We start from the raw sequence: 67,647 nt of genomic DNA on the forward strand, positions 1-67,647 counted from the left end.
CTCTATGCTAATCTCCGGTATCAGTTATTATGTGGTTTTGACCGAGCAATGATCAATCATTTTGATGTCATTGGAGTCGCTCTGTTTTTCAGCTCTGCATTGAGGTTTGTTCTTTTCTCCCCCTTGTGAAATTTATGTCTAGTCGAACCTTAAACTTTCCCGTTTTTCTTACGACCTTAGTTTAAACAAAGGGTGTTGAGCCATCTTATCCAAAAAGACAGTGTTAGCTAAAGAATGTTGAATGAAACTATTCTGGAACTGTCTGTAGGGTTTTGAATGTGCAACTAGGAGAAAGATCAAGATTGGCTTGGCTTGGAGTAGAGGCAGATCCACTGGTTCAGTCGAGCGACCTCTTGCAGAAGGTTTACAACCGACGTTCGGAAGACGTTAATAGGTCTTCTTCAAAATGGTTTATTTCAAAGAACGCCATAACTTCTGGTCTTGGACTTCTCGGTCTCAAACAGACCGGTGCTGACTCCGTCTCTGAAGGTGAATCAATACCGAAAGCACGGAGGAAGAGAATTGTTCGAAAAAAGGTAACGGCAGGTTCGTCGTGATCTTTCTTTCCTGTCGATGCATTCTTCAATTCCCAGTTTTGCAGTACGACAATAGATTTGGTGCAAAGTGACCATATAAATCTTTGATAAAATGTAGTTGCTAGGTGGATAATATTTCCTTTGATGTACCCTGAGATCCAACTGGAAGGATTCATTTTAAAACTGAAATGATGCAATTGTTGTATAATTTCTCTTTGTTTTCCACAGGCTAGATTGAGTGCTTAGTGGTTTTCTTCTGCTGTTATCTCTTACTGAATAAGGTTATCAAAGTAGTTTGCATCGGATCGGATTGAGTTAGAGCTCGTTTGAAATGACGTTATGAATACTTTTAACGTTTTAAAATCTTTTATTTTTCTTGGCAAGTATTTTGAAAGTCATTCCAAACGAGTTTTTGTTCATTTCACGGAAATGTTGGCAAAGATTCTCGGGAATTTTTTACCACAAGAGTAACTTGGTGCCGACGTGAAGGAAATATACACGAGGCTTTTCAATGTGGTTTACTTAGGTCATTGACCGCGTTCGAACCATATAACACCATTTAACTCTAATGTTATAGTCATTTGTCACAACGGGTGCAACCTCTGACGACTCACAACATGGGTTGGCTTAGTTGTGGTTTTCTTTTTCGGAATTTTTTTTACCACAGGAGTAACTTGGTGCGATGTGAAGGAAATATACACGAGACTTTTCAATGTGTTATTTGAGTTAAAACCTGTGGTTTACTTAGGTCATTGACTGGTTCGAACCATACAACATCATTTAACTCTAATGTTCTAGTCATTTGTCACAACTAGTGCAACCTCCGACTCACAATATGGGTCGGTTTAATTGTGTTTTTTTTTTTCTTAATATTTGAGAGTGATTTTAGAATAACTAAAATTGCTTATCTATCATAATCGTGACATGACAATGGTGAGAACGTGATTTTGAAACCAGAATCGTGATGGTTGATGATGTTGAGAGTCAATCACTTTTTTTTATCTCTATTATTATTATTTTTTTATTGTTATTATTATTATTTTTTATTATTATTATTATTATTTTTTTTTTTTTTTTCTTGTTTCAAATCTATATTTAAATTATTTACAANTTTTTTTTTTTTTTGCTTGTTTCAAATCTATATTTAAATTATTTACAAATGCAATAGATGAATAAATATACGACGAGACGATACAATTTTGGGAAAGTTATAATTTTGACGTTATAACATATGACGTTATAATTTTGTTTTTACGTCTCACAATTATACAATCTTACCTATACTTCAAGAAATCATTTAATGTAGGTCATGTTCCCGATATGATCGCAACCCGTCAATAAAAATTTAAAATTGTGGGTCCTACTTTTACGATCGATTATGTTTACCATATTTTACAATGGAATTAATCTTTACGTGACTTTGCACCAAATATATTTAACTTACCATCTATATTTTGGCTTACTTTAACCGCTCTCGTAACTTTTGTTTCTTCCTCCTCTTTTCTTCTCCTACTTTCTTTCTAGATCTTTTTAAGGTCGATAAAAAAAACGTTAAAATCTACAATTATTTTTTATAGTTTTATTAAAATTTATTCTCATTGTTATACTGCAATAATAACGATATTTTTTTATCATTGTTTTAGCGAGAAAGGAAAGTCAAGTTTCAAATAGATTTCTAGTCTTGTAGGTTAGCTCTATCCAAAAACCGTAACTTTTCCATAAATCGGAACATAGTTGGACGAAGCCACGAAGGAGAGCGTTTAGATTGTCTTTTATCAAGTAGTTTTAGTCATATATGTGAGAATGATAATAAGAACTAAATCAATATTGGTCTTTTATAAACCGTAACCTTTCCATCTCGATGATATTGAATTGTATTAAAATATTATGAATAATAATATCGAAACGATCAAATCAATAAGACGTTACAAAAATCTTAAAAGAACCATTTGGGATATATAAGTCACGTAAGTGGAAATTTATTAAAATATATAAATTAAGGGTAACGGGCACTAAAAACGCTAAGATATTTGCAAATTTAGCAAAATAAAATAATATAATTTTTTTTTTATGATTCCAATTTTACTCTTATTGATGGATCAATAGTAGAGATGTCGGACAGACAGAGTGAGAATAGAGATAACTTCTCCGTCCCCATCCCGCCACCTAATCATTCTTCATTCCCACAAATTCTCCATTTACTTTTGTGGGATTCGGGGTCCGTAATTTTTTTAATTTATTATTTTAAAAAAACCCAATAAATTAATATATTTCTTAAAACGTAATTTCTCCAAATTCAAATTTTAAGAAATAAATCTATAATTAATTAAATAGCCATACAAATATATATATATATATATATATATATATATATATATATATATATATATATTATTTTATTTTATTTCGAAATGTAGTACCAAACAATTCCTTTCGTATACTAATGGTAAATGTATTTTTATTTAAAAAATTTTTAAAAAAATTAAGAGTATTAATGAAATAAAGTATTAAGGTTTTCGTCTAAATGTATTTTTATTTTTAAAAAAATTAAAAAAATTAAAGGTATTAATGAAATAAAGTATTAACTTGTAAATGTATTTTTATTTTTAAAAAAATTAAAAAAAATTAAGGGTATTAATGGAATAAAGTATTAACTATTTAAAAAATTAAAAAAAATGAAAGGTACTCGTGAAATAAAGTATTAATGATTTTCATCTAAATGTATTTTTATTTTTAAAAAAATTAAAAAAAATTAAGAGTATTAATGAAATAAAGTATTAACGATTCTAGTCCTAATGATAGTTTAAAACTTTTCTCGAGGGTATTTTTAATTTTTTTTAATATAAAGTTTAAGGATAATTTTGGACGGGAAATATAAAATTTAAGAATATTTTTTTATTAATTTATGAAGTAAAATAAAATAAAATAAAATTAAAAAAAAAAAAAAAAAAAAAAAAAAAAAANGAAGAGGGAGAGATAATAATCGTCCCTCCTAACTTCCACAAGCTTTCAAGTTTTTTGAAAAACACCCTCCCAAATCCAAACCCCCTCCTCTTCCAAACGTCTCTATAAGTGCGCTCCTTCTTCCTTCCCTCTCTCTCTCTCTATCTCTTTCTCTCTCTAGGTTGCCGCTTTTGCTTCTTCTTCCACCAACCCCAACTCTCAGATCCTCTTCCCCACAATACCCACTTCCCACATTTCGCTAATTGTAAGCCCCAAATCTTGATTTCGCTATTTTCCTTTCATGGGTTTTGCTCGGATTCTTTGTTCTTGTTCTTGTTGTTCTTGTTGTTCTTCTTCTTGAATCTTTGATGCTGTTTTGTCTTTGTTTGATTTTTTATTCACTTTAGCTACTGAACTATGCAATTTCTACTGATTTCTTGGGCTGTTTTGTCTTTGTTCTTGTTAATCAAGAACTTTTAACACATTGTTTGATTCTAATTCATCGGGGAAATCTGTTTTCCTTTCACCCTTTTGGATCTATTGTTTCATTTTGGAGGAATTTTGAAAGAGATTTTCATGTAGAACAGTTTGTAACTTATGATTTTCTATGATTTGTGTGCGAATTCAGTGGATTTTGTTGAATCAATCAGCTTGTGAGTTCTTCTATATTCAACAATGTTGTGTTGAATGATTTGATTAACGTTTCTCCCCTGCTAATTTTTCGTTAGTGGAATGTTTGATTTCTGACCACAATCTGTTTGATAAATTTCCTCACAGAATGGACTCACTTCCAGATGCTATTATTCAGTACATCTTGTCACATATGACCAATGCTCGCGACGTAGCTGTCTGCAATTGCGTATCCAAGCGTTGGAAAGACTCGACGCCCTACATTAAAAGTCTCTATTTCCCTCGCAATTCCTTCGACAGTCATTCGGGCGAGTCGAGTCCTGACGTCATCGTTTGCAGGATAGTTTCATCCATTGTTCGCTTGGAGGAGCTTGTTGTTTATAGTCCATTTACTAGTGCTGGTCTTGCTTCATGGCTGTCTAGTATCGGCCCCTCGCTTCGACGACTCGAGCTACGAATGGATAATTTGGTTGATCTACAAGCTTGTCAAGATAGCCCTTCCAAGTTGGAATACCTTAAATCTGCTGAAAAATTGGAGTCACTTAAATTATGGGGTGTCTTAATGACACATTCACCTAGGTGGGATGTGTTCCAAAAGCTAAAAAACCTTGAGATTGTTGGTGCCAAGTTAGAGGATCCTGCATTGAACTCTGCTCTTCGTGCATGTCCTAATCTATCCAATTTATTGCTCCTTGGCTGTGAAGGTTTAACTTCAGTTTCAATTGAGCTGAAGCACTTAGAACAGTGTAAGCTGGACTTCTATGGCTTGGGGAACTGCTCACTTATGATCAATTCCCCTAAACTTCAACTCCTTGAAGTTCAAGGATTTAGTTGGATTAGAGCCCGTGGGACAAGTTCCTTGACAAGTCTTTCAATTGCAAATAATGCAGGTAATCATCACAACTACAAAGTCTTCCACAAGTTCTTATGAACAACTAGAACTACACTTAAAAAAGTTAATCCAAACTCATTTGAAGACCTTTGTGATCATGATTATGTTCTTTATCTTTATGGTTTGTGAGCACGACACGATTCACGGGATGTATTCGTTTCTTGTATGCAACCCTTTAAAGGGAAGAGTCTCTACTAGGTGGAAGTTGTAGAGGATTATTGGGAAGGAGTCTCACGTTGGCTAATTTAGGGAATGATCATAGGTTTATAAGTAAGGAATACATCTCCATTGGTATGAGGCCTTTTGGGGAAACCAAAAGCAAAGCCATGAGAGCTTATGCTCAAAGTGGACAATATCGTATCATTGTGGAGAGTCGTTATTCCTAACATGGTATTGGAGTCATGTCCTTAACTTAGCCATGTCAATAGAATTCTCAAATGTCTAACAAAGAAGTTGTGAGCCTCGAAAGTGTAGTCAAAAGTGACTCAAGTGTCGAACAAAGGGTATGCTTTGTACCCTTTGTTCGAGGGCTCTAGAGAAAGGAGTCGAGCCTCAATTAAGGGGAAGCTGTTCGAGGGGAGGATTGTTGGGAGGGAGTCCCACATAGGTTTATAAGGAATACATCTCCATTGGTATGAGGCCTTTTGGGGAAACCAAAAGTAAAGCCACGAAAGCTTATGTTCAAAGTGGACAATATCATACCATTGTGGAGGGTCGGGATTCCTAACAGAAGTTTGCAAGTGCATTACTTCAAGCTACTTTGATACTCATTTCAAGCCCTTGAATAGTCACTTGATACTCATTCCATGACCTTGAATAGTCATTTGATACTCATTTCAAGACCTTGAATAGTCATTTGATACTCATTTCAAGACCTTGAATAGTCATTTGATACTCATTTTCTTCTTTCTTTATGTTTACAGGAAGAGTTTACATGGTGGATTTTGATAAGCTTGGTTCATTGGAGTCTCTTTCCATAAGAGGAGTCCAATGGTGTTGGGATGCAATAAGCAAAATGCTTGAATGGGGGAGTGAGGTTAAGCATCTTTACATGAAGGTTGAGTTCACTGGAGACTTTGATGCACTTGAGCCCTTCCCTGAGATTGACTTTGTTGAGTTTTTCAATCACCATCCGAAGTTGCAAAAGTTTGACATTCATGGAGCCATGTTTGCTGCACTTTGCCCCAAGAACAGCATTAAAAATGTAAGTAGGATCACTGCCAAGCAAGATAGATTCTTCTTGAGATGGGTTTCTTGGCTTATAACTTACGTTTTTTTGGTACTTAGGTCGATCCGGACTTTGTAATCTCGTGTTTGGAGGAAGTATCGGTTTTGGTTCGATCGCCGTTGAATGCTGAACAAAAGATGAATACTCTCGAGTCATTGATAAAGTATGGCAAGAATTTAAAGACACTGGTGATAAAGATTCTTCGGATGAAGAGTAGTCATAGCAGTGCTGATGATTTCTTTGATGAAATTTGCAAGTTTAGATATTTGAACCGCAAGATCGTTCGTATCGAATAGAAGCACAAGTGAGGCACTTTTCTCCTCATTTGTGGTTTTATTTGATCATTCTTCTTTTGAATTCTCTGATTACAGGTTGATCGGCTGAAATGATTAACTTAGTTTGATCATTCTTTTACGAATGCTAATTGCTTGATTACCATATTCTTCGACGGACGATCGATCAAAGATGATCAAAAAGACATTCAAGTTGATGTTTTTTTGCCTTCGAGCATAGCTTAATCTGTCAAGTTACCTTCTTTTATTGATCGTAGGTTTGAAGTTCTACTTGTTTGAATTGTAATATTAAAAGAAAAATGAAAGTAGACTTATATGGTCGAAGAAATGTATTTTGTTTATTGGATATGAATAATCCTTGGTTTGGAGGAATGATGACATATCTTCCCTAATAAAGATTGGATAAACGTTTTGAAGTTCAGTTGTTTAAGGCATATGGTTTTAATGTCGGGATTCTTAGTTCAACAAAAAATCTCTCAAAGAAGGGTCTAGACGTGTCTCGAGACATCATGTCTTTCTGCTTAACTTGTGAGGTTAACACAATCTCTCAAATAAGGGCTCGAACATGTCTCGAGACATCGTGTATTTCTACTAAATTCAAGAATTTAGCACAAAATCTCTCAAATAGGGATCAGAACGTGCCTCGAGACACCATGTCTAAACTAGCTATCTTAGCTCTATTTCATTAAGAATCGAATCCTCATAACAACCCATACTCCATCGTTTCCATGGAGAGGTCGATGCTTCCATGTAACATGAAAGTAGCTATGGTGGTGATTGTGAATGTGTCAATAGTGGTGTTTGTGAACAACCAACGTCCAATCACTACCAATTAGTCATCATCTCTCGATTGCTAATTAGTTATTATCGTGTCGAAGTTGTCTATGTTGGTAACCACGAAATAACCAACGTGCAATCACTAACAATTAGTATCACCACTCAAAGGTGCCTATGGCGTTAACTATGAAATATCATCGTATAGCTAACCAAGCCATGAATAAAAACACGTCCTAAAATTTTTTATAAAACGTGTTCCACAACACTTATAACTCATACATTCAGCAACCATACAAGTGCAACATATTGAGTCGTTTATTTTAAGGTATGAAATCCAATTTGAACGAGAATCTCAACGTTAAACAAGAAATTAAATACTACTATAATATTTTGTTAGGTTTACCAAAATTACCACTTACCCAAAAGTAAGTATCTAAACGTTTGGGCCTCGATCCCGACAAGTAATAAATTTCAAAAAGTGTGATGTCGCACGTTGGTTGGGAGGAGAACAAATCACCTTTTATAAAAGTGTGGAAACCTTCCCTTAGCAGACCCGTTTTAAAGCCTCGAGGGGAAGGCCGAAAGGGAAAGCCCAAAGAGAACAATATTTGCTAGTTTGGCGGGCCTGTGTCATTACAAATGGTATTAGAGCCGATGTGCTAGCCTTCTCGCTGTTCTCCGAAGGGTGTAGACATGAGGCGGTGTGTCAGTAAGGACACTGGCCTTCTGGCTGTTCCCCGAAGGGTGTAGACATGAGGCGGTGTGCCAGTAAGGACACCGACCTTCTCGTTGTTCCCCGAAGGGTGTAGATATGAGGCGGTGCCTTCTTGCTGTTCCCCGAATGGTGTAGACATGAGGCAGTGTGCCAGTAAGGACAATGGCCTTCTCGCTGTTACTCGAAGGGTGTAGACATGAGGTGGTGTGCCAGTAAGAACACTGGCCCCATTGCCTTCTCGCTGTTCCCCGAAGGGTGTAAACATGAGGCGGTGTGCCAGTAAGGACGATGACCTTCTCGCTGTTCCTCGAAGGGTGTAGACATTAGGCGGTGTGCCAATAAGGACACCGGCCCCAAAGGGGTGGATTTGGTGGTGGTCCCACATGGATTGGAGGAAGTAACGAGGGCCGGTGGGCCCCGCAAATATTTTAAACAAATTAATGAGAAAAAAAGGTTATTTCAAATTAATTAAAAAAAAATTGAAGTGTTGAAAATTGGGAGTATAAGTTAGCATGGCGGCGTACCACCGAAATTCTTCCAGTTTTCTAAAAACATCGTGCAAAAGAGAGTTGAATTGGAAACGAAGCAAGAGTCAAAGTAAAGATTCAAGAACAGTGCGAGAGAAATAGAGAGAATCGGAGAAGACAGCAATGGAGCGGCGGAGGATGATTCTGCCTTCTTTGCTGTTGATTTTGAGCTTTTTGGCGGCGGATCTTGTGCGCCCCACCCATGCTGTTTGGTTCAACCTTCCTTCTACGGGAACCAAGTGTGTGTCTGAGGAAATCCATAACAACGTCGTTGTTTTGGCTGATTATGTTGTGATCTCTGAGAATTATACTCATGCGCCCACCGTCTCCGTCAAGGTGAACTCCCTCTGCTATCTTTTTCCCCTGGATCGGTCAACGCTAGGGTTTTTCAATGATCTTATTTTATTTTCTTTCTGGATTTGTCTGGTTAATTGAAGAATCACTGCGATGAACTGAAATTACGGAATATTTTGATTGCTTATCTTGGACGGATCGAATACAGATCTTTTCGTTTTTCTCAGATTTTGTAGTGTTGTATTATGCACGAATATGGTGGAAAATGGATGTTATTGGTGCCGGGTGGGCGTTGGGTGCTGTTAGAAACATCCACGTTCACATACATTCAATAGTAGACTGACTGTTAAAGGACAATGTGATTGTTGGAACAGTGGGGCTTCTTCTTTGTGCCTGTTGGGTTCTCTTCACTTGAGTTTTAGTTCTTGTGATATAATTGATTTCGTTTTGTGGCTCTTCCCTTAGTCACTTGGGCTTTTGTAGATTTTAAAGTTAACTTCCACCCAGCTCGTTTGTTTCTCTTGAAATTAGAAGAATCACCAGATTTATTTTGTTTGATTGCCAAATATTTCACATTTATCTTGAACGGATTTGAAGGAATATTCGAAGACATGATAAATCAGATCTTTTCCCTGCCGATGTCTTGATCTATGTTTTTGTATCATTGGCTTAATATTCCATTTGTATATTTTCCCTCTCTAAGGTAACATCACCATACGGGAACAACCTCTACCACAAGGAGAATCAAACAAATGGGCAGTTTGCATTCACCACAGCAGAGGCTGGCAACCATTTGGCATGCTTTTGGATTGATGGCCATCATGAGCGTGGTGGTGATGTTAGCTTAAGTCTTGAATGGAGAACTGGAATTACAGCTAAGGACTGGGAATCAGTTGCAAAAAAGGAAAAAATTGAGGTGCGTTACACTCTTAAACTGAGGCATACACTTCCAAGATATGTTGACATTGACTTGCCATTTACTGGATGGTTGAAAAAAGTATCTATTTAGAGATTTACTTACTATAGTATTACAAAGCCACTGAAGTCTTATTGATATTTGTTTGCATATCAATCCAATTGTAACACATGGTTTATGTATGTGCCAAGCCCTTCGTTCTCTCACAAAATAGAATTGACGTGGTTAAAATGCCAACATTAAGACAGTGAACCTGCTGATTATGCAGCTCAGCTATGATATTTTTTTTGAAGTTGGTACACTTAAAAGGCTTTTAGAAAGGGACATAACAGAACTTCAGTGTTGAATATTTGGTCTTTAACTGAAGTTCTGAATCATGTATCATGACTGTAATAACTCTAAAGAACATCCAATGTATGGACTAAAGATAGAAAATCTTGGATTGAGGCTTTACTCTTCCTCTTTTAAATTTCATTCATTGATGAAATGTTTTGTTTCTTCTAAAAAGAAACGGCTAGCATCTTCGTATTTTTGTTTGTCACTCCTTTTTCATTTTCTGGAGTCATCTTTTGACTGGTCTAATTTTAGTTTATCCAATTGTTCAGTTTTAACGTAGGTTTCATTTGAATAATTTTGTGCTCGGTGGGAGTTAGTCGGTAAAGGGATGTTCTTACAAAAAATAAGCACATTTTTTTGGTTGCATATGGCTGAGTTAATTTTTTTGAGGTGGACTAGGATGCAATAGCTATTTGGAGTTTTGACTTGAGGTGTGATCAAATCAAGATTTAACAACTAATAGAATTTGTTTGCTTTTAATAATAATAAAATTGAGAGCTTGATTGTGTTGGGAATTAGATACTTGTGTCATACACGCCCCAAAAATGGATTTATAAAAAATCTCAATTGGAAAAAGAAAATATCACAGTACCATTATAGTTATACAAATCTTTTGACAAATTACACGAAGTAGAGAGGAGTCTAAATCCAAGATTCCAACCTCAGTGTTCCTCATACTGCTGTTCCACATACCACCGATCCACAAAGAAGCCAATGGAACCAACAATTTTGTTAAAGGCAACTGCAAGGGAATATCAAGGACCCAAAAATCCTCCTAAAACAAGATTATATCTCCCTTTACAAAGAAGAAAATTTTCACCTGAAACAGTGTTTCTTGAGACAGGGCTACATGCTTTTGGAGTTTGAAGCACCTCTAGCTTGCACTATCCAATTACCTGAGACTAACTAGTGTTTACTATCTTTGTAGCGACTAGGCCTGATTCTAGTGAGTAGGACCCTGTTTATAGTGAGTAGGACCCTTCTAGCTGCTGATTAGTTCCCCTTCACTTGTGAAGGAGAGGTTTCCATTCCACGGCAGTTTTGTCAACAAATATATTTTGGGTCGGAAACTTCGTTCTCAAAAGAGGGGATGCAGTCGTCATGATTTCCTTCTTAGGGCATTAATTTCTATCTAAAGTTTCTAATCTCAGTCATTTAGCAAGGGTGCTTAAAAATAGGGGGAGTTAAAAGTCCAGACCTCTCAAGTGCTAGTGGTTGGGTATTATTGTTTCATTTTATATTGTAAACAACTTTGAGTTTATTTTCAATATCGGAGTCCTATCAATTGCTGGTCTTCTTGGGCTTGTAATACCAATTTAAGAAGCGCCTTGTGTTCTTGGAAAGTGTGGCTACGAACAAGAATACCTTAGAAGAGTGCTAAAGCACTTGGTTTGAGACTTTAGAAGTAAATGATTTTATCCTTGTCCAACTTGTTGATCTCCTTTCCCCAGGTGCAATTAGGACAATGGACACTGACTTCCCTTGATATTGATATGTTCCATATTTAGGTAGACTATTCCTCTTTTCCATCCCGTGCACTGCCTGCATACTTAGTACCGGTCTGATTGGATCAAACATTCAAACCTTGACTTGTACTTCTACCTTCAACCATTCACAAAACTACTCTCCAAGACTTCCTTTGATATATCAGACAAAAACACGACAAAGATTTCAGAAAGCTTCGAATACTCTCTCTTTTTGGATAAGAAAATTTCATTGATAGTATGAAATTACAAAAGATGGGGAGAACCCAAAAGGATAGTTACAAAAGACCTCTCCAATTGGTTTAGAGGGTAGCAAAGCTATAGGAATGGAATGGAAGAGAGTATTTACACCAAGTCACGACTGTATTAATTATAGCCTAAAAAAATCTATAGTAGGATAATTCCTTTTCTTGAAAGATTCTTCTGTTTCTTTCTCACCAAATGTTCCAGCAAAAAGCTCTAATAGATTTCTCCCATAAAATCTTCTTCGTCCTTGTGAAAGAGTGTCCTCCATGGGTGAATTAAGGGAGAAGATGTGGATTTTCTGAGAGGACCATATGCCAGTTGAATGTCGAGCTTCCAATCCTCTCTCATGCTGCCTTCTTGTCATACAGCAACAACTTTCTGCACTGGGATTCTTCTTTGAGGAAGGAAATTGAGATAGTAGTAGAGCTTTAATTTCTACCCAAGTCTGAATTGCTCTTCCATAATCAGCCCATTGGAACCCTTTTGCTTCTGAAAAAAAAAAAAAAAAATCTCACATTCATTTCCAAGGAATCCTTTGGACAACATTCCGGAGGGCACTCAATCCTTATTGCACATCAGCTAGCACTACTGTTGTTTTGTGTTTGTGTGTGTGTGTGTGTTTACTTTATTTTTTTATTGGGATACAGAGAAAGGTACTATTAACAAGAGGAACCAAACAAAAGAAGGGAGATGAGGTATCATCCCCACAAGGCCAAAGGGTTAAAAAATGAGTCCGAATTGGCCAGAATCTATGCAAGATCGTAATTACAAAAAATTAATCCAAGGAACACAAGTGGAAGCATATAACATAGAGAAGCGAGCACCATTTCCTCCTCTGCCGTGGTTTCATCTTTTGTTCCTTTGTCAATACTAATGAATTTCTTAGCTTGCCTAACGTAACGAGGAGGGAGTTCAGGGTTCTCTAGTGAGCATAAACGAGAGAGAGAGGTTTAAGACTGTCTAACAAGCATGAACCAGAAAGAGATGGACATTCCAAGATGGATTGGAGGGATATGGTTTGAGGTCTAACGCTGAATCAGAGTAAGAGGATTAGATGAGAGCAATGGTTGAAGACCATGAGGGATGGAGACTGAAGACTAGGAGAGAACTCACTTGGATTAGGGTGGAAAATTATGTTTTCGACCAAGCATCATGTCCATAAACTTCAACCATTTTTTTTTTATAAAACGAACACCAATGCAGTTGCCTCAATAGCTTGTCAAAACATTTCGATAGGCGTCTTAGTGCGTGCTTTTGCAATGATTCCTCAACTGAATCAAAACAAGGCTCTGTATTTGCATGTGTATGCGCTTGACGTCTAAGCACATTTCTAAATCACTAACTAAGATGATAAGTTTCTATTCTTAGATTTACCACTGAGAATTTCTCTTATATTTCTGCATTTTATATATCTTCTCTTCCATAACCTCGAAGTCCTTTCCAAATCGCTATCTTGTAGGGCGTTGAGCTTGAGCTCCGGAAACTCGAAGGCGTGGTAGAGGCTATTCATGAGAACATTTTGTACCTAAAAGAAAGGTAATCTACGATGGAAAAACTATTCAAATTCTCTACAAAATTTTCTCCATGAATGTTTTGAGTAACTATTTGGTGTAATGTATATATGAACCACACAGGGAAGCAGAAATGAGGATAGTAAGTGAGAAAACAAATGGAAGAGTGGCGTGGTTTAGCATAATGTCTTTGGGTGTTTGTATTTTGGCTTCAACACTTCAACTGTGGTACTTGAAGCGATTCTTCCAGAAAAAGAAGCTCATTTAAAACAGTAATCCATCTTCTTTCTTGTTCTCTGAATTTCTTTTCTTACAATCTAGCATCACACAAATCTTATAGTTACAGAATTGTTTCATCACGGATTTTCGTTTAAATTCATTATCTTATGAGCCTTAGGTACCTCGATAGTCTGCGATGTCGAATATTACTTATTTGTTACTCATTCAAAACGCGTCTTATTTCTAAGCAATCTAACATATTACCAGTTTATCTATGATAGGATATACCAAATTTAGTTGTGTTGCTTGTCAAATGCTTTTCGTTTCGTAATCGTAGGCCATTTCTTATAATAATATGGTCACTTGTAATGGGCACCTTCTTCGTGCCATCCTCTTGTTTAGCTGGTTTACGAGGTACGACCTGATTTTCGACTTAGAATTTGGTTTCATTTTCAAAAAGTTATGCTTGATTTGAAGGATATGAGAGAAAGATACCAAAAAAATACTTGCAATGGAACACAATTCTTTATATTTGAGGTATGCCTAATCTTATCAGTTTGATAAAATATGAGAGTATTATTCCAATGATGAGGACTTCATTAGGGTTTTTGATGAACATCAGATTCTTATTGTGTTTAAGTTTTCTTTTAGGATTAAACTACAGCAAAAGAAATAATGATATCAAAAGTAATCTGTTGGATCGGTATCAGTATCGGTATGGCAACCCTAGAGGGGTGAATAGGGCTTTAATGATAAAAGTATTTAAGCATGATGAATTTTTCTAATGGCAACGTCACATGGGGTGAATAGGGTTTTACGATAAAAGTATTTAAGTGATTAATTTTTCTAATTATTAAATTTGCAAATAGTTAGAAAATATGAAAAATAATAGAAATGGATATTAAAAATGAATGTGAGTAAAGAATAGATTAAAAGTTTTCTAAAAAAACTAAAAAACTCTATCATAAATGTCATATTTCGTTTAGCTCCATTTTCTTGATTCATAAATTAACCGATATACGACGGATGATCGAGGTGACTGTTGCTCCTCCTTCCTTCATGGATGGTTCGTTTTCCCCCATTTCTTTAATATCTTTATGGTTATTACTCTTTGAATTTATCAGCACCATTTTTTACAGCAGAGCGTCGTGAGCGTGCTCACGACCAGCCTTAAGGGGAATAAAGCCCCATATATATTTTTCGCCTCTGCTTTGTGGCTTCATCGAACCTTAGGCGAGGTTTGTCTTCGCCAATCGAACTTCGCTTATGCAGAATCCAAGTTTGTTCAACCACACACGCCGCCTGCACGTGCATGTTCAATCGTCTACGATACATCCGACTTGCCTCTACACTAAACCAAGTCATTCGGCTTGACCTTGCCTCTGCTCTCGAAGTCTCTCAATGCAACGTCGCATCTCATCTTATCATCTCGATCCCCGTCAACATGGTCCATATGTCTTGACATCATTCCGAGTCTCGAGATGTTGTCAGTCATCACCCATATAAAAAGAATTGTGCACAAGACAATGAAAGAATTGTGCACAAGACAATGAAAATTGTTTAAGCGGTAAATTTTTTTAACCCAAATAATCTAAAAAAAATAATATTAGTTTATAAAATATTTATTTATTTATTTTCAGCTATTTTATTAAAATATAAAATTCAATTTTGATATATATTTTAAAAAATTAACTTAAACAATTATTTAAAAAAAAGTTAAATTTAAATTTAAATTCAACTAGATAGAGATTTAATTTTTTTTTTTTAAATAAAGTTAAATTTGATTAAATTGATTTAATTTATATTAAAAAAGAAAGTGTTTTGCAAAATAAACTATAAATTAAAAAGGAGGAGAACAATTTTAGGGTCTCTTCGGATTACTAGAGACGACGGTTTCTTTCAGCTTTGGCATTCCAATCGGAGCGACGACGAAGACGGAGGAGAGGTACGACTCGCATCAGTTCTTCTCCGCCATCCCTATCACCGCCGATTCCTTCATCCAGATTCTCCTCAATTACGACTCCTCAATCTGGATTGGAACTACGGCAGCAGCAGCGATTCTTGGTAATATACATCTCTGCTTCCCAGTATGGTCCTCTTTTTTGCGTCTAATTAGGGTTTCAATTGCCCTTTATGCTACTCCTGTCTCTGTAGTAGGGTTTTCGCTGCTTTTCATGCAGCCTCTTTGTGGATATTTCCGTCCGTCTGCTTCCTGAATCGAGCGTCCGGTTTGACCTTTTTTATTCGTTGAATTGTTGGTTCTTCTTGTTTTGTTGCTATGTGATTTATGGAAATCGAAGAAGAAGTTGTGGCTTCCTTAAATCCAGTTTCTGGATGTTTATTGATTGTTTGTTGTTAAGATTATGTTAGTACTAAGGGAAGTAATTTGTTTACAGAGTGGAAGATTTGTTCTTGTTGATACACGATGCCTCGGGATTTATCTCGATCTCGATCACCTTCGTATAGGCGGAGGCATTCACCATCCCCCTTAGGGCATAGGTATTCCAGGAGAAGTCGAAGAGACAGAAGTCGTTCACCGTATTCATCTTATAGCAGGTGATCCCGTTTATGTTCTTAGTTTTATTTACTTTCGTTTAATCGCGTGAATAATCGGTAACAATTTATGAAAAGAACGACACCATGTCTTCTGATGCGATTTGGATTTCACTGACATCGGAGTTTCTGCATGAATCTTGCCCCTTTTGCTGAAAATTTCCCCGTTTTTCTGTCTAATATGAAGGCTATTCAGTGTTGCCCTAAATTTACTTTTCTCTTGGACTTGTTCTGTGATGAGGTAAGAGGACTTTGATTACACTAATTGAAGGCTCGTTTATGGTATATTCTGATTATTATAATACTGACAGGAAACAGTATTAGTATCTTTGTTGCTGTGCTTATTGGGTTTTCGTGTTTATTTTATTGTTTACTTACAAAAACTGATCTTTATATATAAATAGTCGAAGTTAGGTTTGGATATCTTTTTTGCTTCATTCTCATTTAAAAAGAACAGCTAGGCTTTCTTGACGTTCTCTTTTCAGATTGAGTCATATCTTCCAGATCTTCTCGACCTCTTTTATTGTTTATGTGCTCATGATTGGTAGGCTGTACTTGTGATTTGCTAATTTGAATTTCACATAAAATTTCTGATTATTGTGGCATAATCGTCAAGTATCTCTGGATGGTATTTAATCTTTGAGAAACATTTGTGGCATAATCGTTTGTTGAAAACAGTGAGTGAGGGAGAAAATTTAAGTCTTTGGGGAAAAACTCTAAAATATGGTGTAAAGCAAACAGAATAGACATGAACTTGGTAACATAATTGAGAAATAAGTCAGTTCTTCCTATCACATGGGAAGTGACCAGGTTATGGGTGCTGATGGGTGTCCTGTCATTGCTCGATTGTGACTTTGCTTCTTCATGTGATGTGATAAAAGATGGAGCTCACAAAGGTTTATTCTTAACAATGTATGAGGTAACTGTACTGTGCTAAGTGGTAGGCTAGCTTGATACTTACCTCTGTATAATATTATAATAAAGTCTTTTTATCTCTAGCTCAATAATTCCTATTCATTATACAGAAGAAAAAGCCGCTCAATTTCCCCAAGACGCCATAGAAGTTCACGAACACCAAGACGCCATAGAAGTCGTTCTCCAACTTCAAGGAGTTACAGGAAGCAAAGACGACGAAGTTCCTCATCATCTCTGCATCCTAGATCTTCTGGATCTAGCCCTGGATCCATTGAGCAGAAAAGTACCAGCGAAAAATTCAGAAAGGAAGAGGAAGAGAGAAAACGGTAGTTAACTGTCTCACTGATTTATGTTCTTTTTTCTGCCTCTAAATTTTCCTTGGTTTAATCTGCAGGATCATATAATATACTGTTGTTAAATTTTATCATTTATTGTATTCGGTAGATCGTTTAAGTTTTTTGTGGGCATTAACCTAATCTATTGCCATGAAAAATGATGGCATTACAACATCCCACGTTAGAATGGTTAAGTGAGTAATGTCCTGAGTATCAGTGGTGTCTGTAACAAATATCCAAAATAATGATTACTCTTTAGCTAGAAAATGATCTAAAAGCAGTTGGAACGACAACCTAGTTGTTTACATGGTCTTATCTTTATTTTTTTCATCAAAATTTTAAGCCTTTTACCTTCCTGACTGGAGGGTTGGTCGTGTCCCATTTGTTTCGTTTCTTATTTCTCGTGTTAGATGTAGTGCAATTCTTTTTGTTCTATTTCCAGACACCTCATATGTCCGGTGATACTTTTTGTTGCTGGTTCTTTTGTGAGGTCAATAACAAGCAATGGTCCGTCTCCTGCTGTGTGGAAGTTATTCTATCTCTGACTTTGGCCTCCCTTCTAGTATTCTTCGTACTGTAATAACTGGTTGATTTATATTCGTGTTAATTTTTTAGACTTACAGTTTTCAGTAGTTCTCTCTATGGCTGTTTCCTGCTTGCAAATAATTTATCTAGTCTGGCTTCTCCAACTGGTAGGCTGTTCTGCTTAACTGTCGGCCTTTATCATGCTGACTCATTATGAATTATATGTACGGTCCGACACTTGTGATTTGTGAAGTTAAACTTTCAGGATGACAGTATTTTCTGACTAGTTTGAGTTTGATAATTCTTTAGGAACCTCAGAAACATGAAATCCCCACTGTTTTAGTTTAAGGGAGTCGTAGTTTTGACTTTTTCCTTAACCACAAAAATGGAAGGAACTTTTGCCATTTCGATGTTCTAGAGCTACATTGATAATTCTCTAGGAACAAGAAAGAAAAAAAAAAAACTAATATATTCCCCATTCAAAGAATGCTCTAGTATAAGAATTTGAGTTTTTCTAGTGATCAGTTTTAAAACTGCGACAGGTTACTTGACATTCTTCTCCACAGGCTTTTCTGAAGGAAGATACTGCTATAGACTTGTTATATTTGATGATCAATTTGGTGCATCGTTAATATGCTGTTCACCAGTTTTGTAACTCTTTTGTATGGATCAGGATTGAATTAGAGGTATGCCCTAAAAGGATAAGCATGTTTTAGTGCTCTTATCGTCATGGAGGTTAGTTTGTTAATTTATTATAATGCTTATATAAACCCGGAGAGGAAAAAACAGTGGACCAACGAGGCATGATAAGTATGTTGTCTTTTAATCTTTGATTGAATTGGAGGATGCTTCAGGTGTGTTGCATTTACAAAGTATATAAGCCATGGTTAGCTGTTTTCTCAAATATTCATTCTTCTCTCAGGCGACAAAAGGTGACAGAGGCTAAATTTCTTGAAAAAGAGACAACAAAAAGATTGGAAGAAGCCATTCGTAAGAAAGTCGAAGCGAGCCTGAACGACGATGACGTTAAGGTGGAAATTAACAGTAAGATGGAGGAGGGACGGAGAAGGCTTAACGAAGAAGTGGCAGCTCAACTTGAGAAGGAAAAGGAAGCTGCCCTTATCGAGGCCCAACGGAAAGAGGTACATTTATTTCTCATGCATGCAATATACATACATCTTGATTTCATTGGTTCGGTTCGATTTGGTTCGGGTAGATGTCTAAGAAGTAGTAATTGGTTTTGTAGGAAGAAGCTAGAAAAGAGAAGGAAGAAGTAGAAAGGATGGTGGAGGAGAGGCGGAGGAGAGTAGAAGAGGCTCAGAGAAGTGAGGCTTTAGAGAGACAACAGAGGGAGGAGGAGAGATATAGGGAACTTGAAGAGCTACAAAGGAAGAAAGAAGAAGCCATTAAGAGGAAAAAACAGGAAGAAGATGAACAGCGACTTAACCAGATGAAGCTTTTGGGTAAAAACAAATCACGCCCCAAATTGTCATTTGCCATTGGCTCTAAATAATTAAAATATTTGTCCAAAATGAAGAAAAAAAGTAAATGTTTAGTTTTCTTTTAAGTCGTGAATTTGACTCGATTGTTCTCACGTTCTCACACTTCGTGTAATTCGTGTAATTTGGGATGACATTTTTTTTTTAACTTAATGCCATTATGTATTCCTTCCTCTCTTGATGAAAGTGCTTAGGTATATGCTTGGATGTTGTGTCTATGGTAGTGTTCATCTTTGGATTGTGAGCTCGTTGCGAGCGAGCCTTAGTTATTGAACCTTAACTAACTAAAAAAGTTCGAACATAGGACCTCTTATTCTGATTTTATGTTCAATCACGTACCCGAATTTTGAGATGAATCCATGCTTAAGGGGTATTCTCGTGCCTCATCTATGTTATTTGATACGAGCAATTTGTACAATTTTACACATTACCTCACAAGTATAAATTAATAAATTAATAATTGGCGTAACTGATATCATCTATGATCAATTTGTGAATATTTGTGAAATATTAGTATTTTTTTTTTCTAAAGATTTATATTTCATGATATAGTTTTATAAAAAATTGTTGTATATAATACTTTTACTCTCATGTTTTGTACGGTATGAATGATTTAGATTCATATTTCATATGAATAATTAAAATTTTTCTTTCGGTGACCGTGTTTAATTATATGTATATAAAACTATAGACTTTAATAATAATCATGGTATTTTTGGTATTTTTAGACTATATTATAGATCAAATGGGACATAAATAGAACGTATTAAGAATCTTGTTTATTGTCTGTCTTGAAATTCTATGACAATATACATTATGAATTTTCTGAAAGTATAAAAATTAAAACGATAAGACATTAAAAATGTAAACACCAAAATAGATATAGAACTTGATTTTTTACCTTGGAATATAATTATGATCGAGTTATTTGAATAGACTAAAACTTAAAATTCTAATTATTTTTTATATCTCTTTTTATTTTTTAATTCATCTCTTATTTAGTGATATAAATTTGAAAGATTATAATATTTTAACTCGTTGGAATATGCCAAATGGGAAAATATTTTAAATTTTAATATAAGTTTTTAAAATTTAATTCAAGTAAACACAAGAGAAAAAAAAACAATACGTGGCACACGACTTTTGGTTCTTTTGCCTTTTTTTTTTTCTAAATTTTAATAATTCTTTTCTCAACCGAATTAGAAAAATCCAATCAAATCAAATCGAATTAAATTATCAACTTATTTAATCGGTATTCAATTAAATAAATAAAAATTTAAGATTTTTTGTACATTGAGTTAAATTAAACCAATTCAAGTTTATTATTAATTAAAAAATTTATATACAATATTTTTTATAATTGTTTTTTTAATTATTTATTCTTGCATTACTATTAAAAGTAAAATATAAATTATCATTTTAATTGAATGCTTAAAAAAGTAAATAAATAGATATTTTTACATTTTTATTTTAAAAATTTGAATAAATGATTCTAATTACTATTAAAATTACTATTCAAATAATTCAAATAATTAAATTGAGTTAAAAAAAATGTCTCCCAAGAATATCAATTTTTTTAAAAAAAAATTAAAAAATTAAATTGTTAGTGAAACAATTAAAAACGTCAAAATATATATATATAATAATAATTGCATGTATTTTTTTAATTTTATTTTTTTATTTTTTATTCTTATTCTTATGAATGGGTATATTTTTAATGCTAAAATAGTCACGTTATTTCAAAAATAAAGAAGACTTTTGAATTAAAACCTAATAAAGTTAAAAATATTTTAACCACCAAATTTATCATATTTAAGGAATAAGATATATATATTTTTTTAATTTCATTATATAAATTCAAAATTTTCAAATTTACCAGATTTTGCAATTTATTTCGATCTTTTCCATGATAGCTCTTTTTCACGTTAGGAGTAGAAATTCAGACATACAAAAATAAAAGAAATATGAATTCTTTTTAATACACTACAGGAATCAATAAAACATAAGAAATATTTCAATCCAAATAACAAGGATTTGATTTATAATTTCACCTTATTTCAGATTCCAGTTTTGTTCTTGGATGAAATTCAATTATCCATTTTCTAGAATTTTATTAACTTTTCCAATTCAAAATCAGGTCAGCCATGAACACCTCCTTCTCTAGCAATTTCATCTTCATCCACAAATTCCATAGCAATTTCATCTTTATCACTACGAGGAAAAGAAGAGAAGGAAAAAGGAAAGGAAAGACAAAGACCTAGTCCTCTTTGGACTGTGGGAGCAGAATTGAAACCGTCAAATGGAAGAAAAAAAAAAAAAAAAAAGGNAGCTACTTGAATCGAACGTAGTGATAAAGAACGATGATGCAAAGGCTGATTTTAGACATCAGATTCAAGCATTCGATCAAATCTCACTTCACAAAAGCGTATTCATCTTTATTTAACCTCCTTGTTCAAGAACTAACAACTAATTGTTCCTTTCCTCTTAAGAAACTAGACTTCGAGAAAGGATCAGAAAACACTCGAAATACACGAAAGTATCGTTCACACACTTATTATATTCCACATCTTCCAGTGAACCAGCAACGAAAAGCAAAATAGATCAGACGATGAGCGAGAACATCCGTTAAGTTTCACGCAAAGAAAGCCGAAAAGTACTATAAACGATTTATAACTTTACATACACATCTATGCACAGAGATAACACAGGCAGTTAGGATTCGATTCAGGAAAATTAGCGAACAAAAAGTTAGAGAGCATACATACGCGATTTCCGCATCGCGATTCCTCCTCCATTTACTTCACAAAAATCACAGGCTTCGTCAATTTGTAAATCTCGTAAACCGAACGCGACCGTCGCTTCCTCCGCCTCCGATTCACGCCGTCTCCGATTTCTTCGTAGATGTCTTCTATCAGAGTGGTTGTAGTTCCGCGGCGGCCGTTGTTTCTTCCATCGTCTTCCATTTCATCGGCGTTGGAGTTGGAGGCGGAGGCGAGGGATTTGTCGTCGCTGCAACTGGTAGAGGAGGCGGTGAGTTCGTCATGGTAATCGGAGTCTTCGCTGAGATGAATAAGCTGTATGGCGACGTCGATTTCAGAATCGGAGAAGATGGAGGTCTGGAATCTTCGATTCCTGCTGGTGGAAACTGATTTCGCCATTAGAGAGTACGTCCGTTGAAAGCTAGACGAAGGGTAAGTTATCGACGGACGCAACACATACGATTGCTTACACATTACATATATATATATATATGAATAAGTCGGTCGGTTGTTTTTCTTTTTCTTTTCTTAATTAATTAATCAATTAATTGTTTATTATTTATTTTAAATTATAATCTAATTAAGTTATAATGTGATAGATTATTAATTATTTATTTTAAACGTGTTTATACAATTAAATTGAGTTGAACCGAACCAAATTTATTATTAATTTAAAAAAATAATTTTTTTTTGCAATTTTTAACTATTTGAAAGATAATTTTTTAAAATATGTACTTACATGTACAAATTCTAATTATATTTAAAAATAAATAAATATTTATTCGTTAACATTTTACTTTTTATAAAATAAAAAATTTAAATATATGATCCAAACAACCCGATCCAATACAATCTAGAAATATTATAAGCTGTTAGATTGGGTTTAAAAATATATTTCAACTCAATCACGAGCATCCCTGATTTATTCGAAGTTTAACTCGTTCTAATTCTATTTTATTATTTTATTTATTTAAATGAACAAATGACTATAACTAGCTTAAGATTAATATTGAGTTGCATATTATCACCGTGTAAAATATATTATTCTCAACTAACGAATTTATAAAAAAAGATTAAATATTTTTTAGTCGAGTTTTTACAAGTGTGTCACAATATTATTTATATACTTAATCTAATGTAATGACCCAGATCCACCGCTAGCTATGCTTTGGGCTTTCCCTCAAGGCTTTAAAACGTGTATGCTAGAGTAAGGTTTTCACACCCTTGTAATGGGTGGTTTGTTCTCTTCCCCAATCAATGTGGGACATCACAATCCACCCCCCTTCGAGGCCCAGTGTACTCGCTGGCACTCTTTCCTTCCTCCAATCGACGTGGGACCGCCCCCAAATCCACTCCCCTTTGGGGCCCAACGTCCTTACTGTTCTTACTGGCACACCGCCTCGTGTCTACTGCCCTTCGGGGAACAGCGAGAAAGTTGACACATCGTCTAGTGTCTGGCTCTGATATCATGTAGTCCTAAATAGCCATGTAAAGGTAGCGCCTCATCGAGAGATACCGGTCATATCAGCTTGGCCTAAGGAACCTCTAGGTGTCTAATGAAAGGACGATGAACAGGTGAAACCCAAGGGACAAGCTCCAAGGGACTAACATTAGAACCAGATGTCCTAGAATCGAATTAAAAGGTCGTGGGAACCTGTTAAATTAGGATGCGGAGAGAGCCTACAAGTAGATTGTGAACCAGATCTTCTAAGAAGAGAGCTTACAAGTACATCTAACCTTATCCATATACTATGGATACTTTAAATTATTATTATTAAACATAATTTTGAAATCACGATTATAGGAATAACATAGTAATTTTTATACCATAATAAAATAATCAAAATTATTATATTTTTTTTTAACAATAAACCCATATAAATTAATGGAATTAAATTATTAAAAAAATGAACAAAAAGTCCCATATAGTATAGAAAATTAAGGATATATATAATAACATAATATATAAAATAATTAAAATAAAACAATAATTAAGGATTAATAAATAAAAATGAAAAAGAGGATAAAAAGGCGCTGAAGACATGGGAGTACTAACTTGGAACGGCAGCGACGCAACTACCTTCGTTCTTGATTCTTGAAGCTCTCATCAATGGCGTTTCAACTCCGAATCAAGATCGGACTCCATGGCTATGTTGCTCTCCTCATGCTTTCGTTTTTCTTCAACAAAAACTCCATTGTCACCTCCATTCCAACGCAAGAACTCGATGCAATGCTCTCCATTGTCAGAGCACGAGGCTACAACCTCTTCTCCAACGCCATAACCACTTCCGACCTCCAACTTGACCTCCTCTCCGCCGCCGACAACGCCTCCTTTACCCTCTTCGCTCCCACCGACTCTTCTCTCTTTGCCCTAGCTATGACTCAGTCCGCCTCCGTTTACACCGCCACTCTCCGCTACCACGGCCTCCCTCGCCGACTCTCTGTTTCGGATCTCAACAGCTTGCCATCTCAGGTAGCGATTCCGACTCTTCTTCGCTCGCAGTACGTTTCTGTTACTCGCTGCCACCGCGGATCTCGCTCTGACGCCATTTCCGTTAACGGCATCAATGTCGTTCTGCCTGGACTGTATTACGGTCGTCACGTTGTGGTCCATGGCTTGGGAGGTATTCTCAGTCTCCATTCGCAGAACGGATATACGTACGGTTCTCCTCCTCCTCTTTCGCGGTTTCGCCCTAGCGGTCCAAGGAGCTTTCCGCCTCAAATCGATCTAGGTTTCAACGACAACAGAGATTTCACAGTTTCGCCTGCTGATCGCTCAATCGACCAGTCGCCAGTTTCACCGCCAATTAGTCCGAGTAGTTCTTCAAACAAAACTGTAGATCTTCCTTTCAATCGCGTATTTCTTGGTCCTTCGTCAGAGCAATCGAATTTCCCGGTCGAATCGCCAGCGATTTCTTCGCCATCAGTTAGTCCTGGATATCCGCCGACGATTTCAAGTGATTTAACTCCAACGATGCAAAATGAGAACACGGTGACACCGACACCGACGCCGTTGATCAGCGGCGAGGAAGCCAGCGATTCAGGGAGGATGATGAAGTCGGAAGACGATATGACGGGAAGAACAGTGGAGGAGTACGAGCCATTGGATTGGATGAGTTTAGGATTCGGCGAAAGAAATTCAGACGATATTGATGTTGAAGACAGTCATCCTCGTCCGAATGAGGCGCGGCGTCTTTGAATTCATGGACATGGAATGAAATCTCTCTGTTGTTCGCGCAGATATCAGATTGCAAACGGTACTGATTCTTTTTTTTTTCTTGATTCTTCCATTTGCAGCTTCCAATGGCAAATGAATTCGGTTTTTGATCTGCGTTCGCATGGATTTTGTGTTCATTCTTTGTTTGAGTTGAGCTGCGTTCTGACTACTAAGAGATCTTTTTTTCTGAGAAATTTCAGTTCATAATTTCATAGCATTAAAATATGATTAAATTCACAGCTAAAATGGTCAAGCAAAATGATTTAAAAGATATATTTTTTATTTAATATATAAGGCAAGAGCGTGAGTTGTTCTCCTCCCCAACCAACGCCAAGGTGGGAACATTACAATCCACTCTTTCCTTCCTCCAATCGATCTGGGACCGCCTCCAAATTCACCCCATTTGGGGGTTAGCGTTCTTACTGGCACACCGCCTCGTGTCTATCCCCTTCAGGGAACAACGAGAAGGCTGGCATATCGTCCAGTGTCTGGCTCTGATACCATTTGTAACGACCCAAATCCACTGCTAACACATATTGTCTTCTTTGGGCTTTCCTTTTCGGGCTTTCATCAAGATTTTAAAAAGTGTCTGCTAGGTTGAGGTTTCCACACTCTTGTAAAATGTGGTTTGTTGTCCTCCCCACCCAAAGTGGACATCACAGTATCGATTTACGTAAAAAAAATAGACGTGAGCTAAAATAAGCTTCTAAATTCTCGAAGTTTTATATTGTGATAGACGTAAGCTAAAATAAGCTTCTAAATTCTCGAGGTTTTATTGTGATACAATAAAAATTATAGAATAATAGAGGATTTTTTTCACTTTTGCTTGGTAATTTTATAAATCGAAAATTGAATTTCAAAAGTCAATTTTTTACTTTTATACCTGAATCAAATTGCTGGCCATGTATAACTACTTTCATTGGAAGAGTCACATCTATATTAATTACAATTATTGGACTCAATTGACCCTTAATCTAAAAAATTCTCGTCCCATTAACATATGGTAAAATAGAAATTTATTGATAACGTAAAGATCAAAAGATGGTTGGAATAGTAAATCTCTCGAGGCTTGTTTTCCGCAGTCTACCTGGTTAGAAATTTATTGATAACGTAAAGATCATAGCTTGGACGTTGTTTGCCCCTACGTCCCTTTGCCAGAGAAGAAGATTGAATATGTGAGTCCATTCATTAGCAGCTTTACCTATTTACCTTATTTATTAACCTAAGTCTCGTAAACTATGCTTCAACTACGATGACGTTGGTATACTTTTAGCTCCCGAAAATTGGTACCCTAAGCCATTCTCGAAATGGACTTGATGGTCGGATCGAAATTTCCGAGACCTGAAGAAAAAAAAATCATTTATAGCCGCTTTTATAGATATAATAATTAGATTCCATTTATATCTCCATGTAATTATTATTCAAATTATGCTTAATCTCACTAATTTTTTTTTTTTTTTTGTTATTACATATGGTATTTTTTTAAAGTATTAATAAGTAAATTATTAAATTAATAAAAAAAAATAATATTTTTTTATATATATTTATTTATTTATTAATTTAAGAATTATATATTGTGGAAGGAAGGAAGGAAGGAGCAGAGTATAGTTGGCAGCAGGAGACGAGAAAGGCGACCAGAGAGGAAACATGGATTTTGCTCGTCTCACTGAGGCCTTGGATTCCAAATCTTACGAAAAGATCGCTGATATTTGTGATGAACTCATGCTTCAGGCCAGATAATTTTCTTCTTTTTTTCTCTTTAAGTTTCACTTTGTTTGTTCCTCGATTCTCCGAAACCCTGGCTTGATTTATCCACTGGGATTTGTTTAAATTAACAGGCTGCAGCTGAAGGCATTGCCTATCAGGATGAATGGCCTTACACAATCCATTTTCTTGGCTACCTTTATGTTGATGATATGTAAGATCGTTTTCCATGATTCCTATTCATTTCACTTCAAATCGTGAACAAATTTTTAGAATAGTAGAATACTTCTTGGCTGAATCTTTTGTGGATCTTGTATTTTGAAGCGCCATTTTAATTCTTGGGTTAGTTGATTTTACTCTCCTGAAGGAATTTTAACGATTAGGGCACCAAACTAGAAAATTGTGTTAGATAATGTTATCATTGATTGTACTTGGTCTTCAGTTTCCTTGGGAGTGTTCTTGAGGAAATATGAATTATTTCTTGGCTCTATAATGTTACTTCGGAGTAATTTGTTTTTAAATACACTGCCAGGGCTTACCGCTCAATTTTTGTTTCAGATATCTTTTGTTCATTCATTTTCCAACCTGTGTTCTTTCATTAAATTTTTTCGTAATTAGGTTAATATCATAACACTTGGTTGAAGTTGAGTTTCCTTATCTGAATTTGTGGATTATTGGCTGACTGTTAACTGTTAAGTGGTTTCTTGCAGCAATAGTGCTCGATTTCTCTGGAAAGCAATACCTTCCACTATAAAAGAGAACCGACCAGAACTGGTTGCAGTTTGGAAAATTGGCCAAAAGCTATGGATTCGGGACCATGGGGGTGTTTATGAGGCTATTGATGGATTTGATTGGTGTCAAGAGGTTCGAGGCCTATTAGCAGCATTTTCAGGCAAGTCGCTTTAATTTTTTCCTTTTCGAAGGCAACGAAATATTTCATTGGTGATATGAAAGTAGGTAGTAAATTCACATTAATTCCTTCCGAAATCCGACAAACTCCGAGTGCCCCCCGAAAGAGATATAAAATGCTACTGCCCATACAAATGATATGATAACACACACATAACTTCTTGACAGGATTGAGAAGAAGCCATTTCAGAAAATGATGGGGACTATTAAAGAAACCCAAAGGATTTGACAACCTTTCAAAGAATCTTTAGGTGAAAAAAACCATTCCATAAATAGCCTCCATCATCTGCAAAAGAACCCAGAAACTGTGAAAATAAAATTACTTTCCCATTGAATATTTGGGAAACTTTTCATGAAATTACATATTAGGTTTGAGTATAGTTTCAATTTGGTCCTCATGGTTTTAGAAGTTTCAATGTAGTTTCTGTAGTTTGGGCTTAGTTTCAATTTGGTCTCTATAGTTTTAAAAGCTTTAGTTTGGCCTTTGTGTTTTGGACTTAGTTTCAATTTTTCTATAGTTTTAAAAGTTTCCATTTGGTCCCTCTGACTTGGGCTTGGTTTCAATTTGGCCTCTATAGGTTAAATAAACAAACTTCACATGTCGTCCCAGAATTTGTGTTTTACCCACAAAAAAATTTACTTATTTCCTCACATTTCTTACTTAGCCTTAAACTCTAATACAATCAACCTACACAACTAAAATAGAAAAATATTATCATATTGCCATGTAAAAAAATTGAGAGTAATGATAAAGATAATTTGTGAGATTTGACTGAGTCAGGAGGGACCAAATTGAAACTTTTAAAACGACAGGGACCAAATTTAAACTAAGTTCAAACCATTTGGATTAAATTGGAATATCCCTATAGGGTGAGAGTAAGGTTGCCTGTTGTCTAGCTCCTGATACTTCATCTAAAAACGAGGAAGCATGATTGAACCTTGGAATGACATAAGGTGAATGTGAATCTAATTATAAAATATAAGAAGTTTATATGTGAGCAGTTTGTTAGACACAAAAGCAACAAGTTTGTCCTCAACTTGTTTGAATTAAAAATTAATAAATTATAATTGATTTGCCGTATTTTGATGGGATGGTTACAACCGCATACTACTTATTAAGCCCTTGTTGTGACTGTCTAAAGGCAAGGCTCCTACACTCCACAACGTCATGAACTTCATTGGTACCGATCCAAACCTTAAGGGAGAAACTGTCTGTTTTAACAATGCCAAATTCCTCAGTTCCTATCCCAAACCTTAAGAGTTTTTGGGATTGAAAACTCTTGTTTTAACTTCAATGCTAGTAACTTGTTTGATGTGTCTGTGTTAAACTTCAAATGCCAAATCTCATGAAAGAAAAAAGAGGATAAAAGAAGAAAAAAGGGGGAAAAAGGAAATATAACGAGAAAAAAAAAAACCTGTATCAGGCTGTTCAGACGAGGGTGGTTAATTTGAAGCTACCAGACATGTTTTCTTGTTAGTACTGTTGTCTGAAACAGGTAAAAATGAATTCCCCAGCCCCAGCCTCCAACACAAACTTGCTTTTTTGGGGGGTCTTTGTTTGGTTGGGTCCTTTTTGCTCTTAGAGAGCTTGTTTTGCTCTTTGGTTGCTTTGGACGTGTTTTTAGTTTGGCCGAGTGTTTTGTTCTTTTCACTCCCTATGGGAGTTTGTATCCTTGAACTTTTATAACTTTTGATCGTTTGAACAAAGAGTTATTTCTTGTTAAGAAAAAGGAAAAATTAACATCAAGAAACTTTAAAAAAATATGATATGAATATTAAACATCAATATAAGCTTTGTTTTCATGCTGCAGATCTTTACAGAAAAAGAATGTTTCAGTTGCTGGTGTCTGCTTATTCTACGATAAGTATCCATGATACAGCTCACTTCTTGGGAATGAATGAGGAAGAAGCCAAAAATTGTAAGCCTCTTTTGCTAGTTACTTCTTGTCTCTTATTTGAATTTCAGCATCTATGAGTAATGAGTAAGAATTTTGAGGGGAGAGGTTCCCACTTGGTTAAGGATTAGGAATTGGGAGCTTGAGATTCTGTCATGAGGCTTTCTTGATGAAATTGTTGTGGTATAGAGTGATTATCTGTAGACTTGACCCTCACCCTTTTGAGTGGAAAGCTATTTCTCCTCAATTTCCTTCTTTCTCTCAAATTTATCAATTTCTCTATTAGGACTGCTTGAGAATTTATTTTTGGTTGGACCATTGTGTGGGTGATGAGTCTTTCTGTGTTTCATTTTCATACCATCTTTTGAACAAGAGGTTGCATCTGGTGGCTTCAGTGTTGCCTTCCTCAAACGCTACTTCTTCAATTTCCTTATGTCTTCATCGTCCCGTCTGATAGAGGGCCGCTTGATGTGGTGGACCTTCTTTCTCTTTTTCGAGACGAGAAAATCTGACGGAGAAAGGATGTTAGGATTTATACCCTTGATCTTGTGAAAAAAACACCTCCACTGATTAAAGAGGGCAGATAAACTATAATTACCAAAAGGAGGATACAATTTGCACCAAGTTTTAGCTAAAAGAGACGCGGATTCCAAAAGAAAAAACGAACATGACAAAGCCAAAGGATCTTTTGTCCTTTTTGAATGGATGACCCAAAAATAATAGAGAGATGAGGGAAAGGATATCACTTGGTCTTGAGAATTCCCCTTCAAAGTTGCCTTGTAAATCACTCAAAATCTTTGAAACGAAGGCGCGCCTACTAAAAATCCATGGAAAGGGCATAGGACAGAAGCTGGGAATCTTCTTTGGCAGCTCCAAAGGTTGTTAATGTATAGACCATACATGATGATATAGAGCTGAATTGTGCTTGATTCACTGGGGGAGAGGACCTTTGGATGTTATTAAATGCATTAAAATGCCTCTGGAACCAGAGTCGCATACCTATGAAGCTGAAAGTCTAAATTAGGATGTTACGATCGTGAACAGTAGAGAGACACCACTACTGCTCCACCACAACGGATGAATGCCTCAATACATGGTCCAAGGTGTTAACCCCCAAGCAAGAGTTGCCAACCAAAGAAGAGTTTGATCCTCTTTGGAATTTTGACCTTCCATGGAAGAGGGTAGAAAGACCCCAGAGTAGAAGAGATCACAAAAAAGACAAGGCCTACAAGAAAACCCTCTACCTCTAGAAGGATGTGGAAATTTTAGACAGTAATATCCATCCGGGCCTTCTCATCAATGGACTCCCGACGTATACTGAGGAGTGCGGTTCGTTCAATAGATTTTTCAAAACTTCATGGAGATGCAAGAAGAGAAATACTATCTCCACTTAGACCAAGACATAACTTTGGGAACAGAATCAGAAACAACGAATCTCTTTATGATAAACAAATTCATTCTGGCCTTTCGTGCTTAAATTACCTCTATCTCGTAGGTCTGTTCTTTTTTGCAAAATGCCTTCTGTATTTGGAGATAATAATTGCTATATTATTTTGATGACAATAATGTTAGTTGAAGTAGGCTGGTTTTCAGATGGCTATATTATTTAGACCTTAAGTTGACAAACAAGACGCCCTGTTTGTACTTGCAGATGTAACACCGCAAGGATGGATTGTTGATGTTGCTTCTCAAATGTTCACTGTGAAGAAACAACAAATTGTGACAGAGCAGAAGTTAGATTCCAGCAAATTGCAGCGCTTGACCGAATACGTTTTCCATCTCGAACATTGAGCATAAATGCTTTTAGTTCTCAGTTCGTTCGTTCCATGTCGTTTAGAACGAACCGTGCTTTGAAATACTTGGGATATCAACTGTGAACTGCTCTCCTATATTTCTTAGAGATTGTTACTTTTGTATAGCTTTAAAAACCTTAGCAAAGATTTTACTCATTTGAAAAAGGCTTACATTGATTCATACTCCTAGAAACTCTTATGCTCGTAAATGAATTCCATTTAAATCATTGATGGTTTCCATGAATTTTGATGCTTATTCTATTTTAGTTTTTAGAAAAGGGTTTGTGTGGGGCATCGACGTCGAGAATCGAAGGATGCCCCGTTTTATTTAAACGATCTTTTAAGCTAATTTGATTTCCTTTTCGAGTTTGAGTTGGCTTATGAATCTATCTAAATTGGTTTAGGTTCAAAATTTTCTTGTTAATTTTAAATATACATTTATGATATAATTATACATTTGATAGACAGGTTTGATCTCGACTTACTCAATTAAGGTAATTAGTCTTTCTATTAGATTGCATTTTTTTTTCATTCAAATGATGAGAGAGTTTTAGAGCTAATTTCGGTTGTTGGAATTTTTTTTTTTTTTTTCTAATTAATAATTTCTTAGTTAAATTTGAACTATTTTTTGAGTAAGAAAATTATTTTCGGTTTTACTTTCTTTCTTTCTATCTACCTACCAGATAAGGTAAGTGTTAATAACGGAAAAATTTGTTTGAAGGATAAGAATGTGGTCTGCAATCCAAGAAAAACTTAAACTTGCACGCGTGATACTTGTTGCGCAGAGAAATTAGTAAGAATGGACCAGAATCATCTGGATTGAGGACACGTTAAGCGCATGCTCTGTATGAGACCGAGTAAGTAACTTAGCTTTCAATCCAAGTTACCTTTCTATTACCAAAATCATATGGATTGAGGACACGTTAAGCTCATGCTCCGTATGAGACCGAGTAAGGAACTTAGCTTTCAATCCAAGTTACCTTTCTATTATCAGAATCATCTGGATTGAGGACACGTTAAGCGCATGCTCCGTATGAGACCGAGTAAGGAACTTAGCTTTCAATCCAAGTTACTTTCTCTCCTATTTAGTGCCTTGATTTCCTCGGTTTGATTTATTCCGTGTCAGATTTTTTACCTTATTTGGTACTTACTTAATTTTTTTTAGTCTTTTATGCTTGATTCATGTAATCAAATTTCCCGCTAACATTATCTCCCGCTCATTAATTGAAATTCTCTCTCGCTCTTTGATTGAAATTCATGGTTTGACTTTGACCTCACATAGTAACTACCAAGGTAATCCTCGAATTATCTCCAGAAAAAAAATGATTTCGATCTCTCTTGTATATAAACAAGTTCGACAATAAACGAGCTAGAAAAACATATATAGTTGATAGAGCAAAGGACTAAAAACTTTGGTGTCACGGATTCAAATCTATTACTGAAAATAAGGATAATTTTATTTTTGAAAATTGAAGAGTATTATTATTATTATTATTATTTAAATTATTAATTTATTAAAAGAAAAATATAAAAAATTTAATATAGTAAAATTTGGGAGGTTGATTCATGGAAGTGGAGGGAAGATCCGCAACCACTTGCGTGCAGTTCATAATTGTATGTGTCTGGTCGTCATCTCTCCCTTTCCACTTTCAGAAAACAACCAATTTTTGCTCTGTTCTTCTCACAATCTTAGCTTTTATGAAATTCACAATCCCATAATTAATATTATTACTTCATCTTCTGTTTGTTAGCGACTCAGATTCATATTTCCTTCCATTTCTTCCCACTTTTCACCTAAAATTTTGTTAATTTTTGACTTTGTGAGGAAGAAAGAGAACGGGAGAAGCAGGCGAAGCCCTAGAATTTCGGCATGGCTTCGTCGAATGTGGAGATTGCGTCCACGTCGAAGAACAATCCGGATCTGCCGCGTGAGTCCTCTGTTTGTTCTATTTCCACAATTATCGCTGATCTACAGCATAGTGATTCCTCCAGGAATTTGGTTTCCATGAGCATGGATGACCTGCTTAAGAACATTTATTCCGATGCTCAAACTCACAATCAACCGCAGCCGGAGAATCCCATTATGCCTGCCTCGATCCCCACCCAACACACCTTTCCTTTGCCCAAGGATTTGAGCACCAGGTCTGTTGAGGAGGTCTGGAAGGAGATCGTTGCTGGGGGTGGTGATCAGAGGCGGGACCCTGCTACGGATCACGAAATAACCCTTGAAGATTTTCTATCTAAGGCTGGGGCTGTTCATCAGGAGGATGTTAGGAGGGTCCCTGTAATCTCCGAAGCTGGGGGTTATGGTGTCGACTCGACCCTTAATAATCAGTTTCAGATTCCGCCGCAGCAGCAGTTGGAAGGTGCGCCGGTTGGGTACGCTAGTGGAATCGATGGGAGAATGGTTGGAGTTGGAAGAGGGAAGAGAAGGGCTGTTGAGGAACCAGTTGACAAAGCCACACAGCAGAAACAGAGACGGATGATCAAGAACAGGGAATCCGCTGCCCGCTCCAGGGAACGCAAGCAGGTGAGGGATTTGTTCTTAATGTCAGAAATCATGCGTTATTTTATCGTAATCTTCTTGTTTCAATGCATCACTTGTTCATGTGCGGCTGATAAACTTGAGAGTTCTATTATTTTGGCTGTCTTGGAAGCTGAGTTCTTGAACTTCATTCCTACGAGGTTTAATTTTGTGCGTTTATGTTTAGGCATATACGCTAGAGCTAGAGTCTCTCGTGACCCAACTGGAGGAGGAAAATGCACGGCTATTGAGAGAAGAGGTACCTCTGACTAAAATTCCTGTTGTTCTGTTCTTCTGATGGATATTTTGGTAGTTGTTTTTCATATTGAATCAAGTATAGTATCACTGCATTCATCGCCCCCGTCCCTTTCGTGCTCCCACCAACATAATACCTATCGACACGATAACCAGTTGGATTGCATGTTCTAATGTCAGTTTGTGCCACTCAAGGAGATGACTCTCAAGTGATGCATGTAACCTTTTCTTAAACCAGTATTATTCTGTTCGTTCTGTTTTAGTTTCTTTTCGAAACTTATGGTTGAAAAACGAGGGAAAAACTAGACTGACCCTGTTGAACCTGAAGGGGGAGAGGATCCTGATCTTGGCTGTTCTTTTCCTGAAAGGCTGTGGAGGTTTCAGAACGTAAGGGGTTATTTCTAGTTTGAGTCATTGTTAGGGTAACTGGAGGTGTACCCCAGCCATTTCTTCAGGGTTCTACACGTTTGTTAAGATGCCTGAATTGGCTAGAACATGGTGAGTATAAGAGTAGAATTGGCTAGAACATGGTGAGTATAAGAGTAGAATTGGCTAGAACATGGTGAGTATAAGAGTAGAATTGGCTAGAACATGGTGAGTATAAGAGTAGAATTGGCTAGAACATGGTGAGTATAAGAGTAGAATTGGCTAGAACATGGTGAGTATAAGAGTAGAATTGGCTAGAACATGGTGAGTATAAGAGTAGAATTGGCTAGAACATGGTGAGTATAAGAGTAGAATTGGCTAGAACATGGTGAGTATAAGAGTAGAATTGGCTAGAACATGGTGAGTATAAGAGTAGAATTGGCTAGAACATGGTGAGTATAAGAGTAGAATTGGCTAGAACATGGTGAGTATAAGAGTAGAATTGGCTAGAACATGGTGAGTATAAGAGTATTTCTCCAAGTATTGTCGGTATAAGAAAGTTGCATCTAAGAAGTTTGAGCTGGACTTGAACAAAAAACATGGCCTCCGGCCGTTCTGTGACTGAGATGTTGATGGTATCACTAGTTTCATTGTCAGAGTTTATGGCTCATTGGAGTTCGGCATGCCCCCGTCTCCTTTCTCAAGAGTCCAAGAAGCTGAGGATCTGACCCTCCTGAACATTTGCTTCTGTTTCCTCTTCATTCTCCCTGAGATTGTAACAGGCGGTGATTCTTCTACTCGAAAGAAATACGAGGAAGTTCCCATTAACTGTGATCTACAATAATACTTTTGGTACATCATGGTCAACAATTAATTCAGTAAAACTAATCACCATTCACAAATTATTAGTTTCCTTTATTCTGCTAACCTCACCTTCTATACATACTTCTCTATAGCTAGTAACATTATATGCACTATTAATGCCATAAAAAACGCCATTCCATGGTCATCACTTCTGGAACTAGGTCACAATATGCCGATGAGTTCTGCTCATTTTACTAGTATGTTCTTGACTTGTTTGATGACTTTGGCCCGCTGCATGCTGGATTCATCTTAGGATTTCTGTATGTATCGAGTCTAAATCATCATCCATTCAGAAGTTCTGAGGAATCAAATTCTAAATGCAGGCTGAGCATATCAAGGAACGGTCTAAGCAGGTATGTACTTCTTGTTCGACATGATTTTTCTTCTTTTCTGTAGTCGACCAATTTGTCTTAATTTATATATTATCAGTAAAATTTTCATTTGAAAGCCCGTTGAAACATTGAGCATGAAAGAGACGTTTTTTAAAAAGTACCTATAATCTTTTTGAGCTCATATATATTTTTTTTAAAAAGTACTTCTTTAATATAAAAAATGGTTTCTGTGCACTTGGATTTTGTTATTTCATTTATTCTGGAGTTATTAAGCCTTGTGACAACCTAATTGCATCTTTTCTTCATGGAATAGAACCAAATCCTAGAGCTTTTAATTAATTCGTTCAAAAAACAACCTAAACATTTCTAGGTAAGAGGTCTGAAAAGATGATTAAATGTCGTACTGGTGCTTCGGTGATCTTCGCATTAATCTCTCTGAGTATATAATGTATGCATAAAATCCAGAGTAATATATTTATCAGTAAAAGGTAAAATTCACAGTAATGTATTCATTAACCAAATGTGAACACAGTAAGGAATAAAGATGAAAAAATAAGGTGACCAAAAAGAATCCTGAAGCAATGAAGCCGACAAGAAAAAAAACTTTTGGAAATCATCAAAGAAATCCCATCCCAATAATTGCTTTTATATTCTTATTATGGAAGGCAAGCAATTAGAAACATGCATTAACCTATGTTGTGTGGTTTACGGTATTGAATGGATAACTGTTCATTAGGAATTAAAATTAGCAATTAGTTCTTATTTTATTTGGATTGAAAACACCCGACCAGTTTTTTTAAGGTATCATCATTTAGTTCAGATAGTAATGTATAATTCTTTCATCTTTGCATCACAATTGATTCCTAGAATTTGAATTCAGCGGGGTTTGGGGAAAGTTATTGATTGTGCCAGTCTCTTTGAATAATTTCTCCGCTTCATTTGGAGTAACCTCACTTGGTACATATTAACTTGGCATGTTTTTTTACGTCTTAGTTTATATTTGTAAGCATTTGAACGTTTTCCTGTCTGTGAGGGTTTTTATAGTCATTTATTGTTCGAACTGTCTTTTTCCATCTCGACTTGATTATTTCATAGTATTGCGCTAAAGTTTCTGATTTTCTGATTTTTTTTAACAAACACATTCTTTAGAAAGAACATTATGCCCATTTCATGTTTCCTTGAACCATCTGAAATTTATCCATTGAACTCCAAATATGACGTTCCTCTAATTACATTTCAGTTACATGTATTGGCTGTGTTCTACGTTCACCGAAACACAACAAAATTCCGAGTTTTTTGCTTGATTTCTTTGAGTGCAATTTGTTATTTCACACAAGTTATTGAGCTTTATGGTGATTGACATTCGAATCGAATGATGCAATTAGATATAATTTGCTTGATCAAAACTCAAGTAGCATTCAATAGTTGTTTTGTTTGATTACCTTTTACCCCTTTGAAATGGATTGATTTGATGCTCTTTACTGGTGATAGTATTAGTAACGAACTGGTATCTTTATTGAAGCTCAAGGAGAAACTCATTCCGATCAGCGAGAAGCGGAGGCCACCACAGCGCATTCTTACAAGAGCAAATTCTTTTTAGTGGTAGCGGGTATGCTCTGAATCTGTGGAGGGATGGAATGAGCGTTTTAATTTACAGTTGTTAATCATACAAAACTGGGTTGTGTGTCTGCCAATGAAAAGGGGTATATAACCAAGTTAGTCATGTCATAGAGATAGATATTTGGGGAATAAAACACAAAACCGTCCAAGTAAATACAAAAAAGAAAAAAAAAAAGAGTAGTTTGACGATGCGCCCTGTTTGAACTTATCGTTTATATAATCTTATGAAACTGTTGAATCTGATGTCGAAAAGAGGTGGTCGATACCGACGATTTGGATGGTTGCTGGTTGTGATTAGATTATACATGTGTATTGCGTCTGTTTTATTATATCAATCAGGTGGTGAAGAAAAGAGAGAAGATAAGTAGATAAAAGAAGTCATATTGCGTTTATGGCTTTGATTTTCGTTTTGTTGCTGATGTAGGGAATGGGATGGTTGTGGTTAATCTGAATTTGTTTGTATGAATGTATGATGAATGTTTAGTGCATCCAAAGAGCTTTCCATATTTGCTCTATTTGTGAATGCTTTACCAAATCCATTGCCTTATTGCTTGAAATGATGATGATGATGATCAAGTTGTTGTTCTTTTTGGGCTTAATATGCTATTTTGATCTTTAAGTTTTGTTTGGTTTCCATTGTTTTAGAAGATTTAGTTTTGTTTCTGTTTCTTTTACTGGAAAAAATGGAACTGAATGATAGAATGATGATGTGAAAGTTGGAGTGTCTTGCAAGGGAGTTCGTTTTATTTGTGTTTTTTTTAGGTAAGGTCGGAAGACTCGCTTGTTTTATTGAAATTCAAAATATAGCATTGCTTGGCGAATCGAAGTTTTCTCAATTTTAAGTTGTCGAGCTTCGTCCCCAAAATTTTTATTCAATAGGGCGAGAGAGCTTTTGCTTACTTGCTTAACCGTGCGGAAGGTGTATCTTTGACTTTTGTTGTGGTTTTTTTTTTGTTCAAAAAAACCTATTTGTGACTCGACTCTTTCTGGGAAATTTTGTATTGGTTGCGGAGGAGAACAAAGCATTGTTTGTAAGAGTGTGAAGACCTCTTTTTAGCATATGTGTTCTAAAAACTTTGAAGGGAAGTTCGAAAGAGAGTCTGAAGAGTATAATATCTGCTTGCAGTGGTGGGCTTGAGTTGTTACAAATGGTAATAGAGCCAACCCTGTGCGATGTGGCAGTGAGGAGGCTGACCCTGAAGGGGTGGATTGGGGCTCTACATCGATTAGAGAACAGAACAATTGCTAGTGAGGATGCTGAAACCTGAAAGGAGGTGGATTGTGAGATCCCACATCGGTTGGAGAGGAGACCTAAACATTATTTATAAGAGTGAGGAGACCTCTCCCTAGTAGATGCGTTTTAAAAACCTTGATGAAAAGTCCGAAAAAGAAAGCCTAAAGAACACAATGTTTGCTAACGGTAAGCTTAAGCTGTTACAATTTCCTCAAGGAAAGACTTAGTCTTATCAAACAAATTGAGTTGTCGAAGTGGAATTTTCGATACAAATTCACAAATATGAACATGAAACTTGAGACTATGATCTCGAGGTACTTTAATCATCAAAATTTGAGACTATGATTCTTGACGTACTTTAATCATTAAACTATGTTCGAGTTCGTAGAAATGTAACATAATTGAGATAGAATAAGAGATATTTTATATTTCATAAGATTTTGAGAATGGTACTTAAATGGTTGCAACTTTTGTTCATAGGTTTTTATTTATGTTCGCTATCGTGAACATAATTCACTCGTTAAAACATCATTTACCTCTATGTACCTCTCACCCCACTGCTTACTGCACTAACGAGCATCGTCAATAGTTTTCATAAGTATATTTTCAACGTTTATTTATAATGATTATCTATTTACAAAAAAATTAAACCCTTAATTTAAAAAGAATTAATTATTTGAAAAAGATTGATACCAATATTAATTTATAATTTTATTAATACAATCTTAAAAATTGATTTTTGTCTTTTTTTTTTCTTTTAATTTATATTTTTAAAAATAATATTAAAAAAATAGAGTTACCGAACGGTCCAGGAAGAACCGCTCACAGGGTTCCCGTCCGATTCAGGCGTCTCTCCTTCTCACCGTCTCCACTGATTCGTCTCTCTGAAATTCAAGTTTCATCTCCGATATACACAATTGAATCTTCAGCCCTTCTTCATCAGTCCCTTTCGATTTTTAGTTGCAAGGTAAATATGCCAATGGCGCAATTGTTTTTATTTGATTTTTCAATTCTTTTTGTAATGAATTTCTGTTTCTCAATCATTCGTTCGAAACTGAAATGGAGCGGAAATAGAGTTCACTGATGCTGGTTCGATTCAGAACTATTCGTAAATTAGGATATTCAATTCGGTTTGCCAATAGCAAGATTCAAATCAAAGCTACTATTTCATTTCTATTGTCTTCTATTCTTCAAATTTTTGTATGAATTCGATTATTTATGAATGCATGTTCTTTAGTTGGACCTTCGAGATTTTAATTTTTGTTTGTTTCTATATTGCAGTCATGGCTTTGCGTTTAGTGACTAGAAGGATTGGAAGTAAATTGTTTCCAATGTTTTCTTCTGCCAATCATTTACATTCACATGCTACAAGTTTTGGTTGGTTCCTCTCCCTCTCTCTCGCATTAGATCAAGGGATTTGGAGCTCTATCTATACTTGATTTTGAAGTGTCAATATTAATAATGTATCTCAATAGTTGTTAACGCTGCTGCAACTAGGAGTTACATACCTTTATTGTTAGCAAACAATCTTCTAGTTTTCAAAATAGTATATAATATTTTTGTTGGTGAAACAATAAGGTTCTTAGGATTTATTGCTATGTAGAATTGGTTCAAGACTGAGGAATTTAGCTTCCACGATGTTATACCATTTTTAAATTTAAGATAATCATTTTTTCTATTTGGGAAGAATTCCCTTAAAATAGGCTTTGGAATTTGGGGATGAAAGGGAGGAGAAAAGGCTGCAGAACTGGAAGGATGATTGTTCTCTAAAGGTCGACTATTTTAGTTCAACCTGTCCTTGTATATTTTAAAAGTTCATCTCGGGGTATATATATATATTTTTAAATATTTTTTCAAGACTGTGTTAATATCCTTATTTTAAATAAATCCATTTATCAAGGAGTATGAGAAATAGATAAGATTTATGGAGCTTTACTAATTTTCTTTTTTTGTTCAATGGCTAAACTGATATTGAGTTTCTAAATGTGATGTCCCACATTGGTTGGGGAGGAGAACAAAACACCCTTCATAAGGGAGTGAAAACCTTCCCCTAGCAGACGCGTTTTAAAGCCCGAAAGGGAAAACCCAAAGAGGACAATATCTGCTAGCGGTGGATCTGGGACGTTACAAATGGTTTCAGAGCTAGACACCGGACGATGTGCCAGCCTTCTTGCTGTTCCCCGAAGGGGGGTAGACACGAGGCAGTGTGCCAGTAAGGACGCTGGGCCCCAAATGGGGGTGGATTTGGTGGGGGTCCCACATCGAATTGGAGAAAGGAACGAGTGCCAGCGAGGACGCTGGGCCCCGAAGGGGGGTGAATTGTGATGTCCCACATTGGTTGGAGAGGAGAACAAAACACCCTTTATAAGGGAGTGGAAAGCTTCCCCTAGTAGACGCGGTTTAAAGCCTTGAGGGGAAGCCCGAAAGGAAAAGCCCAAAGAGGACAATATCTGCTAGCGGTGGATCTGGGACGTTACACTAAACTTTTTTGCCTAGATATTCAAAAGGTAGTTTTGTGCTACTTGAAGAAGCTACTATCACTATGTTTTCTGATATAATGATTTAAATTTATATTGCTTTATATACTGAATTTTCACATTTTATATAAATTGAATACTATTAAATTTTATTTTATCTTGAATTTTAGTAGTTTATGGCACAAAATTTTATTTTTCTCCAAATATAGAATTTTTAAATTGTTATACTAAATTTTTTAGTAATAGCGAGACATTGTCTACATATATTTATTGAAGGGAAGTTTACTGTCTACTTGATATGCTAGCATTTAACTAATGACGGTTAATTTTGAGTGATCGAAGCTTGTTTTAGATTTCAAACCAGTTTGATGTGAACTTAAAGTAACTTGGAAAGAGAGAGTGGTTTTTTAGTGAACTCAAAGTAACTTGGAAAGAGAGTGAGATAGCAAAAGATGCACGTTGGAAAGAGAGGGTGTTTTTTCTTTGAAGTCCATGGCCAATATGCTAAGCAAGAGCTCTGCAGATGGTGAAGTTTGTTGCAATGTGTCTATGGATGCTATCTGGAAGTCTAATGTCTCTAAAAAGATAAAAAGTGTTTTGATGGATTTTTTCTTTGGAGAAGCTAAATACTTATGATAGGCTCCAATGAGAATGCTGAGTCGGTATTTTATATCATGCTGGTTCATTTTATATTAGAGAGATGGGAAAATGGAAGGCACCTGTTCTTTGATTTCCCTTCGCTGCAACGTGGTGGTACATGCTTTTCAATATTTTGAAGCTTTTGTTTTTTTTTTCTTCTCAATGGAAGTTTAAAAAAGTTCAGTATTTCAGCATATATATATATATATATATATATATGTACATATATATAAGCTTTCAAGGGGTTTCCGTTGTCTTAAAAGACTATTTAGGCTTATGCATTGAAGCTTGCCTCGAGACAAGACTCTAACTCTTAGCCTCGAGACTTATGCCTTGTTTGGACCATAAGAAGCTTACGACTTTTACAGGGGAGACTTATGCCTCTATTAAAAACACATTGAGGCTTAAGTCTCTAAACCTCGTATATTGATTAGAAAAATAATATTCATTTTCCTTATTCTTTGAAATATAAAGGTTTAAATTGTAACAGTTAAAAACTATGACTACCTTTTGTACTTGGGCTTTAAAAATATTGAAGAGGAAAAACATCAAGCCTTCCTTTAACCTATTAAACATTGGATTTTTTTTCTTTTCCTGAAAACAATGTTGATGGTCTATTCCAATTAATTAAGAGGACTTTCTTTTGTGGTCATATGAGATTTTTATGGTTCAGTGTGGTGGCTAGTCTTCTATGGAATCTATGGAACGAGATGAATACAAGAACCTTCCAAGGGGAAGATTCTTCTAGGGATGTTTCTGGGTTCTTGTTAATTCTCATGCTTCTAAACGTTGTTATACTGATTTTTGTAAATTTTGGTTTTTCTCAAATTTCTGCCAATTGGTAGTCTTTTTTGTGACTTGGCTCTACGGGGATACCTCATCTCCATTTTCGTACATCCTTCGTTTGATCAATACAAGTCTTTTTCTAATATAAAATGTAACTTTAATTTCTTGTCTTAAGCCTCTTTTATATATAAATATGAGAAAAAATTGTCTATGGGTACTTTTTGCAGGATTCAAAGAAGTGCCTGAAGAGGAAAAAAGCCGACTAGTTGGTAATGTCTTCAGCAATGTTGCTTCAAACTATGATCTGATGAATGATTTGATGAGTGCTGGATTGCATAGATTGTGGAAAGACAGGTGCGACTCTTTGAACTGGAATTTCATTCCCTCACACGCAGAAAGCATACGTTCCTCTCTCTCTCTCTCTCTCTCTCTCTCTCTCTCTCTCTTAATGTTTTTGCTAAATATTATAGACTCGTTTCCAAGCTAAATCCTTTTCCTGGAATGAAGCATCTTGATGTTGCTGGTGGTACAGGTATGTAAGTTATTTTATTTTTATGTTGTGATGTCAATTCTAACTTTGATTAAGAAGAGACATTTTAGTTTTGGCTACATCGTTTGCAAAGATTCTATACTTTGTTTTTGAGCCTATTAATTTGTGTTGATTTGGAAACTTTTTAAGTTCTGAAGTACAAGATCAATTGCTGGTAGCCAATTACCATGCATGTGCCTAGTGGTTAGTGGTCATTCAAGTCTGTAAAAGAAGCAAAGAGCTTAGTGGTCTGTGGTCATTCAAATCTGCGAAAAAAGTAAGGAGCTTAGAGGGGGTGGGTTCAAATCCTGGTGCACCTTAAAGAATAGTAGTAGAATATGGTTTTGTTCAAAGTGAATTATAAGTACAAATGCTTTGTAATCCTCTGATAGCCTGTGTTTTTTTTTTTTTTATTAAAAAACAATCTAAATTTCTTTTGTTTCAAGAATCTCGTGTGGGTGCAAATGTTTGTTTGGTTATCTTCCATTTGTAACCTATTTGAAGCTGTTGATGGAATTTTTCTTTAGATGCAAGTAACCTTGAATATTAAAACGGTATCTACTTACTCATCACATGAACTTGTTTCCCTTTTGTGCTTAAAAGATGTGACAATTATTAGATGTTATATTAATTTCTCACATATTGCAGGTGATGTTGCTTTCAGGATCCTAGAAAGGATTAATGACGTCAAACGTAGAGCAATGCAAGATGTTCGGGAAGATGATTTACAGGAACAAACTCAAATATATGTTTGTGACATCAACTCACAGATGTTAAACGTTGGTAAAAAGCGAGCTATTGAGAGAGGTAAATATACAATAAGGCATTGGAACTGTGCATTTTGTAAATGAAATTTGTGGTCAGGAAAACAGTATCACAATGTTTGTAACTTCTAGGTCTGGGAGAAGAAAGTTCTCTAATATGGGTGGAAGGAGATGCAGAAGCTTTACGTTTTCAAGATAATTCAATGGATGGTTACACGATTGCATTTGGAATTAGGAATGTTACTCACATTGAAAAAGTTCTAGATGAGGCTTATAGGTAAACTCTACTTCTCAAGAAATTATCTTCTACATATATTAGATCCTATGGAAAAATGTATTATTTATGCCTGAATAAGGCAAATTCTTGTGTAGAGAAGGGTTGAACCTCTGTGCATAAGGTTGCCTTCAAGTTGAAATCGCCCCCCTTCTAGAGTTTGTCTAGGTGAGATTGAGTCAATTGAGGGTTTCTATGGGGGAACTGATGTCCAATTGATAGAGAATTTTGATGGGAACTCCATGATGTCAGTTCATGAAGGAATATCTTTGTGCTTCGCATGGTGGGAGCATGTTACATCATTTGGATACAAAACGGCATCATCCTAATGAATGTGCTAGAGACTACTTGATCTGACAAATGGTGGTAGGGGATTATCAAGGGACATCCTCTAGAGGTTCTTGCTCAAATGATACAAGTAAATTTTGACCAGAATGTCCGAAGATTACTTTGCTTGTTCTAGAAGAGGTTGAATTCTTCATGACCCAAAGTGGAAGGTTTTACGTATGAGTTGATGAGGTCTAGGATGTCCGTGGCTTGTGGATAATCAAGGATTGAGTAGGTTGTGCTTTTTCCTAGTTTGATAGTTCAAGATCCCAACAATATGAAAACTTTCCTATGTTATTTTTCAAGAAAAAATAACTATCCTCAGCCACATCCACTGGAAGAAACATAATGTAGCCTTGTCTCCTTGTTGGTTTAGTCATTGTTGGAGAAGCTACGCAGATTTGGAGAATCTCTCATTTGTTTGTTGATTTTCCAGGATAGTTATGAGGGATATCTTCAGGCTGTTGTTTTTAACTTGTAGGTATCACTGACTCAACAAACAAGACCCCTTTCTCCAATTCTTTTTTGTCACAAACTCAAGGGTAAGGTCCCATGTAATGTAATTTGTGCATTCTCATGATTTGGGCAGTGTAGATGAAGATATGTCCTAGAGCCTTTCCTACCTTCTATGTCGAGCTTTTTTTGTTATTATTATTATTATTATTATCTTTTATCTTTTATTTTTTAATTGAAACAAACTTCTTAGTGACATTCGAAATTTGAAAAGATATACAGAAAAAAGAAGCATAAAGCATAATACAAAATAAGATACCCTTGACCCACATGAAGCCCATGTAACAAATTTCATTGCTATATAATTAGCAAAAATAGAGGATAAAGAACTTCGTCTAGAGGATTTGGATTCAGTAAAATCAAACCACTGACCAAATGAGGAACTTATTGTCAAAGGGATGCTGAATTCTTTTGAACCATAATCCTATGGGAAGCTCTATCCAAAGATTTTTGCACTTATTCTCTTTTCTGATTCAGTTCTATTAGAGAGTTTGTGTAATAATCTCTCTTAGCACTTGAATAGGGAGATGTCTCATCTTCACCTTCTCTCCTTTGATAACAATTATTTTTCTTTTCCCAAACAAAGTTGTCTAAGAAAATGTTTCATGTTTGTCTCTTGCTTTTCTTTGGAAATGTTTTTTTAATTACTAAATGTGTTTGTTACAGGGTTCTAAGACGAGGAGGAAGATTCCTTTGCCTTGAGCTAAGCCATGTTGAAGCTCCTATATTTAAGGAATTGTATGTAACTTCCACACTTTTACTTGGGAAAAATTCAATATTTCATCATTTAATTTATCCGTCTACAAACTCGAACTATGTGATGAACTTGAATTTATTTGTCTATTATTTATTTATTTTTGACAAGAAATAAAATTTTTCATTGAATAAATGAAAGAAACTAGTGCTCAAAGGATACAAACTCCACAAGGGAGTGAAAAAAAAAAAAAAAAAAAAAAAAAAANAAAGAACAAACTTTATGAAAAACTTGAGACTTGAACTTAACTTGAAACTTTGAAAACCTCCCAACTGAGAGAGATGAAGCTGAAAGAACCGTTGAGAAGCTTGCAAAGAATGGTCTTTTGCTGAATGGATAACTCCTCCTGTTAAGAGTGCCCCGAGAAAACACCACTCAAACTGGGTTTAATAAAGAAAACTTTGATAGAGCCCATACAACAGAATACTATTGAAATATAAAGTATATAAGAACTAAAATAGAACTCAGGTAGTTGATTTACTAGGAATCACACTCGAGCATAAACCAACTAAACAATTGCTTACTTCATTCTTTCCTCCTCACTCTATTCATTACAACTCCCCACTGATATCTTCCCCAACTAATAACTAATATTCCTTTTAATACCTTAGTGACATTCCTGATCGCTCATTATATATATATATATATATATATATATATATATATATATATATATATATATATATATGTATGTATGTATATATAAACTAATGACATTCCAGTTAGATTTTTTATTACAAAGTCCTTTATAAGGAGCACTCCAATTAGAGACATTAAACTGCAAGTATAATATGTTCATTGAAAAGAAATCTCAAAAGGCCTATAGTTTGTACAGCATTCAGGCCTTTTCTTACGACCAGCTGGGAAGGATTTCATTCATCTAAATACTTTTATCTATTGTTTCATGCAACCAAATTTATTGTTTCATCTCTGTTGTTCTTTTGGGTGTTGTGCTTTTCTAAAACTTTTTATTTCCTACTGAGGTACATATGTGCATATATACATTTGCTAATAAGATTAAATTACTATTGTTTGACATAAGTATATTAAGGTAGTTCAGTTCCTTTTTGCTAATTTTTATACTTTGTGGAATTCTTTTTTGTGATTCTGTTTATCTTTACTCTGAATTAAATTACTGTTCTTTTTTTAATTGCCCTCTTAATCAAGCCCTTGGTAGCCTGAATTCTCTAACTTCAAATTGATTTGCTTTTTTTCAATATGTTCCCAACCTAGGATGTACTCTAGATATTATTATGAGTTTCTTTTAGCTGTTAGGTTTGGTGCTTATATCGAAACAAGTTTTAACTTGAATTTCCATCTTCTGGTGCAGATATGACTATTATTCGTTTTCTGTAATTCCAGCTGTTGGAGAGCTGGTTGTAGGTGATCGAGAATCTTATCAATACTTAGTGGAAAGCATCCGTCGATTTCCCTCACAGGTCACAGTCCTTTCCTCTTTTCTCTTTTTTCTCGGACAAGAAACATGATTTTAATTGAAGTTGTGAAAAGTTGCCATCAATTCTGTATGTGCTGTTTAAAAATTTCAAGAATGCCTCCAATTAGAGTTCAACTACAGAAGTAATACCATCACATATCAGGGTCGACATTAAGTGCGTTGGAACTTAGCTAAATCAATCACATCCATCCAGGTGTTACTTATTCACTAAGATCTGATTATTTCGCTCTGACCATAAACTCCAAGTAACAGTTTTTGATTGCATTCAGCCATTAGATCTTAGCTTTTTCTTTGACATTGTGGCCGTCTAGTTCTTCTTAGCAGATGAGTGTTAGGCCCCCCAATTAAAAAAATATTACCAAGGGCAAGAAGAATAAATCGCTTTTGACAAGTTTGTAAGAGGAATGTTGAGATAAGGGACCATCAGTATTGTAGGGGCGAATTGGGGGGGGCGGTGGGAGCGTATTGGGTATTTAGGATTGAGCTTTGTGTTTCGTCTTTATGATTTTCATTTTATTGTTTTCGACTTGAAAAAGGAAGGGAGAGTTTACGAGCCCTCTTCATTTAGCTAGAAGTTTTGTATTGCCTTAGGACAAGACATTTTCCTCTGAATATCAATATATTGTAAGGAGATACCTTACAATTGGTATAGAAGCATCATCCCGGGGAGGTTTGCCAAGATGGCACAAAAACAAAAAGAGGAACAATTGGATGTTCCGGATCATGAACTAGGGGAGATGAAAATGGAGATTGGGAACATCCAAGAGAATGTTACGAGAATACCTAGAATCGAAGAAGCGCTGGCATCACTGGCGAGATCAATACCATTCGGGAACTTCGAGGTCTTTAAATGATCGACGATGAATTATATTTGGAGGGTATGAAGGCTGACACAAAAAAAAATATGTGGAGAAAATAATTTGTTAGAGGAACAAGTCATTGACCATGTTCAGCTAGATTACTTTTGCCATAGGATATTCTCAAGTGTTGGAAGATATCTCGATTGTTGATCGTTTGAACAAGGCACCCCATTTGCTTGCTATCAAACCTCCTTCCACACCAAATAGTTTTAACTCTCTTTGGTCCGTTCCCTTCCCAGATAGCAATCAATAATACTTCTTACAATTCTCCTTCAATAAGCAAGTTCTAATTCCTGTTTGATTAAAATTAAGGGATCTTACTTAAATAGATCTAGAACAATGCATCCTTTCCTCCATGGTTTAGTGGGTTGGCCATGGGTGTAATGCAAGGGGTCGGGCTCCAACACTTGGGTTATTAAACAAAATCGAACAAGATATCGTTAGTTTGTTCGTATTATTTTTTGCCGAGCCCTCACAACTGTGTTCTTCATTGATGTTGATTGGTGGGATGCAGGAGAAATTTGCTTCCATGATCGTTGAAGCAGGCTTCGAGAAGGTCGAGTACGAAAATCTTGTTGGAGGAGTGGTTGCTATCCATTCAGGCTTGAAACTTTAGAAGCAGGCTTCAAGAGGTTACTTCACTTTTGCTAATCTTCTCATCAAATAAAATATAGCCAAATTTCTTATAACTATCTATAGCTTTTCTTGCTCTTTTTTTTTTTTTTTTTTTTTTTTTTTTTTTTTTTTTTTTTTTTTTTTTTTTTTTTTTTTTTTTTTNTTTTTTTCTTTTTCTTATTATTAATGTTAATTGATTTTATTTTATTCCATTTAATATATATTGAATGTTTATTGAAAGGGTAAAGGCAGAGCATGCAGGGATATACTTGTCAATGACAAAATTCAAGGAAGACGTGTAGGGCATATTCCGTTTATCTTTTGAACCCACTTGACGTTTCGATTTAGTTGAGTTAGTGATTCGAGCAACTTGAGTAGAGTTCACAACCCAGTTCTCTTATCTTTGGGTTGAGTTGGATTGTCATATGTCTTTTTTAATTATTTAAAAAATCCTACTCTTATCACTCAAATATCATTTATAAATCACGCATCATGAACATTAGTTATTAACGTTAAATATTTTTATCTTTTTTAAAACAGGGTAGGATTAGGTCTCGAGCTAGTTAGATTGACCTGACATAAAAATATGTCAACACACGACTCAAACCGAATTTTTAGAAACAAAAAACAATCAACCGTTATAGTTTGGATCGCTGTTATAAATTTGAAGATTTGATAATCAAAATCCTTTTGAGAGATTGATGAAGAACACCAAGTGAAAACTGAAATTCAGGCATTCAAATTTCCTTATGATATGATGATATACACGAAAATTGTAGCAGACAGTAGACATAATATTTCTCTATACCCAGTATTTGATGCTATGAAGAAGATTCAATGGAGTATCTACATACCCAGTACGTGTCGGTATCGATCACTGGTGAACTCGCTACACGCATCGGCCTCGACACCCTCGTCTGGTCTATACATATATATATATAACAACTGATCTGTTACCATACTCTAATATCTTGATATGATCAGCTGCATTGAACTTCTATAATTTGTTACCCTCATTATGCAAAAAGATAGTAGGATGACCTTACCGATGTTTCGTACGGTCGAGTAATCCACGTTCCCGTTACATGTCTTCAGCATCATATGGCTTAGCCGTACGAGACCTAAGATCAAACCATCACCTGGGAATAGACGTGTCTTTTCTTCTATATCGATATCAGTCACCTTAAAGTGCATACATCCGTTTGTATTCGTTATTCAACAACTCTGATTCTGATGCAACCATAGACATGGAATAAGAACGAGATCGGCTCTCGCCTCGTTGTATACTTCTCAATTTAGCCTCTTCCATCCTGTGTTGAATGACACAATAGCACATCGAGCCAATCGTTGTAAGCATTATCGTGCTACCGATCACGGTTGCACATATGGCAAGCCATTTGTGGTTCGAACCAACAACCACATAAGTGATTGAAATGAAGGCAACAGAAATGAAGAGACAAGCCAACCACATGAGCTTGTTAATCACAAAAACAAGCTGTCTCTTTGCCTTCTGTTCAATCACAACTACAGATGTCTGAACAACAACAACCGCCAGGGATATGAACAACGCCAAACTGTCCGAAACCATAAAAATGATGAACGCTGCGTTCGTAGCGATATGCGCTTGTCCGAGACTAAAACCCTTTGTGTCCTGCTCAACGAACTGGCCAGGGACGGTGAATATGGCAGCAAAAGCAACAGTAGCAATGAGAACAGCCACGACAGTTGCGGAGTTTATAGCATTGTTGAGGCCGCTTATGTGAAGTTTCTTTAATCTTTTTGCAATTCTCTGAACTCGAACACCCGTCTGGCGGGTCTGCTGTAGTTGGGATTCGACATCGTGCTTAATGTCGCAAACCGTTTGCTTAAGTTGCTTGGCTGCACTTGGGGGTTTCCCCTGGTCTTTGGAATTGACTGCCCCTGCTTCCTTCAAGATGGTTACAAGTTCTGAAGATCCAAATTTTTCAGCAATGTCAAGTGGGGTATCTCCATTCTTGTTGTTGGAGTTGATGTTGATACCATTGATAGATAATAAGCAATGAACATTCTGCAAAGATATGAAGATCTCAAAATAAGACCAAGACCGAGCACGAGAATCAAACATCGAAACTGAACTTTTTCTTCCATTTAGACATACAAAATCGACATCAGCATTAAAACTTGATACAGAAAAGATCGAAAACGAAAGTTTCCTGATTTTTCTCTTCTTCCTATGCACCAATCGTTTCTAGATAGTCGTTTGTGGCAGACATTTAAGAGTTCAAGGATACGGTTGACAGTCCAGCACGTAAGATTTGGCGGCGATTGTTGAGCTCCCTATGAGTTATTTGAGTGTTTCGCTCGGCCATAATATGGGAGCCTATGTCAAAAAGATCATAGGAAACGTAGCATCTTTGTTCTGGAAAGAAGACGTTGAGGGGGAGCCCGAAAGGGAAAGCTTGAAAGATGCTACGTTTATTTTGTTCGTGTTCCAGGATAAAGAGGACAATATCTACGTGTAACCTTGAGGGGAAACCCGAAAAGGAAAGCCGAAAGAAGACAATATCTACTAGCGGTGACTTGAGCCAGAAATCTGAAAACAGTTGTCGGAAAGAAATGAACAAGGGAAGTCTTGGTAGGAACTTACTTAGAAAGGACATTTCTCTTTGACTAAATGGTTTTGGTACCTCTTTTAAGCTTGACACTTCATGACATGGGTAACTTGCACGAGGAATGGAACTCGTAATGCCGACTCTCGAACGATAATGGGAGAACAAACTGGGAGTTTCAATAAGGTTAGGTTCTTTTCTTGGCAGGTAGTGACCCGATACTATAGATATCGTACAAGGTTCGCCGCTCTCAGGTTTCAGTCCAAACTGGGAGGGTCGACTTTTTGTCATTTTCAATCTTCAAACGTGGTAAATATCCATACCAAATCAAACAAATCAAAGAAAAATTTGCATCTATCGAATACTTTTTGCAGGCTAAGAACACGAACAAAATAAATTATTTATAATACCTCGGTACGTCTCTTGGATACAGCAATATGTAACGCAGTATTTCCCTTGTTATCTTCCAGTGTCAAAACCGAAGGATCGGGCCTTAGTAACTCCATCACAATCCTCTCGTTCTGCCCTTTTACAGCCATGTGCAGCGGGGTTTGGCCCTTCTTGTCAGTTCGGAAACCGAGGCTCGGGTCCTTACTTACCAATAATTTTACTACTTCAACATGGCCCATTCTAGCAGCCGAATGAAGGACAGTCTTACCATTGTTTCGAGCTATCTTAGTAAGTTCCGAGTCTGCTTCAAGAAGAAGATTTACCACATCAATGTGCCCTTGCATAGCCGCCGTATGCAAAGCGGTCGAGTTCACCGAGTCTGTGGTCATAGCCAAGTTGGGGAATACTTCGAGAAGTTCTTGCAAAACCCCTGCACCATTTGTTAAGACAAAACGATATCAAGAACAGACGAAAACAACACAGAAGGCTGATACCACCGAGCAATCTGATATTCAAGATTACGCCTTATATCGAAATATTCGAATCACATCTCTTTAACAAACTTCACTTTCAAAATGTATGACTTTAGCAATATATATCTCTTTGAATGCCCAAATTCAAATAAGTTTGACATATGTTCATGAGAAGAGTCAAAGAGATACGTCAACCTCGAGATACTTTACTCCTAACCCCACAAGGTTCCAGACAGAGCTTAACCCGAGTCTACGTTAAGGACGATCGGTCTTTTCTTTCGATGTGTAATCAGAGTGTAGCACCTCTCTTTATGGGTCTTAACAAAAAGTCGAATTCTAACTCGTATTCAATTCATTCAACTAACTTCGATACGTAATCTATTACGCTCAACAAGTACGTGAACGTGTTACTCAAACTAAGGTGTTCGTGCTTTATAGAGCTCTTCAACAATCATTATCGAGATGCAAGTCTACAATAAAAGGTCAGCTATCCTACATAAACAGACATTTATTAAGCAATTGATATCCCTAAAGTCATGATCATTAAGAACATGATATCATATGATTGAATGTGATATCTACTTGCAACAGATGAATACAATAGACATTCTTACTGAGATGGCCGTGCTTCGCTGCAACGTGGAAGGCATCGAATCCATTTCTAGCAGCCATAAAAGCAGTCTCAAGGTCCAAATATTTCAACATCTCTGCAACGACGAAGTCATGTCCATTTTCAGCAGCTGCATAAAGCGGAGTCTCGCCTTCGAGATTTTGCTTCGACATTAAACCATTTGACTCATTTCTATCATTACAATTCAGAAGAATCTCTTTGATTCTTGATAAATTTCCACTTCTTGCTGCTAAGTGAAGTGGAGAATCGCCTCGTTTTCCAGGCGATTCTCTCGTCTTCTTCCTCTCGCCTCCCATGAAACTCAGCTGCCTCTCCATCACCATACGAAAGCTCTTCTGCTTCTCCATGAACCCTCTAAAGCTTTTCTGCTTCTCCATGACTACACGAGTGCTTGGCTGCTTCTCTAGCGATATCTCTTTCAAACTATTCTCCATGATCATATTCAGAAGAACATCGAGCAACTAAGATTACAATAAATCTGAACTAAACCACCGATCGATTCTCAATTACTTGAAACCACGATTCTCAGATCGATTAACTTAGGAACCAATAGATGAAAATCAACAATCCACGAAACCAAATAGCTCAAGAACACGAAAACAGAGCAAAATCAAACATCCATAGCTCGGGCGGGAGGTTCCAACCCCAAAATCCGTATCAATAAACGAAACCCAGATAGAGAAATCAACAAAAACAGAGCAAAATCCACCAAATAAACGAAACCCAGATGAGAAAAAGCAAGAAAAAGTCAGATAATGGTTCGATGAAGGGGAAAAACGTTACCGACCCAAGAGCGAGGATGAAAAATGAAAGAAGGGGAGAGAGAAGAGGGTTTGTTCTTGTGTGTGTGTGTGTGTGTTTTTTTTTAATGGAATCGAATAATCCAAAGAGTAAAAGAGAAAAGAAAAAGGGGAGAAAGAGAGTAAAAACATATGAACAAACATCCAAAAACGCACTACAGAGTGACCACCACCACCACCACAATCGCAGCCACCATTGCTACACGTATCTCTCTCTCTCTCCTGCTGGTGTGGTACTGTAGCGTCAATTTGGTGAGCCAAACACGCTCTCTTTCAAGAAACAAGCGGAATTGAATTCATGGGAAGGCAACTTATCATGATCTTCATAACCATGTTTTAGTAAGTGTTCTTGTTTTTCTAATGTGCCTAACAATTTTGATGAGTGTGTTTGTAGCTAGTTTTGATCTAAGTATGGTTTTTGTTAAGAACGGTGGTCAATGTGTATCACAAAATCACTTAATTTAAGATTTAGAAGTATGACCGTAATATCTCACATCGATTGGAGACGAGAACGAAACACCTCCCAAGCAGACGTATTTTAAAAATTTTATTTCGAGAGATAAATCTCGGTATTTTAACTCAAGCTTCAAAAGCACTTCAACTACAAACTCCTTTAAAGCTTTTCTAGCTTGCTTTAATATAACTTTATATTTTGTCTAAAAAATATATTTTTAATTTTTTAAAAATGTTAATAATACCTTGAATTTTTAAAAAAACGTTAACAAAAAAAAAAAAAAACATTCTTACTATTAATTTTGGATGAAACCCGTTAGTATTTTATTTTAAAAATACATTTAAACTTTAAAATGTTTCATTAATACTTATTACCATCCGTACTATGTTTAAAAAATACTCATGAAAATTTAAAGTACTGTATATAAAAAAAAAATTAAATTTTTTTTTTATTGTCAGAACAAAAATTGTCTATCGACACTTCATAGATTATCTCCAAATTTTTTAATGTTATTTTTTAAAGTTCATAATATTCTTAAGACGGGTTAATAATGCTAAAATTATTTTTGAAGTTTTTTAAAAAGTTGAAGGGTATTAATGAAAATTTTGAAATCTTAAACGTATTTTTTTAAATACTTTTTAAAGTTAGAAGGGTAACCCTTTTAAAAGTTAATGGTATTTTTTAAACGTCCAAAACCAGCTATAAGGGTATTTTTGGAATTTTCTTTTTAAAAGTTTAGTGGTATTATTGAAAAATGGTAAATATAAATATTATGTATACAAGGGATAGCATGTGAAATTATTAAAATATTATGTCGGTTTAATTATTGATATTGTATTTTTAAAGAAAAAAAAGTATTTATTTAATAAAAATGAATATATAAGGTGCAATTTTCTTTTTACAATTTCAATTATTTTTTATTTTTTTTTTTTGAAAAAGGTTATAATAATTATTGAATCTCATAATTTCAAAAAGCAAAGAAAAACTAATTATATAAATTCCAACTACTTTCATAATTTATATATTTAAAAAAGCACTTTGAAATTTGCAATAATTATTAATATTTTCTAAATAAAATACTTTTAATAATTATTGTGAATATTTTTCACGATTTATTTCATTATTTTTATCGATATGAGAATAGCGGAAAAATCTCGTTTAGATATAATTTAAATTTATTCGTGTAATCCTCCTTTACTCTGACATCACAATATCGTATTTTTTTTCTTTAATCTTTAATTGTCGTCGTCTATCTTTAACGACTACATTCATATCTTGAATCACTTTAGGAATAAATTGACAAACAAAGCATGACAAGTATTTTTTTGAGAGCGGAGAGGAAAAAGGCACACAAAAACAATCAAGTAAGAAATAACGTAAAGTTTATAACAAAATAAGAAAAATAGAACAATGGCGTAATCTAGCCTGTAGATACCCTAAGACTGGTTCTATGGCCATTGTCATGATGTTGTCATCATCTGTATAGGGGTACCTTACGTTTACGTGGAAGGTAAGAGTAGCACATGACTTGAGTATTTTAGAAAATAATCTAAGTATCACCACTATTGGAGTAACAAAAATGCAAACATATGCAACATGGTGGGACCTATCCTTTTAACATATCATAGTACGGAGTTAGGTAGCTTTCTAGTCCGGGTAAAATTGGCTGTGTAGTACTTCTTTACATATGACCTACGCATGTGAGCATGGACCCAATAGATAGGCTCGCACACCTCCTGGACTTGACTCATCGGGCTAGCACTTGCTAACGGGCTTTATGCCGAACACCACGGAGGAAAAGGGCCCACATAATATCATGATGAACATGATATCATAAATCATAAGTCATAATGTACGCGTTGTTACTCATCATAATGGGGAAGTATCTTGATGCACGTGTCAACAATATACATGAGGTCCACAACTTATAATCATGACATAATATATGATATAAAACAAACATCTGTTAACGTAATAAGTCTATGAATTATGCTTACTTAATTTCTGTACATTCTATAATACATAACTTTCATACCATGTTATAAAAAGGTTTATGCATAATAAATTAACGATTTCATGACAACTTTATGATCACAAAATAACATAATTTTATTACATGACATACCTTGTCATAGCATAATGTGACATAACATAGCATAACATAACATGACATCACATAACATATCATAGCCTCACATGACATAACATAGCATAGGATAACATATCAATCATACATATAACACTTGCACAGGTCATGAGGCACGCATCATCATACATAATACAATTCATCCAACTAAGCCAATAGTGGAGCTACTTACTTAGGCAAAGACGAAACTACTACGATTCCTTGATTCTAGCTTAACGCCGTTCTCTAAATTATTTTAATTCTATCTAGTGAGTTCAATTATGAAAATTGGGCTCACCCAATTTTGCATAAAACAATTAGAACTTAGACTCCAAATAATTTAAACTAGCTAAAAGAGTCGTACTAAAACACTTACGAAGAATTGAAACTAGTAAGAAACAGTCCGAGTGTAGCAGATCTAAGCCAAATTAGCCAAAAAACCGACTTAGAGCGGTCAGAAAATGTATTCTTCAACAGGCTCTGAACTACCAAATGGTATGAAAGGGAGCAATTGTTGTATGTATGACAACTTTCTTTCTGATCCATTTTACGTCACATTGATTTAGATTTTAAAAAAATCCCAACAACCCAAAATCAGACAATCACAAACTGATATGAAAGTAACAACAAAACCCTAAAGACAATTCTAACAAATTGAGTTGGGAAAAACATTAAAAAAAAAAAAATAGTTAAGTTCCAAGTTGACTCTTTCCTAAAGAAGTCCTTGTCTCTTCAATAGTTTGGTGACCCGAACCAATTCATTCTAAATCATTTGGATCGAACTATGTAGAACGATCGACTTTATCGTGAGTTTTAATGTTACGTGTTAAGGTCAAGGACATACTTTTCGCCAACTTTTCGTGTTAGGTGACAAGGTCTGGAAGAACATACTTTTCGCCAACTTTATGGGAATCTAGACCAAATAACTAAATGGGTACTCAAAAAATAAATGGTCTCGTCTAACTGAAACTCGAGTACAGTATGAAATCGTTGGTTCATCCCCGAGTAGAAGGTAAAACATCTTTGAGAATTGGTTTTCAAGCCAATAAAGAGTTTCAAAATTAGAGGGAGGGTCTCCTTAGTAAAGTGAGAGACATTTTAAATGAAACACAAGCGTATTATCTGATTCAAATCGTTTATGTGAAAACATGTGATTGTGAGTATCATACACAATAACGTTATTATTTTGGGAACGTGGCCAAGAATCTTGGAACCTAAATAACCGAACCGGACCAAAAATGATTTTAAAAAAGAGCCTAGCCCACAAATCCCATTCTACTTCATGAAAAGTTTAATTTAATTTCTTTACGTCATGTATTTTTTTGTTCCCTAAAGATGTTAAGTAGTGGGGAAAAGAGGTCAAATATCGCAATTGCATTCTTCGAGCATCATAAAGCGATTATTCGACACATGTTCTCTCTCTTGACTAAGTCAGCCAACTAAAATTGAGTCTTCATGTGCACAGATGACGTATGCTTAAGTCGTTGACTCCGCTCTTGGAAAAACACAATTTTGAAAAATGGGGTCGGAGAAAGTTTCGTAAAAACGTTCGAAAAACATTTTGAAAAGGTAATGTTATAACCTAGCAAATAATAGGCAACACAAACAACATTGATTATATATAACTATAGTAGGAAGAATTGACAACTAGTATTCATCTCGTATAATACACTTTCAGCTCAATTGTAGACATGATTTTGATGAGAATTCATACGTTTCTTAATTGTAATAATAAAATAATAATTCAATCAAACCTAGCAACCGACCCGACTCAAGCAAAGTGGTAGGTCCCGCTCGTTGATTCAATTTGAACGTATTATAAAACACGATAAAAAACGTAAGTATTGTTTGATTCAATAACTAACACGTTCTTATAAAATTTTATGTTCTAGAAACAACTACGCGTGAAAAGGAATCAAATAATAATTTTTAAAAAACATTAGCACATGCGTAATGGATATTGATCATGTGAAGAAGCATTGAACATGTGAGGGTATCCATTGACCATGAGTAGTCTATGGCGGCCAAGCCATGACATTGACTGCGCCGCAGAAACAGAGAGAAAGAGTTACCCATATTTGACATTGGGTATCTAATTTGCTCAACTTAAATGCCACACAAAACTACAACATAAAGTTTGCTTCTTTTTAACCTAATTCTCAATGCCTTTCTACACCTTTCACTTATCAAATTATACCGATCGAAAAGACAATTTTTAGGGGTGTTCATATGTCTCGAGAACCCAACTAATTCGGACTATCCAACCTAAACCATATATATTAGGTTGGGTTGAATTTTTGAAAAATAAAAAAATTTGGGTCGGTTTTACCGGTTGACATTTTTTTTTATTGGATCAACCCTACAAATCTAAATATAGGATTACAACTCAATCGAACCCTATCTTAATAATAAGACTATTAAGAATATTTGACGTTTGTAATTGATGTGAATGATGTGTCGTGAGTTGCAAATTTTCGATATTTGATTTTTATGAGATTTTAGTTATTAATATGTATCCTAGATGAGTAGAATTTTTAAAAATAATTTTAAAAAAAACATGACAACCAAACCTAACCACAAAACAGAGGGTTGTATTGGATTGGGTTGTGAACTCTATTTAGAGAGTGTTCGGGTCACTAACCCAACTGGGGTTGGTCCAAAAAATTTTTCTAACCTAACCCAATCCAACCCAACCCAACCCAACTTGTGTACACGTGTAATGGTTAACTTAGAAAAGTTCATTTAGTTCGTGATACCTAGAGCCAATGGCAAGGACATTGAGGTTGAATTTTTGTTCGTTTGGACCCGAGATCTAATCAAGGTCACACAAATCCCACTTGCTTAACCCATTGAATATTGCGTAGTTTCAGTGCATTTAAAACTGTAAACGTATTGTGTCAAATTCTAGTACAGTGAATTGAGTGTCGAGTGTCGTCCTGGAAATTGGTTTTCGAGTTCAACTACATATCGCTTGACCTACTAGAAAACTAACACGTTTATCTAGATCTTCAATATAAGACAACAAAGCATTCAAATCATAAAAAACTAATGTTGAGCCAAAGGAATAGAAAATTATGTACAAGAACACGTGAATAAATTGTTGTAATATAAAAATAAGTCGTTGAGTGAATCAAATATAAGAATTCAAATGAATATTAAAAAATGTAAGAATCTAATTCAAACACTCCATATCAAAATAAAATTTCTTTGTTCGTTTTCGAAATATGTTTATTTTTTTTTCGTTTCTCTCTTTTATCAGTTAAATGTATAATTAATAAAAATTAAGTAGATATTCTATGGTAATAATTATTCTATGTTAAAGTAAGGTATGCTTTTTAGGTTTTTTTTTTTTTTTTGTCATTTTTTCCCCACACAAAATACTTCTAAAAATATTTCATGATTTTGAGTGATTTTAATCTCAATCAAATCATCTTGACGTTCACGAATATATTTGAAAAGCAAAAAAAGAGCAGGCGGATGCTCGCGTCGGAGTGGAAAGACAAAATCAGATGGAAAGAAAAGAGAAACCTCAGGCACGTAGGAGGTAGGAGTCGACTTGGTCAACGCTCATTGACCGGTTCAATTGAGATGATTTAATATTTTTGGTTGATTTGAGGTTATTTTCATTTGGGTTTCGGTTTGATTTTAGATGGTGCTAATAAGTAGGCTACTTTTTGAATATTTTTCTCCAAAGAGCTAGAGAAACAATGAGCTTCGAAAAACTAGAGAAAACGATGAACCTCAAGGGACATTTTTCTCTCTCTCAACTATTCTATGACTTGTGTTATATTATGATATGTCGTGCACACAATGTTAGCATGGTTGTTTTCAAGAATGTGAAACGTTGATACCTAAGAATGTATTCATGAAAATGTTTATGAAAGAAAGTTGTATGATTTGCATATTATATCATTTGTAGCTATGGGAACCTCATGCATTTTTGTGTCATTTGCATCAGGATACTTTCCATTATGATTTGTACGGATGCGTACCTTACAACATTATATTCGTCATGATGTTATGATACGATATAGTACACAACACAATACTATGTAGGCTCCGTTTCCTCCATGATTCCTGAGTGTACACTAGCTGAAGGGTGGCTCAGGGGTATGTATATGCTCGCCTAATGGGTCCACCTGCGCGTATGTCTACCATGTATAGAGAAGTACTATACATCCAACTTTAGCTCGAACAGGAAAGGAGAGTTCAAAGCTAAGAAAGGAAAGGATCTTTATGAAAGGATAGGTCCCTCTATAATTGATTGTGTATGCATTTCCTTGTAAAGGCAAGATACTTTTGCATTGATAATGACATCACGGTGACGACCATGAGAATGAAGTTAGGATAGATGCATTTCATGTTATTTGTAGCCTTTATCCTTTATGTTATAGTAGGGTTTAGGGTGGACGGGTACTTATAGTAGAGGCTAAACAATTTATTTCTAAAATTTCTCAACCTTTCACGTAAAATATCTAAATCTTTTTACCCAGATATAATATCCAGGTACCTTCATTCCTCAAATACCTAAATCATTTTTGTAAAATAAATATACAATTGGCTCATACAATTATTGGGCTTGACCCTATTGTGCGAGTGATGATATTTTAACACTCCCCTAATCACTGGTCCTCATTCGCTGCACCCTGTTGAGTTGACAGCGAAAGCTCTCATGTTAGCCCTTTTGTAAACAAGTTTGCCACTTGGTCTTCTGTCTTGATCTACTGCATCTCGAATTCTTCCTTCAAGACTTTCTCTATAATAAAATGGTAATGCATTTCCCCATGATTTGTTCTAGCATAAAATCTCAAATTTTTTGCTGGGCGAATCGCAACTTAGTTGTCACAATGAAATGGTATTGGATAGTCAAGTTCTGTACTTTGCTTCTCTAGTTGACAATGATACTATTGGTTGTCTTTTGCTACACCAAAAATTTGTTCTCGAATCAAGCTTGAACACATACCCGGTACATGACCTTTGATATTGTGATATCCTGCATAGTCAGCATCATGATATCCAACTAGCTTGCAGTCTTCACTTATTTTGTACAAAAAAATCATAATTGATTGTACCTTTGTCATATCTCAAGATCCGTCGAGCTGCATCCAAATGAACCTTCTTTGGACTTTGCTTGTACGGACTAATGACTCCAACTTCATCTTCAAATCCATTTGGTTGGTTCATGTTGATCTCCCGATCCAAATCTTCATGCAAGAAAGCATTCTTCATCCATCTGCTATAATTTCCAATCTTTATTTACTGCAACTGCTGGAGGAACTTGTACGATAGTGATCTTCGCCACTAGACTAAAAATTTCATCATAGTCTAGTCCATATTCTTGAGAGAACTCTCACGCTACTGGTTGAGTCTTGTATCTTTTGATTGATCCATCCAAGGTACACTTTATTTTGATAATCCACTTGTAAAAGATGAATTTGACATCTCCTAGTCTTTGTACTAATTTCCCGATTTGATTATGCTCCAAGGGTATAATTTCTTCCTCCATTGTCTGTTGCCAAGCCATATTTTGTGATGCTTCTTCATACGTTGCTAACTCTTTAACTTCATCTTCAATAATAGTTGTGTTGGAATACTTTGGATTTGACTTTTGGATTCTTTCTTATCGTCTGAGTTGTTGAGGTGCCCTTTGTTTTTCGCTAGGTTTGCTTGGTTCGCTTGGTTGACTCACTTCTTGCTCACCAACACCAGTGTCATTTGGATCTTCAGGCACATCAGCACTTAAGCAAATGAGTACAGTTTGCTCCCCTGTTTTCTGTGGTAGAATTTCTTCAATGTTGTCCAAGTCTGATAATACTTCATTCTCCGAGGACCATCCTTCTTCCATTGCGTCACTTTGATCGTTAGTCATGTGGTTTGAGCATCTTGAATCAATGATCCAGTCATCCTCCTAATCGATATGTTCTTCCATTATTGTCATGAGCTCTAGTTCGTCTTTTTCTATGCCACATATTGCCTCTACATCTCTAAATGATTCACTAACCAAGTTTAAACTTAATCATTTATGGGCAGAGATCATGATAGAAGAACCTTAATCATTTATGCTTTTCTATTCTCTCGATATTGTGCAAAGAGCATAGAGTATTTATACGGGAGAAGACACTAACAAATTTCTTAAACTTTCTTCACAAGTTAGCACTACTAACCATTCTCTCACATTTTTCACCTATTTTTGTTACTTGTTTAGAAAGAACTATCTTACCGTTCATCTCGTTGTGAGTTGATTCTAATGGAATCAACTAAAAATAGTTACGAATCACTACCAAACTCTCTAAATGATTCACTAACGAAAGTTTAAACTTGTCGTCCATTCAATAAACACGAATGAAGATTTTGGAGTAAAAATCTCTTACACCGACTAGAAATTTATACTTAACAAACAGCGTTACAATATTACAAGCTTAATTACTCCTAATTTCAACTTAATCAAGCTTTCCAAACTGTACAATCTCTTCTAGTGACTGTCTCAATCGTTGCATTAATCATTAACCGGACAAGACAACAAACACAAACCCATATTTCTAACTATAAACTGTCACCATACGTCATGAATACTTAATCTTCTACTCTAATCAAATAACAATCAAATCTTAAACCATTTAAGACTTAATATTTGCTTAATCATGGCAAGACGATCCAAATTTCTTTGCTATAAGCAGCTCCGAGGCATCAATTTTGCATTAGCGGATCCACGAACGTTCTTGCATGACGACATGGCTNAAAATTTGTTCTCGAATCAAGCTTGAACACATACCCGGTACATGACCTTTGATATTGTGATATCCTGCATAGTCAGCATCATGATATCCAACTAGCTTGCAGTCTTCACTTATTTTGTACAAAAAAATCATAATTGATTGTACCTTTGTCATATCTCAAGATCCGTCGAGCTGCATCCAAATGAACCTTCTTTGGACTTTGCTTGTACGGACTAATGACTCCAACTTCATCTTCAAATCCATTTGGTTGGTTCATGTTGATCTCCCGATCCAAATCTTCATGCAAGAAAGCATTCTTCATCCATCTGCTATAATTTCCAATCTTTATTTACTGCAACTGCTGGAGGAACTTGTACGATAGTGATCTTCGCCACTAGACTAAAAATTTCATCATAGTCTAGTCCATATTCTTGAGAGAACTCTCACGCTACTGGTTGAGTCTTGTATCTTTTGATTGATCCATCCAAGGTACACTTTATTTTGATAATCCACTTGTAAAAGATGAATTTGACATCTCCTAGTCTTTGTACTAATTTCCCGATTTGATTATGCTCCAAGGGTATAATTTCTTCCTCCATTGTCTGTTGCCAAGCCATATTTTGTGATGCTTCTTCATACGTTGCTAACTCTTTAACTTCATCTTCAATAATAGTTGTGTTGGAATACTTTGGATTTGACTTTTGGATTCTTTCTTATCGTCTGAGTTGTTGAGGTGCCCTTTGTTTTTCGCTAGGTTTGCTTGGTTCGCTTGGTTGACTCACTTCTTGCTCACCAACACCAGTGTCATTTGGATCTTCAGGCACATCAGCACTTAAGCAAATGAGTACAGTTTGCTCCCCTGTTTTCTGTGGTAGAATTTCTTCAATGTTGTCCAAGTCTGATAATACTTCATTCTCCGAGGACCATCCTTCTTCCATTGCGTCACTTTGATCGTTAGTCATGTGGTTTGAGCATCTTGAATCAATGATCCAGTCATCCTCCTAATCGATATGTTCTTCCATTATTGTCATGAGCTCTAGTTCGTCTTTTTCTATGCCACATATTGCCTCTACATCTCTAAATGATTCACTAACCAAGTTTAAACTTAATCATTTATGGGCAGAGATCATGATAGAAGAACCTTAATCATTTATGCTTTTCTATTCTCTCGATATTGTGCAAAGAGCATAGAGTATTTATACGGGAGAAGACACTAACAAATTTCTTAAACTTTCTTCACAAGTTAGCACTACTAACCATTCTCTCACATTTTTCACCTATTTTTGTTACTTGTTTAGAAAGAACTATCTTACCGTTCATCTCGTTGTGAGTTGATTCTAATGGAATCAACTAAAAATAGTTACGAATCACTACCAAACTCTCTAAATGATTCACTAACGAAAGTTTAAACTTGTCGTCCATTCAATAAACACGAATGAAGATTTTGGAGTAAAAATCTCTTACACCGACTAGAAATTTATACTTAACAAACAGCGTTACAATATTACAAGCTTAATTACTCCTAATTTCAACTTAATCAAGCTTTCCAAACTGTACAATCTCTTCTAGTGACTGTCTCAATCGTTGCATTAATCATTAACCGGACAAGACAACAAACACAAACCCATATTTCTAACTATAAACTGTCACCATACGTCATGAATACTTAATCTTCTACTCTAATCAAATAACAATCAAATCTTAAACCATTTAAGACTTAATATTTGCTTAATCATGGCAAGACGATCCAAATTTCTTTGCTATAAGCAGCTCCGAGGCATCAATTTTGCATTAGCGGATCCACGAACGTTCTTGCATGACGACATGGCTGCTTTGTTCTTATAAAGAAGCTTTATGTTTTGTAGCTTTATCTCTTTGCATGGATTGGTAACGCTGCATTCGAAATTCACAGCTTTTTGTGTTGTTGATGTTCCTCGTATATTTTTGTACGTAACTTTGCTGATTTGTATGCCCGAATTCTTTCTAGGACAACCTTTGTTGTCGGGGCAATAATTTTGGTCGATTACGATTGGATTTTTGACATTGTTCATGATAATGTTGTCGAAGAGGATGTTCCGGACAAAGCCTTTGCTTGGTCTAGCCCATGTTTTTATCCGTATGCCATTGTCCGACCGTGTGAATATTGAGTTTTTTAAGGTTATGTTTTGAACTCCATCTTCGTTGAAGTCCTTGCCCAAACTTCCAATGCTGTTCCAAAGAAATGTTTGGTTCTTTTTACGGTTAGAATTCAAAATAGAAGCCTCCAAAAGAAGGAACTTCAAATCAAAATTGAGCAAAGTTTATTTACCTTATGCCATGGCCTGGTCCACATTTGAGATTAGTCATGAACAAATTNCGTCGAGCTGCATCCAAATGAACCTTCTTTGGACTTTGCTTGTACGGACTAATGACTCCAACTTCATCTTCAAATCCATTTGGTTGGTTCATGTTGATCTCCCGATCCAAATCTTCATGCAAGAAAGCATTCTTCATCCATCTGCTATAATTTCCAATCTTTATTTACTGCAACTGCTGGAGGAACTTGTACGATAGTGATCTTCGCCACTAGACTAAAAATTTCATCATAGTCTAGTCCATATTCTTGAGAGAACTCTCACGCTACTGGTTGAGTCTTGTATCTTTTGATTGATCCATCCAAGGTACACTTTATTTTGATAATCCACTTGTAAAAGATGAATTTGACATCTCCTAGTCTTTGTACTAATTTCCCGATTTGATTATGCTCCAAGGGTATAATTTCTTCCTCCATTGTCTGTTGCCAAGCCATATTTTGTGATGCTTCTTCATACGTTGCTAACTCTTTAACTTCATCTTCAATAATAGTTGTGTTGGAATACTTTGGATTTGACTTTTGGATTCTTTCTTATCGTCTGAGTTGTTGAGGTGCCCTTTGTTTTTCGCTAGGTTTGCTTGGTTCGCTTGGTTGACTCACTTCTTGCTCACCAACACCAGTGTCATTTGGATCTTCAGGCACATCAGCACTTAAGCAAATGAGTACAGTTTGCTCCCCTGTTTTCTGTGGTAGAATTTCTTCAATGTTGTCCAAGTCTGATAATACTTCATTCTCCGAGGACCATCCTTCTTCCATTGCGTCACTTTGATCGTTAGTCATGTGGTTTGAGCATCTTGAATCAATGATCCAGTCATCCTCCTAATCGATATGTTCTTCCATTATTGTCATGAGCTCTAGTTCGTCTTTTTCTATGCCACATATTGCCTCTACATCTCTAAATGATTCACTAACCAAGTTTAAACTTAATCATTTATGGGCAGAGATCATGATAGAAGAACCTTAATCATTTATGCTTTTCTATTCTCTCGATATTGTGCAAAGAGCATAGAGTATTTATACGGGAGAAGACACTAACAAATTTCTTAAACTTTCTTCACAAGTTAGCACTACTAACCATTCTCTCACATTTTTCACCTATTTTTGTTACTTGTTTAGAAAGAACTATCTTACCGTTCATCTCGTTGTGAGTTGATTCTAATGGAATCAACTAAAAATAGTTACGAATCACTACCAAACTCTCTAAATGATTCACTAACGAAAGTTTAAACTTGTCGTCCATTCAATAAACACGAATGAAGATTTTGGAGTAAAAATCTCTTACACCGACTAGAAATTTATACTTAACAAACAGCGTTACAATATTACAAGCTTAATTACTCCTAATTTCAACTTAATCAAGCTTTCCAAACTGTACAATCTCTTCTAGTGACTGTCTCAATCGTTGCATTAATCATTAACCGGACAAGACAACAAACACAAACCCATATTTCTAACTATAAACTGTCACCATACGTCATGAATACTTAATCTTCTACTCTAATCAAATAACAATCAAATCTTAAACCATTTAAGACTTAATATTTGCTTAATCATGGCAAGACGATCCAAATTTCTTTGCTATAAGCAGCTCCGAGGCATCAATTTTGCATTAGCGGATCCACGAACGTTCTTGCATGACGACATGGCTGCTTTGTTCTTATAAAGAAGCTTTATGTTTTGTAGCTTTATCTCTTTGCATGGATTGGTAACGCTGCATTCGAAATTCACAGCTTTTTGTGTTGTTGATGTTCCTCGTATATTTTTGTACGTAACTTTGCTGATTTGTATGCCCGAATTCTTTCTAGGACAACCTTTGTTGTCGGGGCAATAATTTTGGTCGATTACGATTGGATTTTTGACATTGTTCATGATAATGTTGTCGAAGAGGATGTTCCGGACAAAGCCTTTGCTTGGTCTAGCCCATGTTTTTATCCGTATGCCATTGTCCGACCGTGTGAATATTGAGTTTTTTAAGGTTATGTTTTGAACTCCATCTTCGTTGAAGTCCTTGCCCAAACTTCCAATGCTGTTCCAAAGAAATGTTTGGTTCTTTTTACGGTTAGAATTCAAAATAGAAGCCTCCAAAAGAAGGAACTTCAAATCAAAATTGAGCAAAGTTTATTTACCTTATGCCATGGCCTGGTCCACATTTGAGATTAGTCATGAACAAATTATAAGTTCCTGGACCAATCGATACACAATCGTCTCCTGTTTGTAGTGTACTATCCGTGATTGTAACATCACTAGAAATTTGAACGTGAATTCCATCTGTGTGGG

General features: G+C 35.6%; 11 protein-coding genes across 17 annotated transcripts in view; 8 read left to right on the top strand and 3 right to left on the bottom strand.

Annotated features, from left to right (window-relative positions):
• Positions 1-841, top strand: part of LOC111792241 (protein RETICULATA-RELATED 1, chloroplastic) — a gene marked incomplete at its 5' end in the record, with an annotated part of 6,794 nt that extends 5,953 nt beyond the window's left edge. The window contains 2 exon segments of the mRNA XM_023673598.1: positions 1-104; positions 269-841. The exon segment at positions 1-104 is cut by the window's left edge and continues 61 nt beyond it. Coding sequence (XP_023529366.1) covers positions 1-104; positions 269-557 — 393 coding nt within the window. The 3' untranslated portion in view covers positions 558-841.
• Positions 842-3,575: 2,734 nt separating this feature from the next.
• Positions 3,576-6,723, top strand: LOC111792242 (F-box protein At1g10780-like). The gene is made up of 4 exons (XM_023673599.1): positions 3,576-3,744; positions 4,257-4,999; positions 5,925-6,205; positions 6,289-6,723. Exons 2-4 carry the CDS (start codon positions 4,258-4,260, stop codon positions 6,523-6,525), a joined length of 1,260 nt encoding a protein of 419 aa, XP_023529367.1. The 5' UTR covers positions 3,576-3,744; position 4,257; the 3' UTR covers positions 6,526-6,723.
• A 1,804-nt stretch (positions 6,724-8,527) lies between these two features.
• Positions 8,528-13,823, top strand: LOC111792124 (transmembrane emp24 domain-containing protein p24delta4-like). Its single transcript, XM_023673459.1, has 4 exons — positions 8,528-8,877; positions 9,539-9,751; positions 13,277-13,353; positions 13,452-13,823. Exons 1-4 carry the CDS (start codon positions 8,665-8,667, stop codon positions 13,594-13,596), a joined length of 648 nt encoding a protein of 215 aa, XP_023529227.1. The 5' UTR covers positions 8,528-8,664; the 3' UTR covers positions 13,597-13,823.
• Positions 13,824-15,402: 1,579 nt separating this feature from the next.
• LOC111792618 (uncharacterized protein At1g10890-like) lies at positions 15,403-19,552 on the top strand. 4 transcript variants are annotated; one of them, XM_023674139.1, is made up of 7 exons: positions 15,403-15,611; positions 15,702-15,775; positions 15,944-16,103; positions 16,911-17,012; positions 17,126-17,341; positions 18,798-19,017; positions 19,122-19,552. In XM_023674139.1, exons 3-7 carry the CDS (start codon positions 15,973-15,975, stop codon positions 19,386-19,388), a joined length of 936 nt encoding a protein of 311 aa, XP_023529907.1. In that variant the 5' UTR covers positions 15,403-15,611; positions 15,702-15,775; positions 15,944-15,972; the 3' UTR covers positions 19,389-19,552. The 4 variants fall into 4 exon arrangements, with proteins under 4 accessions (XP_023529907.1, XP_023529906.1, XP_023529908.1 ...); XM_023674138.1 differs by lacking the exon at positions 15,702-15,775 and having other exon boundaries at positions 15,404-15,611; XM_023674140.1 differs by lacking the exons at positions 15,702-15,775; positions 16,911-17,012 and having other exon boundaries at positions 15,405-15,611.
• Positions 19,553-24,148: 4,596 nt separating this feature from the next.
• Positions 24,149-25,524, top strand: LOC111793551. The gene has a single exon (XM_023675481.1). It carries the CDS (start codon positions 24,244-24,246, stop codon positions 25,330-25,332), a length of 1,089 nt encoding a protein of 362 aa, XP_023531249.1. The 5' UTR covers positions 24,149-24,243; the 3' UTR covers positions 25,333-25,524.
• Positions 25,525-26,934: 1,410 nt separating this feature from the next.
• On the top strand, positions 26,935-31,887 carry LOC111793552 (COP9 signalosome complex subunit 8-like). Its single transcript, XM_023675482.1, has 5 exons — positions 26,935-27,081; positions 27,189-27,268; positions 27,765-27,946; positions 29,775-29,882; positions 31,510-31,887. Exons 1-5 carry the CDS (start codon positions 26,998-27,000, stop codon positions 31,647-31,649), a joined length of 594 nt encoding a protein of 197 aa, XP_023531250.1. The 5' UTR covers positions 26,935-26,997; the 3' UTR covers positions 31,650-31,887.
• Positions 31,888-33,254: 1,367 nt separating this feature from the next.
• LOC111793553 (bZIP transcription factor 12-like) lies at positions 33,255-38,121 on the top strand. Of its 3 annotated transcripts, none has more exons than XR_002814945.1 (4): positions 33,255-34,181; positions 34,363-34,434; positions 35,914-36,013; positions 37,515-38,121. XR_002814945.1 is itself a non-coding variant. In XM_023675483.1 (4 exons), the coding sequence occupies exons 1-4, from the start codon at positions 33,522-33,524 to the stop codon at positions 37,590-37,592; spliced, it is 840 nt and encodes a 279-aa protein (XP_023531251.1). In that variant the 5' UTR covers positions 33,258-33,521; the 3' UTR covers positions 37,593-38,121. The 3 variants fall into 3 exon arrangements, 1 of the variants encoding a protein (XP_023531251.1); XR_002814946.1 differs by having other exon boundaries at positions 35,954-36,013; XM_023675483.1 differs by having other exon boundaries at positions 33,258-34,181; positions 35,984-36,013.
• A 1,516-nt stretch (positions 38,122-39,637) lies between these two features.
• LOC111793555 (2-methoxy-6-polyprenyl-1,4-benzoquinol methylase, mitochondrial-like) lies at positions 39,638-49,357 on the top strand. Of its 2 annotated transcripts, none has more exons than XM_023675486.1 (10): positions 39,638-39,813; positions 40,128-40,223; positions 42,976-43,102; positions 43,219-43,280; positions 43,926-44,084; positions 44,174-44,318; positions 45,822-45,893; positions 47,240-47,348; positions 48,740-48,857; positions 49,082-49,357. In XM_023675486.1, exons 2-9 carry the CDS (start codon positions 40,130-40,132, stop codon positions 48,839-48,841), a joined length of 870 nt encoding a protein of 289 aa, XP_023531254.1. In that variant the 5' UTR covers positions 39,638-39,813; positions 40,128-40,129; the 3' UTR covers positions 48,842-48,857; positions 49,082-49,357. The 2 variants fall into 2 exon arrangements, with proteins under 2 accessions (XP_023531254.1, XP_023531255.1); XM_023675487.1 differs by having other exon boundaries at positions 49,089-49,357.
• A 199-nt stretch (positions 49,358-49,556) lies between these two features.
• Positions 49,557-53,819, bottom strand: LOC111793554 (ankyrin repeat-containing protein At5g02620-like). The gene is made up of 3 exons (XM_023675485.1): positions 52,906-53,819; positions 51,839-52,248; positions 49,557-50,887 (listed from the first exon to the last, which is right to left on the bottom strand). The coding sequence occupies exons 1-3, from the start codon at positions 53,360-53,362 to the stop codon at positions 50,024-50,026; spliced, it is 1,731 nt and encodes a 576-aa protein (XP_023531253.1). The 5' UTR covers positions 53,363-53,819; the 3' UTR covers positions 49,557-50,023.
• A 10,848-nt stretch (positions 53,820-64,667) lies between these two features.
• On the bottom strand, positions 64,668-65,365 carry LOC111794101 (polygalacturonase-like). The gene is made up of 2 exons (XM_023676239.1): positions 65,326-65,365; positions 64,668-65,225 (listed from the first exon to the last, which is right to left on the bottom strand). The coding sequence occupies exons 1-2, from the start codon at positions 65,361-65,363 to the stop codon at positions 64,778-64,780; spliced, it is 486 nt and encodes a 161-aa protein (XP_023532007.1). The 5' UTR covers positions 65,364-65,365; the 3' UTR covers positions 64,668-64,777.
• Positions 65,366-66,838: 1,473 nt separating this feature from the next.
• Positions 66,839-67,647, bottom strand: part of LOC111793504 (polygalacturonase-like) — a 51,645-nt gene continuing 50,836 nt past the window's right edge. Inside the window, exons 2-3 of the mRNA XM_023675412.1 lie at positions 67,497-67,647; positions 66,839-67,396 (exon numbers count right to left, since the gene is read on the bottom strand). The exon at positions 67,497-67,647 is cut by the window's right edge and continues 139 nt beyond it. Coding sequence (XP_023531180.1) covers positions 66,949-67,396; positions 67,497-67,647 — 599 coding nt within the window. The 3' untranslated portion in view covers positions 66,839-66,948. The remainder of the gene's footprint in view (positions 67,397-67,496) is intronic.

Source organism: Cucurbita pepo, chromosome LG04, assembly GCF_002806865.2.
Source record: "Cucurbita pepo subsp. pepo cultivar mu-cu-16 chromosome LG04, ASM280686v2, whole genome shotgun sequence".
Classification (NCBI taxonomy): domain Eukaryota; kingdom Viridiplantae; phylum Streptophyta; class Magnoliopsida; order Cucurbitales; family Cucurbitaceae; genus Cucurbita; species Cucurbita pepo.

What these genes read in the sequence shown, in the direction of transcription:
- LOC111792242 (XM_023673599.1), top strand. Translation starts at nt 4,258, where the DNA reads ATGGACTCACTTCCAGATGCTATTATTCAGTACATCTTGTCACATATG. An exon ending in TTCAATTGCAAATAATGCAG is followed by an intron (nt 5,000 to 5,924) that starts GTAATCATCACA and finishes TTATGTTTACAG; the next exon opens with GAAGAGTTTACATGGTGGAT. An exon ending in CCAAGAACAGCATTAAAAAT is followed by an intron (nt 6,206 to 6,288) that starts GTAAGTAGGATC and finishes TTTGGTACTTAG; the next exon opens with GTCGATCCGGACTTTGTAAT.
- LOC111793554 (XM_023675485.1), bottom strand. Translation starts at nt 53,362, where the DNA reads ATGATCATGGAGAATAGTTTGAAAGAGATATCGCTAGAGAAGCAGCCA. An exon ending in AGCGAAGCACGGCCATCTCA is followed by an intron (nt 52,249 to 52,905) that starts GTAAGAATGTCT and finishes CAAATGGTGCAG; the next exon opens with GGGTTTTGCAAGAACTTCTC. An exon ending in TATCCAAGAGACGTACCGAG is followed by an intron (nt 50,888 to 51,838) that starts GTATTATAAATA and finishes ATATCTTTGCAG; the next exon opens with AATGTTCATTGCTTATTATC.
- LOC111792618 (XM_023674139.1), top strand. Translation starts at nt 15,973, where the DNA reads ATGCCTCGGGATTTATCTCGATCTCGATCACCTTCGTATAGGCGGAGG. An exon ending in GAAGAGGAAGAGAGAAAACG is followed by an intron (nt 17,342 to 18,797) that starts GTAGTTAACTGT and finishes TTCTTCTCTCAG; the next exon opens with GCGACAAAAGGTGACAGAGG. An exon ending in TCGAGGCCCAACGGAAAGAG is followed by an intron (nt 19,018 to 19,121) that starts GTACATTTATTT and finishes TTGGTTTTGTAG; the next exon opens with GAAGAAGCTAGAAAAGAGAA.
- LOC111793551 (XM_023675481.1), top strand. Translation starts at nt 24,244, where the DNA reads ATGGCGTTTCAACTCCGAATCAAGATCGGACTCCATGGCTATGTTGCT.
- LOC111793553 (XM_023675483.1), top strand. Translation starts at nt 33,522, where the DNA reads ATGGCTTCGTCGAATGTGGAGATTGCGTCCACGTCGAAGAACAATCCG. An exon ending in CACGGCTATTGAGAGAAGAG is followed by an intron (nt 34,435 to 35,983) that starts GTACCTCTGACT and finishes TTCTAAATGCAG; the next exon opens with GCTGAGCATATCAAGGAACG. An exon ending in TCAAGGAACGGTCTAAGCAG is followed by an intron (nt 36,014 to 37,514) that starts GTATGTACTTCT and finishes TCTTTATTGAAG; the next exon opens with CTCAAGGAGAAACTCATTCC.
- LOC111792124 (XM_023673459.1), top strand. Translation starts at nt 8,665, where the DNA reads ATGGAGCGGCGGAGGATGATTCTGCCTTCTTTGCTGTTGATTTTGAGC. An exon ending in CGCCCACCGTCTCCGTCAAG is followed by an intron (nt 8,878 to 9,538) that starts GTGAACTCCCTC and finishes TCCCTCTCTAAG; the next exon opens with GTAACATCACCATACGGGAA. An exon ending in CAAAAAAGGAAAAAATTGAG is followed by an intron (nt 9,752 to 13,276) that starts GTGCGTTACACT and finishes GCTATCTTGTAG; the next exon opens with GGCGTTGAGCTTGAGCTCCG.
- LOC111793555 (XM_023675486.1), top strand. Translation starts at nt 40,130, where the DNA reads ATGGCTTTGCGTTTAGTGACTAGAAGGATTGGAAGTAAATTGTTTCCA. An exon ending in TTCACATGCTACAAGTTTTG is followed by an intron (nt 40,224 to 42,975) that starts GTTGGTTCCTCT and finishes TACTTTTTGCAG; the next exon opens with GATTCAAAGAAGTGCCTGAA. An exon ending in GTTCTAGATGAGGCTTATAG is followed by an intron (nt 44,319 to 45,821) that starts GTAAACTCTACT and finishes TGTTTGTTACAG; the next exon opens with GGTTCTAAGACGAGGAGGAA.
- LOC111793552 (XM_023675482.1), top strand. Translation starts at nt 26,998, where the DNA reads ATGGATTTTGCTCGTCTCACTGAGGCCTTGGATTCCAAATCTTACGAA. An exon ending in TACCTTTATGTTGATGATAT is followed by an intron (nt 27,269 to 27,764) that starts GTAAGATCGTTT and finishes GGTTTCTTGCAG; the next exon opens with CAATAGTGCTCGATTTCTCT. An exon ending in TGAGGAAGAAGCCAAAAATT is followed by an intron (nt 29,883 to 31,509) that starts GTAAGCCTCTTT and finishes TTGTACTTGCAG; the next exon opens with ATGTAACACCGCAAGGATGG.
- LOC111794101 (XM_023676239.1), bottom strand. Translation starts at nt 65,363, where the DNA reads ATGACTAATCTCAAATGTGGACCAGGCCATGGCATAAG. An exon ending in GGACCAGGCCATGGCATAAG is followed by an intron (nt 65,226 to 65,325) that starts GTAAATAAACTT and finishes TCTTTGGAACAG; the next exon opens with CATTGGAAGTTTGGGCAAGG.